The 65,019-nt window shown below is 39.7% G+C and overlaps 2 protein-coding genes and 1 pseudogene across 4 annotated transcripts in view; 1 reads left to right on the forward strand and 2 right to left on the reverse strand.

Annotated features, from left to right (window-relative positions):
• Positions 1-21,835, reverse strand: part of klf8 (Kruppel-like factor 8) — a 78,350-nt gene extending 56,515 nt beyond the window's left edge. The window contains exon 1 of the mRNA XM_020941120.2: positions 21,482-21,835. Coding sequence (XP_020796779.2) covers positions 21,482-21,508 — 27 coding nt within the window. The 5' untranslated portion in view covers positions 21,509-21,835. The remainder of the gene's footprint in view (positions 1-21,481) is intronic.
• A 10,738-nt stretch (positions 21,836-32,573) lies between these two features.
• On the forward strand, positions 32,574-56,550 carry rbm41 (RNA binding motif protein 41). Of its 3 annotated transcripts, none has more exons than XM_055148400.1 (7): positions 32,574-32,747; positions 35,342-35,458; positions 45,974-46,169; positions 51,396-51,605; positions 52,642-53,090; positions 54,232-54,382; positions 55,934-56,550. In XM_055148400.1, exons 3-7 carry the CDS (start codon positions 45,974-45,976, stop codon positions 56,059-56,061), a joined length of 1,134 nt encoding a protein of 377 aa, XP_055004375.1. In that variant the 5' UTR covers positions 32,574-32,747; positions 35,342-35,458; the 3' UTR covers positions 56,062-56,550. The 3 variants fall into 3 exon arrangements, with proteins under 3 accessions (XP_055004375.1, XP_055004377.1, XP_055004376.1); XM_055148402.1 differs by lacking the exon at positions 32,574-32,747 and adding an exon at positions 35,041-35,239 and having other exon boundaries at positions 45,974-46,176; positions 51,408-51,605; XM_055148401.1 differs by lacking the exon at positions 32,574-32,747 and adding an exon at positions 35,043-35,239.
• Positions 56,551-62,063: 5,513 nt separating this feature from the next.
• LOC129407428 (claudin-14-like) lies at positions 62,064-62,890 on the reverse strand (annotated as a pseudogene).
• Positions 62,891-65,019: the final 2,129 nt, after the last annotated feature.

Consider the following 65,019-nt stretch of genomic DNA (forward strand, 5'->3'; position numbering starts at 1 on the left):
GTTCAGGTTTAAGGACGCTGCTGGACTGAAGTGTTCTGGGAAAGGGTCACGAGAATCAGACGTCCACAAACTGTTTTGTTTTTTTTTCTCGTAAGAACTGGAGCGAAACATTCTGACAAAAAAAATAAAGCGCAAACAAACTGAAAACTGTGCGTGTATGTATGTCTGTGGCGGAATGTTCCATCGGTTACTGTGGAAACACAGTAAGAAACGCAGACGAATAAAGTGTAAAGATCAAGAAAAATCCTCAAAAACTCAAGAAGAAATTAAAAATGTACTTAAAGAGCACATTTTACGAATCTTTGTTCAGGACTAAACCAGGTCTAAACTGAGACTAAACCAGGTCTAAACTGAGACTAAACCAGGTCTAAACTGAGACTAAACCAGGTCTAAACTGAGACTAAAACCAGGTCTAAACTGAAAAACCAGGTGAGACTAAAACCAGGCCTAAACTGAGACTAAACCAGGTCTAAACTGAGAAAACTGAGACTAAAACCAGGTCTAAACTGGGACTAAAACCAGGTCTAAACTGGGACTAAAACCAGGTCTAAACTGAGACTAAACCAGGTCTAAACTGAGACTAAACCGGGTCTAAACTGAGACTAAACCGGGTCTAAACTGAGACTAAACCAGGTCTAAACTGAGACTAAAACCAGGCCTAAACTGAGACTAAAACCAGGCCTAAACTGGGACTAAAACCAGGCCTAAACTGAGACTAAAACGGGTCTAAACTGAGACTAAAACCAGGTCTAAACTAAGACTAAAACCAGGCCTAAACTGAGACTAAAACCAGGTCTAAACTGAGACTAAAACCAGGCCTAAACTGAGACTAAAACCAGGTCTAAACTGGGACTAAAACCAGGTCTAAACTGAGACTAAAACCAGGTCTAAACTGAGACTAAACCGGGTCTAAACTGAGACTAAACCGGGTCTAAACTGAGACTAAAACCGGGTCTAAACTGAGACTAAACCAGGTCTAAACTGGGACCAAACCAGGTCTAAACTGGGACCAAATCAGGACTAAATCGGGACTAAATCAGGTCTAAATCAGGACTAAGCCAGGTCTAAATGAAGACTAAACTGGGACCAAAGCAGGTCCATTTGAAAAATGTGCTGTGTTTGGTCTTTTGCAGTCATCAGTATCAGTTTTGTGATGATTCTAGTTTTAAACCAATTTAATTTGACATTTTAAATTCAGTTCTTTTAGTCCCGGTGTTTGGTCTTTGGTTCAGACTCGCGTTACAGACGAGTCCGGAGAACGTCATGAATAAATCAGAGACACTGATCCCCACTCTGCTCCGTCACGCTGCACAAACACAACCAAGACCATGATCCTAAAAACTACAAACTCCACCGAGACACGACAAAAAACTGAAAATGTGAGACAAATTTAAACACAAAAATAAAAGTTTCTCTAATACAAAAATGTCCTTTCAGTATTTATAATAAAAGACCAAAGCACAGTCCTCGTCGACAGGACTAAAGCAGGACTAAAACCAGGACTAAACCAGGATTAAATGAGTAAAGTAAACAGTCGACGAGGCAGGTCTAACCCAGACCAAGAACACTGACCCGGAACTGAACCAGGACTAATCCAGGACTAATCTGACCATGACATAACCACTGTCGAAAGAAGAACTAAACTAGAATTAAACCAGGACTAAACCAGGTCCCAGCACTAAAGCAGGGCTAAATAAGTACTACTCCAGGACTAAAACCAGGTCTAAACTAGGACTAAACTGGGTCCAAACCAAGTCTAAACTGAGACTAAATCAAATCTAATCCAGGACTAACCCAGGTCTAAACTGGATTCAAACTGGGACTAAAAACAGGCCTAAAAACTGGGACTAAAAACAGGTCTCAAATGGGACTAAACCAGGTCCCAGGACTAAAACCAGGTCTAAACCAGGTCTAAACTGGGACTAAAACCAGGTCTAAACCAGGTCTAAACTGGGACTAAAACCAGGTCTAAACCAGGTTTAAACTAGGACTAAACTGGGTCCAAACCAAGTCTAAACAAAGTCTAAATCAAATCTAATCCAGGACTAAACCAGGTCTAAACTGGATCCAAACTGGGACTAAAGACAGGTCTAAACTGGGACTAAAGACAGGTCTAAACTGGGACTAAAGACAGGTCTAAACTGGGACTAAAGCAGGTCTAAATTGGGACTAAACCAGGTCTAAATTGGGACTAAACCAGGTCTAAAGTAGGACTAAATCAGGTCTAAACTGGGTTCAAATTGGGACTAAAAACAGGCCTAAACTGGAACTAAAAACTAAACTGGGTCCAAATCAAATCTAATCCAGTTCTAATCCAGTTCTAAACCCGGTCTAAACCCGGTCTAAACCCGGTCTAAACCCGGTCTAAACCCGGTCTACATCTGTTACGTCATGACCTTTGTGTTGACTTCCTCAAACAGACTGAAACTGAAACAAAGACCAAAAATAAAAACCCACTGAAGTCACATTTTAAACACAGAACTACACCCACAGCAGCCTGGTTCAGAAAAAAATAAAACTATAATTATTTGTGTTAATAAAACATAAAAAAAAAAAAATAAATAAAACCTAAATTTTAACAACAAATGAATGTTCCACTCTGATGATATTTTAAAACTCACAAAAATCTGCTCTTCCAAAAATTGGATTAATTAAACGGTTTTAAAACCAGGATCAGAACCGGTCTTAAACTTAAAACTTAAATCAGAACAGAACAAGGTGAAAGAAAATGACCAACAGAGACAGAAACTCGTGTGAATTTACTCAAAGAACAAACACGACCTGAGTTTAATTAATAAAACAAAAACAGAGTGAGACTTAAAACTTACAAACCAGGACTAAACCAGGTTCTTAAACCAGGACTAAACCAGGACTAAACCAGGTCCTTAAACCAGGACTGAACTAGGACTGAACCAGGACTAAACCAAGACTGAATCAGGACTAAACTAGGTCTAAACCAGGACTAAACTAGGTCCTAAATTGGGACTAAATCAGGACTAAACCAGGTCTAAACGAGATTTAAACTGGAGCTAAACTGGGACTAAATTAAATATGTTTTTAATGATACAAAAAAAAGTAAATCTTAGGTGACAAAGTTGACAATAAACGTTTTAAACTCCTCGAGACGCTGTGTCACCGAGGAAGAAAACTAAATCTGAGAAGGAAGTTTCGTCACAGTGGGCGTGGACCAGGCGCTAACCGGATTTGTCTTGAAAATACGTGACTAAATATGACTCAAAGCTGCACCAATCACTCCACATACAACTTCAGAGGAAAAACAACGAGAAAACGAAAACTATAAAACCCCCAAAAACTCTGAAAAGTGGATTTTACACAACAGATCCTCTTTAACTTGAACTCAAAAACCACGTGTTCCAGCCTGAGACAATCAGGTCTAAACTGGGACAAAAAACAGATCTAATTTGGGACTAAAACCGGGTCTAAATTGGGACTAAACCAGGTCTAAACCAGGACTAAAACAGGTCTAAAACGGGACTAAAACCAGGTCTAAACTAGGACTAAAGCAGGTTCTAAATCAAGACTAAAGCAGGTCTAAACCGGGACTAAACTAGGACTAAACAAGGACTAAAGCAGGTCTAAACAAGGACTAAACCAGGTTTAAACCGAGACTAAATCAGGTTTAAACCGGGACTAAATCAGGTTCTAAATCAAGACTAAAGCAGGTCTAAACCGGGACTAAACTAGGTCTAAACAAGGACTAAATTAGGTTTAAACCGGGACTAAATCAGGTTTAAACCGGGACTAAATCAGGTTTAAACTGGGACTAAATCAGGTTCTAAATCAAGACTAAAGCAGGTCTAAACTGGGACTAAACTGGGACAAAAACCAGGTCTGAACCAGGTCTAAATTGGAACTAAATCAGGTCTAAACTGGGACTAAATCAGGTTCTAAATCAAGACTAAAGCAGGTTGAAACCAGGACTAAATCAGGTCTAAACCAGGTCTAAACCAGGACTAAAACAGGTCTAAAACGGGACTAAAACCAGGTCTAAACTAGGACTAAAGCAGGTTCTAAATCAAGACTAAAGCAGGTCTAAACCGGGACTAAACTAGGACTAAACAAGGACTAAAGCAGGTCTAAACAAGGACTAAACCAGGTTTAAACAGAGACTAAATCAGGTTTAAACCGGGACTAAATCAGGTTCTAAATCAAGACTAAAGCAGGTCGAAACCAGGACTAAACCAGGTCTAAACTGGGACAAAAACCAGGTCTGAACCAGGTCTAAATTGGAACTAAATCAGGTCTAAACTGGGACTAAATCAGGTTCTAAATCAAGACTAAAGCAGGTCGAAACCAGGACTAAATCAGGTCTAAACCAGGTCTAAACCAGGACTAAAACAGGTCTAAACCAGGACTAAAACAGGACTAAACCAGGTCTAAACCAAGACTAAACCAGGTCTAAAGCAGGACTAAACCAGGACTAAACCAGGTCTAAACCAGGACTAAACCAGGTCTAAACTGGGACTAAATCAGGTTCTAAATCAAGACTAAAGCAGGTCGAAACCAGGACTAAATCAGGTCTAAACCAGGACTAAAACAGGTCTAAACCAGGACTAAACCAGGTCTAAACCAGGACTAAACCAGGTCTAAACCAGGACTAAACCAGGACTAAACCAGGTCTAAACTGGGACTAAATCAGGTTCTAAATCAAGACTAAATCAGGTCGAAACCAGGTCTAAACCAGGACTAAAACAGGTCTAAACCAGGACTAAACCAGGACTAAACCAGGTCTAAACCAGGTCTAAACCAGGTCTAAACCAGGACGAAACCAGGTCTAAACCAGGTCTAAACCAGGTCTAAACCAGGTCTAAACCAGGACTAAACCAGGTCTAAACCAGGTCTAAACCAGGACTAAACCAGGACTAAACCAGGTCCTCTTGAAAAACATGCTGTATCTGGTCCAGTATCAAAACTCTGAACAGTTGATTTTACTCAGTAGATCCTCGTTAACTTGAACTCAAAAACCACATGTCGGGCCTTGAGCTGATTCTTCTCCAGTTCAGTTTATTCAAAATCTGAAGTGAGTCAGTGTGGACGTTTTACTCACCTCTGGAAATGAGAATCAGCGAGTAGGACGGGAGTGTTTAAAGCCTTTCTCTGCTCACCGAGTAACACGTCTGAACTGGGACTAAACACAGGTCTCAACTGGGATTAAACCAGGTCCCAGGACTAAAACCAGCTCTAAACCAGCTCTAAACAAGGTCTAAACCAGGTCTAAACCAGGACTAAAACCAGGTCTAAAACCAGGTCTAAAACCAGGTCTAAAACCAGGACTAAAACCAGGACTAAAACCAGCTCTAAACCAGCTCTAAACCAGGTCTAAACCAGGTCTAAAACCAGGACTAAAACCAGGTCAAAAACCAGGTCTAAAACCAGGTCTAAAACCAGGTCTAAAACCAGGACTAAAACCAGGACTAAAACCAGGTCTAAAACACCAGGACTAAAACCAGGACTAAAACCAGGTCAAAAACCAGGTCTAAAACCAGGTCTAAAACCAGGTCTAAACTAGGGCTAAACTAGGACCGAACCAAGTCTAAACCAAATCAAATCTAATCCAGGACTAAAACAGGTCTAAACTGGGTCCAAACTGGGATTAAAAACAGGTCTAAACTGGGACTAAAAACAGGTCTAAACTGGGACTAAAAACAGGTCTAAACTGGGCCTAAATCAAATCTAATCCAGGACTAAACCAAGTCTACACTGGGTCTAAACTGGGACTAAAAACAGGTCTAAAAACTGGGACTAAACTGGGTCCAAATCAAATCTATTCCAGTTCTAAACCTGGTGTGTGTGTGTTCTGTGTGTGTGTGTGCGTGTGTGTGCGTCGTCTCTTGAGTCTCCGTCTCACTCGGGCTTTGGGTGTGTCTCCATCTGCTCGACCTACAAACTCCTCTCTTATCACAGCACCACGCCCCAGAGACTCACACACACTCACACACACTCACACACACTCACACACACTCACACACACAGACCCAGAGAGACTCAGAGCGCAGGGACCAGGACCAGGACCAGGACGGTTCAGGCCCAGGTTAACCCTCTGCTGGTTTGATCTGGGTTTAGTCCTGTTTTAACCCCGTTTTAGTCCTGATTTAACCCTGTGGTGCTGTCCCTGGTTTTGGTTCAGTCCTGGTTCAGTCCTGGTTTAGTCCTGGTTTAGTCCTGGTTTAACTCTGTGATGTTGTCCCTGGTTTGGATTTAGTCCTAATCAAATGATGTTTTAGTTTCAGCTAATCTTAGTCTCAGTTTAGTCCGGGTTTAGACCTGATTTAGTCCTAGTTCAGTCCTGGTTTAGTCTTGTTTTAGTCCTAGTTTAGTCCAGGTTAAGTCCTGGTTTAACCCTGTTTCATTAGTCCTTGTTTGGTTTAGTCCTGGTTTAGTCCTGATCAAATTATGCTTTAGTTTCAGTTAATCTTTGTCCTAGTTTAGTCCTAATTCAGACCTGGTTTAGTCCTAGTTTAGTCCTGGTTTAGTCCTAGTTTAGTCCTAGTTCAGACCTGGTTTAGTCCTAGTTTAGTCCTAGTTCAGACCTGGTTTAGTCCTGCTTTAGTTTAGGTTCAGTCCTGGTTCAGTTCTGGTTCAGTCCTGGTTTAGTCCTGCTTTAACCCTGTTTTATTAGCCCCTTGTTTAGTTTAGTCCTGGTTTAACCCTGTGGTGTTGTGCTTAGTGTGGGTTTAGGCCTGCTTCAGTCCTGGTTTAGTCCTGATTTGACCCTGTGGTGCTGACCCCAGTCTGGGTTTAGTCCTGGTTTAACCCTGTTTTTGTCCTGATTTAACCCTGTTTTGTTTAGTCCTGGTTTAGTCCTGAGGTGGTGTCCTCGGTTTGGGTTTAGGCCCGATTTAGTCCTGATTTAGTTTGGGTTTAGTCCTGGTTTAACCCTGTTACTGCCCCTTGTTTGGTTTAGTCCTGGTTCAGTCCTGGTTCAGTCCTGGTTCAGTCCTGGTTCAGTCCTGGTTCAGTCCTAGATTGACCCTGTTGTATTAGTCCCGCCCCTTGTTTGGGTTTAGGATGTTTCAGCTTCAGTTAGTCTTGGTCTTGGGTTTAGTCCTGGTTCAGTCCTGGTTTAACCCCGTTGCATCAGTACCGCCCCCTGGTTTGGTTTAGTCCTGGTTTAGTCCTGGTTTGACCCTGTGGTGCTGTCCCTGGGGTTTGTGTTTAGTCCTGGTTTAACCCTCTGCTGTTGTGTCTGGTTTGGGTTTAATCCTGGTTTAGTCCTGGTTTAACCCTGTTTTAGTAGTAGGGATGTTTTAGCTTCAGGTAGTTTTGGTCTTGGTCCTGGTCGCGTCCTGGTTTAACCCTTTTTTGTTAGTACTGACCCTTTGGTTAGTTTAATCCTGGTCAAAGGATGTTTTAGTTTCAGTTATTCTTGGTTTTGATTTAGTCTTGGTTTAGTACTGGTTTAGTCCTGCTTTAGTCCTGGTTTAGTCCTTGTAAAACCTTGCATTAGCCCTCCTGGTTTAGCGCAGTTCTAGACCACCTCTGGTCCTGTTTTAGTCCTGTTTTAGTCCTGCCTTGACCCTGCTCTAGTCCTGCTCATGTCCTGCTTTAGTCCTGTTCTAATCCTGTTCTAGTCCTGTTTTAGTCCTGCTTTAGTCCAGCTGCAGTCCTGCTGCAGTCCTGCTCTAGTCCTGCTCGTGTCCTGCTCGTGTCTTTTTAGTCCTGTTCGTGTCCTGGTCTAGTCCTAGTCCTGTTTTAGTCCTGTTTTAGTCCTGTTCTAGTCCTGTTCTAGTCCTGTTCTAGTCCTGTTCTAGTCCTGCTCTGGCCCTGCTCGTCTCCCCTCCCCCGGGCTCCTCTCTCGTTCCCACCCCTTTTTTCTTCTTCTCTTTGTGCCTTTCATTTTGGCGGGCTGCCGTTTCCGTGGTAACAGGATTCCACACGAGCTGATGGACGAGTCAGGGCCGAGTCCACACGGGGCCGAGTCCACACGGGGCCCAGTCCACACGGGGCCCAGTCCACACGGGGCCCAGTCCACACGGGGCCCAGTCCACCAGGGTGAGAGCCAAGTCCACGGGGCCGAGTCCAAAGGGCCAAGTCTATGAGGACAGAGTCTACGAGGCCGAGTCTAAACAGTTGAGTCCAAACGGTCCAGTCCACCGGGCCACTCCCCGCTCCAACCTTTCCCCTTCGGCGAGCAGAGGTCACAGGTTGGGGGGGGGGGGACGGACAATATGTTTCCCAGCATGCATTGCCAGAATTATACTGCCTTTAGTTTGGTTTAGACCTAGTTTAGTCTGCTTTAGTCCTGCTTTAGTCCTGCTTTAGTCCTGCTTTAGTCCTGCTTTAGTCCTGCTTTAGTCCTGTCGTAACCTTTCCCCTGCAGTGGGCAGAGGACACAGTCGGGGACTCCGTTTCCCAGCATGCTCTACCAGAAGTGACGTCATTAACTCAGAATAAAAACAAGAAAACAGATTTGATTCCAAAACCCGCAGCTTTACTCACGAGTCCAAATTTGTGATTCCTGATTACTGTAAATGTTCTCTGAAAGTGGCTGTCTGGTTTGGTCCTGGTTTAGTCCTGGTTTAGACTTGATTTAGACCTGATTTAGATCTGGTTTGGTCCTGATTCAGTCCTGGTTTAGACCTGGCTTAGACCTGGCTTGATCCTGATTTAGTCCTGGCTTAGTCCTGGCTTAGTCCTGGCTTAGTCCTGGCTTAGTCCTGGCTTAGTCCCAGTTCGGTCCTGGTTTAGTCCTAATTTAGGCCTAGTTTCGACCTGGTTTAGACCTGGTCAAAGGATGTTTTATGTTCAGGTTGTTTTGGTCCTGATTTAGTCTTGGTTCAGTCCTGGTGTAGTCCTGGTTTACACCTGGTTTACTCTTGGTTTAATCCTGGTTTAGTTTGGTCCTGGTTTGGTCCTGGTTTAGTCCTGGTCAAAGATTGTTTTAGTCTCATTTCTGTGACTGAATGTTGCTGTAAAAATCTTTGCGTGTCTCAAAATCCGCTATAAAAACAAAATTATTATTATCAATTCATAAAAGTAGAATATTCACAGTGACGGGATTTTTTATTTTTATTTTGCTCCTGATCCCAAAATCGTGGATCTAGACCAGGCCTGAATCCGGGACTAAACCCATGAATGCGGCGTGTTCTGGAGCGTCTCATGTGACCCGCAGCCCACGGCTCTGACCTCTGCCCGACCTCGAACTCAGACTCGCAGACCGGCCTGACCAGAGCCACATTTCACGCTCGTTTTTTATACAACTACAGCGTCACGCATTTTTTTAGACTCAACCCAGAGTGACCAGACGTCTCCGTTTACCCGGGACAGCCCCAGATCTCAGCAAGGACTTAAGAAAATCTATTTTAAATCCTCGCAAAAGCCTTGAAAAACCTTTAAAACCTGCTATAATATGAAGAATTAAGATTTAAAGCAAAGGATCATGGTCTATGTAGTTCCTGCTGTTTTTTTAGCTACTGCTGCACCGTGGAAAACCAAAGCAAGTGTATTTGTATAGCACAGTTCGTAGAACAAGTCATTCAAGGAGCTTTACAGAATAAGAAAGAAAAAAAAATCATAAAGAAAGACAAAAAAACATTAATTTAAGCAAAAAGACTGTCCCCTGATCCAGCAGATTTACCCAAAACCAGCGATTTGTCACAGTTTTATACAAGTTTATATCGTAGATTTATTTTATTTTTAAATAGAGAGATACATTTATGTTTTTTTATGCCTTATTTACGGAAGCTGAGAGATGTCAGAACAAACGTAAACGCCGCAACAAATACAAACGCGACAACACGACAAAAAACCACAACGGAAACGACCGCGGGACTCGATTTTAATGCAGAAGTTGGAAACGTAAGTAAAAGTAATTTATTGTTTTATTATTATTCTTTTCACGTTGTAGTTCTTCTTCACTTGCCGCTTGATCGGTCCGTTGGAAAATAGAGTCCCTTGGTCACTTCCATTGTGGCTTTTTAATGTGTTGTGGCTTTTTAATGTGTTGTGGCATTTGCATTTGTGTTGTGGTTTTTAATGTGTTGCGGCATTTGCTTTTGTGTTGTGGCTTTTTAATGTGTTGCGGCATTTGTATTTGTTGCGGCGTTTGCATTAAAATAGAGTCCCGCGGTCATTTCCGTTGTGGCTTTTTTTGGTGTGTTGTGGCTTTTTGTTGTGTTGCGGCATTTGCGTTTGTGTCGTGGCGTTTGTATTTGTTGCGACGTTTGCATTAAAATCGAGTCCCGCGGTCATTTCCGTTGTGGCTTTTTGTTGTGTTGTTGCATTTGTATTTGTTGCGGTGTTTGCGTTTGTTGTGACCCCTCTCGGCTTCCGTACTTATTTCAGGTTTCATTTTATGTTTTATACGCCACAAAACTGCTCTATATTTATTTTCAGTTTGATAGTTTTGCATAAATTCTCAACAAAAAGTGTTTCTTTTTTTTTTTGTTTTTTTGAGAGAGATGTGATCATGATTTCAATATTGACCAAAATAATCGTGATCATGTTTTTTTTTTCCATAATAATTTTTTTCCATGTCCCAAATAATTTCTCTTGTGGATCAATAAAGTTTGTCTAAGTTTTTTTCTGTCTTGAAAGATTTTTTTAAACATGTTAGAAAAAGCACATGCCACAGACACGAGGAGAATCTGACAAGATTTGAAATCTCCGATCACAAAGACTGCAGCGGGATCTGTCTGCGGACCACAGGATGTTAAGTTGTGAGCGCGATTCTGTCAGCTGTTTCCTGTCCTGTGTTATTATTATTTGTGAAATGTGGTGCAAAACTTCAGATATATGATTTTTAAAACATAATAAATATAATAATAATATAATAATAAGTAATTATATAGAGAGAGCATTAATTACACAAGCAAGTTACAATATTTCTCAACACATTTGTTCATACACACAAACAACACATGCAGCAAAAATGATGTGGTCTCAAACATACATACTAAATTAAATAGTAGTAAATTCAGTGTGTGAAATTCCTCCACAGGTGAGACTCACAGCCTCAAAAACTCCTGTGAGCTCAATAAATGTGCCACAACTACTTCAGGATTTTACCTGACATATTTCAATGAAACACACAGTTAAGACCTTCCTGAAACTGATTCTGAATTATTTTTTAACAAATTCTGTAGCTTTTTAAGTTTCTTGTTGTGCTGATTACAAATTATGTTCATGGCAGGAAAGGAAATAATTCATCTTTCTTCCCAAATTAACAGTTACAGATGCTGTAGGACCCAAACCATCCTACACAGTTCTCCAGGAAGAACAGCTGATAGTTCAAGTCAGTTAAACACAATCAATCACTGAACCTGCCGAGGGACGACAGGTGGAAATGAGCTCTGATGCTACAACCTGGTACAAACATCTCTCCTGTTAAAGGTTCATGTTTATTGTGCACTGTCCCTGTCTCATTAAAAAAATAAACCAACTAACGAGGACATGGGGAACAAGAAAAAAATATTCAAAATACGATTTCATAGTAAATTTATATGAGCAAATGAGGATTATATTGATATTACAGCCACTTCGGGAAGATCAGTAAAATGACATAAACAAGGCCCGACATTTGGTGTCGCTACATTCACATTTCATTTTATTATGATACAAAAGCTCGACGTTTCCGCTGAGACAATGAGACACTCAAGCCAGGACTTTTAAGAGAGGGACAACGGTCAAACTGGTATTGAACCAGTGTGGAACCGAAAGGTATACTAATAAATATAAATATAAATATAATAAATAAAAAACTGGGACGTCCCTGGTTTGGTTACACCCTTATCATCAGAAGACCCTGTAGTCAGAAAATCATGACCTCTTCTACTGGTTTGTCAGCAACATTTCTCTTGAACAACTGAATGTAAATTTGATGAAAGCAACAGGGAATAATCCCTGGACATCAGGGAAGAATTAATAAACTTTCAGATATATACCAATTCAAAATGGCTGCAACATCAAAATTTGTAAAGATATTGACAGGAAAACACATAATCATACATAACAGCATTAGCTAAGGCCAGTATTACTTCATTTGTTGGTTTACAAACCCACCAATGCTATATTAAAAGAAAAAGATTTAAAATTAAATTGAAATGAAGGTTGTAGAGCTCGAATTATTGAACATTTTGCAAGTTGTTGCCTGAAAATCAGACAATTATTAACCCTGTTCCACTTAAGACAGACATTTCCTCCCAAATCATTATTTCCTCAAACATTTTTGCTGTATTTTAAGGGTTTAATATATTTATTACTTTTAATATTTACTTTAAAATATTTAAAACTTGAAATACAATTTCATTTGTAACAATTTGTAACACGACCTGAACATGGGTTTTCTGACTAGAGGCTCTTCTGATGATAAGGCTGACCCCGGAAGGTCAGTAAAATGACATAAACAAGGCCCGACATTTGGTGTCGCTACATTCACATTTCATTTTATTATGATACAAAAGCTCGACGTTTCCGCTGAGAGAATGAGACGCTCAAGCCAGGACTTTTAAGCCAGGGACAACGGTCAAACTGGTATTGAACCAGTGTGGAACCGAAAGATATACTAATAAATATAAATATAATAAATAAAAAACTGGGACGTCCCTGGTTTGCGGTGTTTGGTAATTTGGTTTGGTAATAATAAAATTGTGAAATGAGTGCATGATTACTGATGAAAACTGTTACACACTTGGTGCTAATGTGAGTCAGTATAGTCACATTTTCTTTGTGTTTTGGTCATTTTTAAGAAAATAAAATAAAAAGCCCAGACTTTACTGAACCAAATTAAAAATATTATTGATAGAAGACGAGGAAACACGTCCACACAGCAGGATTTAGTCCTGTTAAATCCTGTTTTAGACCTGGTTTAGTCCTGGTTTATACCTGGTTTAGACCTGGTATTAGACCTGGGTGTAGTCCTGGTTTAGTCCTGGTTTAGACCTGGTATTAGACCTGGTTTTAGACCTGGTTTTAGACCTGGTTTAGTCCTGGTTTAGACCTGGTTTTAGACCTAGTTTTTGACCTAGTTTTTGACCTGGTTTTAGTCCTGTTTTAGTTCTGGTTTTAAACCTATTTTTAGACCTGGTTTAGATCTAGTTTAGATCTAGTGTAGATGTAGTTTAGACCTGGTTTTAGTCCTGGTTTTAGTCCTGGTTTTAGTCCTGGTTTTAGTCCTGGTTTTAGACCTGGTTTTAGTCCTGGTTTTAGACCTGGTTTTAGACCTGGTTTTAGACCTGGTTTTAGACCTTTTTGACCTGGTTTTAGTCCTGTTTTAGTTCTGGTTTTAAACCTAGTTTTAGACCTGGTTTAGATCTAGTGTAGATGTAGTTTAGACCTGGTTTTAGTCCTGGTTTTAGTCCTGGTTTTAGTCCTGGTTTTAGACCTGGTTTTAGACCTGGTTTTAGACCTGGTTTAGTCCTGGTTTAGTCCTGGTTTAGACCTGGTTTTAGACCTAGTTTTTGACCTGGTTTTAGTTCTGGTTTTAAACCTAGTTTTAGACCTGGTTTAGATCTAGTTTAGATCTAGTGTAGATGTAGTTTAGACCTGGTTTTAGTCCTGGTTTTATTTTAGACCTGGTTTTAGACCTGGTTTAGCTTTAGTTTAGATCTGGTTAAGTTTCCGGCAATGAGTGGAATTACAAAAAAAGGGGGGGGGGGGGGATTTAGCCCAAAATGTGGAAACAGGAAAATCCCACCGTGTAATCCATTTATTTCAATAACAAGTAACTGTAACTGAATACAGTTACTCATAATTTGTACTCTGATTACTGAACACTGGTACATGTAATCTGTTACTCCCCAACACTGCTCACAAATGAGTGGAGAAGGGACGATGTGATGTTCTCTTTTCACAATTTTATTTACATCAACACGTCCCAACCCGGGCGTGTCCCAGTTTTCCGAGTTTGAGAATCCGGTCTCTCCAGCTCCGGCCTGTTCCTCCAACGTGAAAAGTCCGTTTGTGTCTTCTGTTCCGTTCTCATCTCGGACACGTTTACTGAAAAAAAGTTGACGAGATGAAGAAGAGAGTTTTTCCCGAATTGTCACATCACGTTCCCGCGCTTCTGTTTCTCTCAGTAAGGACTGTTGTGTCTAAAAATAGGAGCCGGAGCAGGAGCCCGGGGCAGAGCATCGGACCACGGCAAACACTCACAGACAAGTCCAGAGGAAGAAAAAAATAAATAACTAAAATAAAATAAAATAAAAATAATAATAATAAAAAAAGAAAAAGAAATACATTTAAAATAATAATAATAATAATAATAAAAACAATAATAATAATAAAAAATAATTTTAAAAAAGTCCAGAGCACGGCTAAACGCTAATGCTAATAATGTTAACGCTAACGGCAGAGCGATGCTAACGGAGAGAAGAGAAACGACGGCAAAACGTCAGTCTGTAGTTTTTCGTTGTCTTCCTCCAAATTGTTCCAGTCGCAAATGTAAACAAAAGGAAACACCAAAGGAAAAATCCATTAACTAATATTTTTATCGTTATTAAATCAGTTCACCGTCATTCTAGAGTTTTCCGTTCTTAGATTTTTAGGCCGAACTATGTCTTTTTGATAAAATCATGGGAATTTAAACCAGGACTAAAGCCGTACTAAACCAGTACTAAATCAGGATTAAACCATTTCTATACCAGATCTAAACCAGGACTAAAAATTGTCTAAACCATTTCTATACCAGGATTAAACAAGGACTAAACCAGGACTAAACTAGGACTAAACTAGGACTAACTCAGGACCAAAACTAACCAAGGCTAAAACATGCTTTGACCAGGACTAAACTAAGCATAAAGAAGGATTAGACCACAACTAAACCCAAACAAGGGACCACACCACAGGACTAAACCAGGACTAAACCAAGACTAAACTATTTCTATACCAGGACTAAACTAGTATTAAACCAGGAGTAAACCAAGACTAAACCAGGACTAAACCAGTACTAAATGAGGACTAAACCATTTCTATACCAGGACTAAACCAGGACTAAGAGAGGTCTAAACCAGGTCTGAACCTGGAGTAAACCATTTATTTACCAGGACTAAACAGGACTAAACCAGGACTAAAGCGTCGCATTGAATCGAACGTGTACTGTATCGAGATATTTATCGTATCGAAAACTTCACTTAATTTCGTTTGACAAATAAATAATCTGTTCTAAAAGTTCACAAGAGTCAATTTTGCTCAATCATCAGATTTTAAAAACAGATCCAGCAGCTTTGATTGACAGAACTCAAACACTTTCACGTCCAATCAGATAAATTCTCTTTTCTTCCTCTTGGGCTCTTCCATGGAAATGACTGAGACCTGATCCAGTTCCAGAGAAGAGCAGAGAAGTGCAGAGCTCCTCCTCACGTCACTCGGTCAGTTCAGTCCCAGACACTTCCTCATCATTCATTTTGGGCAAGAGACCTGAGGCGAGCACCACCCGCCCAGAGTGACCCCACGGTGAACCCGACCCACCCGACGCACCCGACCCACCCGACCCAACCCATTCATCACAGAGTCCCAGGCGATCCGTGCCCACTCTGTGCCAAATCTGTACCCGATCTGCAGGACGGGTTTGTGTAGAACCATTTACGCAAGAACACCGTTTTTATTAAAGACAAGAGACTAAACCAGGTCTAAACTAGGTCTAAACCAGGTCTAAACCAGGTCTAAACCAGGTCTAAACTAGGTCTAAACCAGGTCTAAACCAGGTCTAAACCAGGTCTAAACCAGGTCTAAACCAGGTCTAAACTAGGACTAACCCAGGACCAAGACTAACCAAGGCTAAAACATCCTTTGACAAGGACTAAACCAGGACTAAACCAGGACTAAACCAGGTCTACATTCCTGATCAAATCATCGTCCGGCGAGCAGAATGACCCCAACTTTCACCCGCTGCGCCTTTAAATCCCGTTTCCCTCCGACTTTCTCCCCTCACCTTTGACACAGTTAATTGCGGAGGAGCGAGCGCGGCTTAAAAAAATGTTTAAAAATCGATGGCCGGCGTTCAGAGTGCACGCCGTTTTCCTGGAGGTGACCGGAAGCGCGGCGTCCCGGGAGCGATGGTGTTTTTTGAGAGGAGAGGAGAGGGACGGCGGCCTGAGCATTCCTCTCGCACAAAGTCGGCCTGTTCGAAGGAGGGGCTTTTCGCTGCAATCATTAACTTGGAGGCCAGAGTTTGGTCACAGTTTGTCACGAAAAAAAAACAACCCAAAAAAAACGCTGCCGGTTCAGGACGAGACTCGAGTTTGTGAAAAGAAAATGTTATAAAAGTTTTCGCAGAATGTCAGTGACAATAAATAATAGAATTTATAATAACAAGTAATAATCAGTGAAGATGCAGAACTTTTGTGTCGTGTGTGGACTGAACCAGGACTGAACCAGGACTGAACCAGGACTAAACCAGGACTGAACCAGGACTGAACCAGGACTGAACCAGGACTAAACCAGGACTGAACCAGGACTGAACCAGGACTGAACCAGGACTGAACCAGGACTGAACCAAGGACTAAAACAGGACTAAAACAGGTCCGGGACCAGACAGAAACTGAGACCAGGACCAGGACCTGGACTGAGACCAAGACTGATACCAGGACTAGACCAGGACTGAAAACAGTTTGGTCCTGATTCAGTCCTAATTCAATACATATGCGACGCAAAAGTCCGGCATCAAAATTTAAATCACGTAAACGGGTCTGGTCCCGGTCTCAGTCCTGGTCCTGGTCTTAGGCCTGGTCTCAGTCCTGGTCCTGGTCTTAGGCCTGGTCTCAGGCCTGGTCCTGGTCTTAGGCCTGGTCTCAGTCCTGATCCTGGTCTTAGGCCTGGTCTCAGTCCTGGTCCTGGTCTTAGGCCTGGTCTCAGTCCTGGTCCCGGACTCAGTCCTGGTCTTAGGCCTGGTCTAAGTCTTGGTCTCTGGCCTGGTCTAGTTCTTGTCTGGTCCCAGACTTGGTTTAGTCCTGGTTCAGTCCTGGTTCAGTCCTGTTCAGTCCTGGTCTGGTCTCAGTTCCTGTCTGGTCCCAGACCTGTTTTAGTCCTGTTTTAGTCCTGGTTCAGGCCTCGGTTTAGTCCTTGGTTTAGGCCTCGGTTCAGTCCTGGTTCAGTCCTGGTTCAGTCCTGGTTTAGTCCTGGTTTAGTCCTGGTTTAGTCCTGGTTCAGTCCGGCATCTGTTTTTTTATTTTGTTTTTAGAGACAAATAAAGAAAATAGTTGTTTTTTTCATTTTCTTATTTTTGGTTTTATTTTGAAAAACAAACAAACTAATGACACACAGATTTTATTACCTCTTTACGGTTCTGTAATTACTTTATGATAAATGAGTTTACAAAACACATTTAGATCATCGTTTGAAATAAATAGTGTTTTTTTTCTCTTTGTTATTAGATTATATTGTGATGTCTGAGCTCCTGTGTCCAAACTAATTCCCCTCGTGGATCAATAATGTTTGTCTAAATAAACTTTATATATTTAAAAGTTGTAGTATCGAGATCGGTATCGAAACAGAAAAAGCTGGATCGCTCAGATCTCCTGTCGCTGGACAAGCCTCGTTTTGTTCATTGATTTGAAAGCTGCAGATTAGAAAAAAACTGGAGCAACAACTTTTATTATTTGTTCACTGATTCTCTGCTTCAACAACAACAACAACAATACTCCCAGTTCTGGTTGGTCGACTCTAAATGTCCATGAAAGACCTGGGATAGTCCTGATTAAACCCGGGTTTAGACCTGGTTTAGACCTGGTATAGTCCTTGGTTTAGTCCTGGTTTAGTCCTGGTTTAGACCTGGTTTAGACCTGGTTTAGTCCTGGTTTAGTCTTGGTTCAGTCCTGGTTTAGTCCTGGTTCAGTCCTGGTTCAGTCCTGGTTTAGGCTGCTTCAGTCCCCCTGATTTGGTTCTCGTTTCAGTCCTGGTTTAGTCCTGGGTTAGTCCTGGTTTAGACCTGGTTTAGACCTGGTTTAGTCCTGGTTTAGTCCTGGTTTAGACCTGGTTTAGTCCTGGTTTAGACCTGGTTTAGACCTGGTTTAGTCCTGGTTCAGTCCTGGTTCAGTCCCCTTGATTTGGTCCTCGTTTCAGTCCTTGGTTCAGTTCTTGTTTAGTCCTGGTTTAGTCCTCGTTTAGTCCTCGTTTAGACCTGGTTCAATGTAATAAAATCACTTTGAAATGACAGAAACAAGTAAAAAATAAATAACACAGTTTTCACATGACTACAAGGTTGAGGTTTTCCGAGCAGATTTCCGGCATAAAACGAGCATCCAATAGGAACTTTGTTTTCCTCCAAACTCTTGCACTCCGTCCGTTTTGATTGGCCCAAACTTTGCCAAAGAGTGTAGTGAGTCAAGATAGTCGATTTTGTTCGCGTTTATGTTCGCACCAATCGAAAAAGCCGCTGTAAGTGCAGATATTTCTCAAATAAATGTGAAATTGTGTGGAAAAAGGATATTTTTAGACTTAATATTTTGATATTTTTATAGCTAAGGCCCTAAATTAGGCATTTTTTATGTCCAAAAAGTTGTTTATACATGTTTACTGTGTGTTTTGGATGAAAGAATGTGAATTTTTCTTGTGTATTTCTGTTCCTGTAGCTTTTATTCCAGCCATATGACATAACTACAGCAGCAGATTGTGAAATAACAGGTTGTACTGAAAAAAAGGATGTAGAACACTTCAAAAAGCAAATTTAAGAAAAAAAATCCAGGTGATGACAAATGTAAAATTGCCCTTAGGTCTGGAAGAGTGAAGTCCTGAGTACAGCTCTCTACAAAATCCACAATTTTACGCACTAAATCCACAAGTAGTTGGATTAAGTAACATCAAAACAAAGTGTCTAATAAGATCTTTGTTTTCCTCCAAACTCTTGCACTCCGTCCATTTTGATTGGTCCAAACTTTGCCAAAGAGTGTAGTGAGTCAAGATAGTCGATTTGTTCGCATTTATGTTCATAACAAGTGAAAAAGCTGCTCTAAGTGCAGATATTTCTCAAATAAATGGCAAATTGTGTGGAAAAAGGATATTTTTAGACTTAATATTTTGATATATTTATAGCTAAGACCATAAATTAGGCATTTTTTACATCCAAAAAGTTGTTTATACATGTTTACTGTGTGTTTTGGATGAAAGAATGTGAATTTTATGTTGTTGTTTTTTTGTTGTTTTCATTTGTATTTCTGGTCCTGCATCTTTTATTCCAACCATATGACATAACTATAGCAGCAGATTGTGAAATAACAGGTTGCACTGAAAAAAAGGATGTAGAACACTAAATTATGGGAGTTTTAATAACAAAATAAAGAAAAACATGCACTAAAATTGCCCTTAGGTCTGGAAGAGTGAAGTCCTGAGTACAGCTCTCTACAAAATCCACAGTTTTACGCACTAACTCATGTCATAAATGAACCAAACCAAGATTTTAAACCATAAAGAAGATGAGAATATAAAATACAAAACAATCTGAGCTAAAACCAGAGGTAGAAAGCATAAAACAGCCTGACAACACCACAGAAATCAACTCGTAACAAAGTACGAACAAGTATTTCTCCTCAGAACCTGCAGGTCTTCGCCTAAATCCAAAAGTTGCTGGATTAAGTAACATCAAAACGAGCATCCAATAGGAACTTTGTTTTCTGCCAAACTCATGCGCTCCATCCATTTTGATTGGCCCAAACTTTGCCAAAGAGTGTAGAGAGTCAAGATAGTCGATTTTGTTCGCGTTTATGTTCGCACCAATCGAAAAAGCCGCTCTAAGTGCAGATATTTCTCAAATAAACAGCAAATTGCGTGGAAAAAGGATATTTTTAGACTTAATATTTTGATATTTTTATAGCTAAGGCCCTAAATTAGGCATTTTTTACATCCAAAAAGTTGTTAATACGTGTTTGCTGTGTGTTTTGGATGAAAGAGTATTAATTTTATATTCCTTTTTTTTCTGTTCCTGTAGCTTTTATTCAAGCCATATAACATAACTACAGCAGCAGATTGTGAAATAACAGGTTGTACTGAAAAAAAGGATGTAGAACACTTCAAAAAGCAAATTTAAGAAAAAAATCCAGGTGATGACAAAGGTAAAATTGCCCTTAGGTCTGGAAGAGTGAAGTCCTGAGTACAGCTCTCTACAAAATCCACAATTTTACGCACTAACTCATGTCATAAATGAACCAAACCAAGATTTTAAACCATAAAGAAGACAAGAATATAAAATACAAAACAATCTGAGCTAAAACCAGAGGTAGAAAGCATAAAACAGCCTGACAACACCACAGAAATCAACTCGTAACAAAGTACAAACAACTATTTCTCCCCAGAACCTGCAGGTCTTCGCCTAAATCCACAAGTTGTTGGATTAAGTAACATCAAAACAAAATGTCCAATAAGATCTTTGTTTTCCTCCAAACTCATGCGCTCCGTCCGTTTTGATTGGCCCAAACTTTGCCAAAGAGTGTAGTGAGTCAAGATAGTCGATTTTGTTTACGTTTATGTTCGCACCAATCGAAAAAGCCGCTCTAAGTGCAGATATTTCTCAAATAAATGTCAAATTGTGTGGAAAAAGGATATTTTTAGACTTAATATTTTGATATTTTTATAGCTAAGACCCTAAATTAAAATCCAAAAAGTTGTTTATACATGTTTACTGTGTGTTTTGGATGAAAAATGTGAATTTTTCATTAGTATTTCTGGTCCTGTAGCTTTTATTACAGCCATATGACATAACTACAGCAGCAGACTGAAATAACTGGTTGTAGTGAAAAAAAAGGATGTATAACACTAAATTATGGGAGTTTTAAAAACAAAATAAAGAAAAAACATGCACTAAAATTGCCCTTAGGTCTGAGTATCGACAGTTTTTCGCACTAACTCATGTTATACATGAACCAAACCAAGATTTTAAACCATAAAGAAGACAAGAATATAAAATACAAAACAATCTGAGCTAAAACCAGAGGTAGAAAGCGTAATACAGCCTGACAACACCACAGAAATCAACTCGTAACAAAGTACGAACAACTATTTCTCCTCAGAACCTGCAGGTCTTCGCCTAAATCCACAAGTTGCCGGATTAAGTAACATCTCCAAACGCGGCCCCGCTGGCCCATTGTAAACAAAGCCCCCCTACTGCGTTAAAGAGAACTCGTTTAACACGTTAGTGGCCCGGTCCGGAGCCCGTGACCACGCTGCGCTCCCTTCAGCCGCCGCGGTCCCTTTAAGAGCCAAGATGGTGCCCTCCGCGCTGCAGTTTATGCCTTCCGTTTCTGCCCTCTCTCTTTCTTTCTGTATCTCTCTGCTCGGCGAAAGGGGGGAAACGGCTCTCCTCCGTTCTGTCCTCCCCCCTCCCCGGTGAAACGGAGCGAAGCGTGCGCGGCGCAATGAGGTCACCGTTTCACCGGGACCCGAGCCTGTGCCAAAGAACGAACGCGCTGCTTTTTTTTTTCCTTCTTCTTCTTCTTTACGCACGCTCCGCACTCGTCCCCGCTCAGCCACGGCTCCTGCGCTACAAAAAACAAAAAGGCAAAAAGGCTCTCGGGGAAAATAAGAATGCACTTACTTTCTTGCTTCGTGTGTCCGTGTGCATCTCGGTGTGCAGGCAGGCGGAGGGTGGAGCGGCAGGCGGGGGTCGTCCAGGCGTTGGGTGTAGCTTTAAACGCGCCGTACCTTTCGGAAACGGGGGGCTAGTTTTCCACCTTTTGCAAGCAGCGGGTAAGATCTAACCCCGTGTCGATTTCCCCCGTCATCAATTCATATCGTCGTGATTCCTCGACTTAAACCGACGAAACGCGGCGCTCCAAAATAAAAAAAAAAACGCGCACACGGGCTGTTTCGTTAGCGGGTAGAGCTCTCTCTGTCTCTCTCTCTGCGTCGCGGTGTTTGTTGCCCGTGAATTCAGGGCTGGGCTGGCTCTAGCTGCCTTTTCCTCCTCCGCCTCTCCCCGCGCTGACCCCACCCTGTGTCTCCACCCCATCGGCGCTCGCTCCGCAGTGTGTGCAGAGAGGAGAGCGACGAAACGGGGCGTGACCGAGCGCGGGGCGGGGGGGGGGGAGAGCCAGAGCCAGCCCGGTCAGCTTACAGGAGCCACAGGGAGCCGCAAGAACCTCAGATATTGACAGGTTTTGCGCGTTTTTTCGGTGATTAAACCCTTGCATAAAAATCGTCCCAAAAGTCACCACCGCGCGTTTCGTTTCTCGCGGTGGTGCGTTCACGGGAGGGGTGGTGTGGGAAAAAAGAAAGCGCCCATGTCACCTTCCTGACGTCAGACGCGGGCTAATTGAGGACACCGGAGAGGAGAGGAGGGGGGCGCGCGGGGTTTGCAGGCAGAACATCACAGCGTTTTTGGGGACTTAAAGGGCCCAGATTGTACAGTTTTCTCATCGACGGAGGGTTAGAATCGTCATAGAATCGTTTTCACGTCGAAAACAGACCCGGGGTTGTCGGTTTACTCACAAATCCTGTGTATTTAGGCTGAGCTCCACTGTGTTTTTAAACTCCGCACACCTTCACTAGAATCATTTGGGTGATTTAAGTGCAGGGAATTGACAAGTTTCTCCTGAACTAAACTTAAAATGTTGCTGTTTTTGTTGTTGCCAAAAGAGGCATATTTGCAATTTTGTTGGCGTCTACCTAAAATATCAGAATAAATATCGTACCGTGAGGTGCATATCGTGAAAATATCGTATCGAGAGAACAGATAGAAGCCTATAAAACATACGACGTTATACATTTATTAGTGCAGAAAGTGAAGTTCGGTGTGAAAATTACACATTTACAATTATCGTCAAAAGTCTCAGAATAATATCGTGGACCATCACAATATATCGAAAGTTTATTTGATTAAATTCGTTGTTGTGATGCAGCAACAGCTAAAAAACAAACAGAACTACATAGACCATGATCCTTTGCTCCATGTCAGTCCAATCTACATGTTGAAATAACAGTTATTACTCACTTTTAAATCTTAATTATTTGGATGTTGACAAGACAAAAGTGGCATATTCACAGTTTTGTTAGTGTCTACATAAAATATCGGAATAAATATCGTACCGTGAGATGCATATCGTCAAAATATCGTACAGAGTTAGAGGCCTATAAAACATACAACATTATACATTTATTAGTGCAGAAAGTGAAGTTATAGGCATGAAAATTACACATTTACAATTATCGTCAGAAGTGTCACAATAATATCGTGGTCTGTCACAATATATCGAAAGTTTATTTGCTTAAATTCATTGTTATGGTGCAGCAACAGCTAAAAAACAAACAGAACTACATAGACCATGATCCTTTGCGCTGTTTCGGTCCAATCTACATGTTTAAATCTTAATTATTTGGATTATGACAAGACAAAAGTGGCATATTCACAGTTTTGTTAGTGTCTACATAAAATATCGCAATAAATATCGTACCGTGAGATGCATATCGTGAAAATATCGTACGGAGAGAACAGATAGAAGCCTGTAAAACATACAACATTATACATTTATTAGTGCAGAAAGTAAAGTTCGGCGTGAAAATTACACATTTACAATTATCGTCAAAAGTGTCACAATAATATCGTGGTCTGTCACAATATATCGAAAGTTTATTTGCTTAAATTCATTGTTGTGATGCAGCAATAGCTAAAAAACAAACAGAACTACATAGACCATGATCCTTTGCACTGTTTCGGTCCAATCTACATGTTGAAATACACTTTTAAACCTTGATTATTTGAATTTTGACAAGACAAAAGTGTCATATTCACAGTTTTGTTAGTGTCTACTTAAAATATCGGAATAAATATCGTACCGTGAGATGCATATCGTGAAAATATCGTATTGAGAGAACAGTTAGAGGCTTGTAAAACATACGACATTATACATTTATTAGTGCAGAAAGTGAAGTTTTAGGCATGAAAATTACACATTTACAATTATCGTCAGAAGTGTCACAATAATATCATGGTCTGTCACAATATATCGAAAGTTTATTTGCTTAAATTCATTGTTGTGATGCAGCAACAGCAAAAAAACAAACAGAACTACATAGACCATGATCCTTTACGCTGTTTTAGTCCAATCTACATGTTGAAATACACTTTTAAATCTTCATTATTTGGATTTTAACATGACAAAAGTGGCATATTCACACTTTTGTTAGTGTCTACTTAAAATATCGGAATACATATCGTACCGTGAGATGCATATCGTGAAAATATCGTATTGAGAGAACAGTTAAAGGCCTGTAAAACATACAACATTATACATTTATTAGTGCAGAAAGTAAAGTTCGGCGTGAAAATTACACATTTACAATTATCGTCAGAAGTGTCACAATAATATCGTGGTCTGTCACAATATATCGAAAGTTTATTTGCTTAAATTCATTGTTATGGTGCAGCAACAGCTAAAAAAACAAACAGAACTACATAGACCATGATCCTTTGCACTGTTTCGGTCCAATCTACATGTTTAAATCTTAATTATTTGGATTATGACAAGACAAAAGTGGCATATTCACAGTTTTGTTAGTGTCTACATAAAATATCGCAATAAATATCGTACCGTGAGATGCATATCGTGAAAATATCGTACGGAGAGAACAGATAGAAGCCTGTAAAACATACAACATTATACATTTATTAGTGCAGAAAGTAAAGTTCAGCGTGAAAATTACACATTTACAATTATCGTCAAAAGTGTCACAATAATATCGTGGTCTGTCACAATATATCGAAAGTTTATTTGCTTAAATTCATTGTTGTGATGCAGCAACAGCTAAAAAACAAACAGAACTACATAGACCATGATCCTTTGCGCCGTTTCGGTCCAATCTACATGTTGAAATACACTTTTAAACCTTAATTATTTGGATTTTGACAACACAAAAGTGGCATATTCACAGTTTTGTTAGTGTCTACTTAGTGTCTACTTTACAGTTAGAGGCCTGTAAAACATACAACATTATACATTTATTAGTGCAGAAAGTGAAGTTATAGGCATGAAAATTACACATTTACAATTATCGTCAGGAGTGTCACAATAATATCATGAACCATCACAATATATCGAAAGTTTATTTGCTTAAATTCATTGTTGTGATGCAGCAACAGCTAAAAAACAAAGGGAACTACATAGACCATGATCCTTTGCTCTGTTTCGGTCCAATCTACATGTTTAAATCACTTTTAAATTATTATTTGGATTATGACAAGACAAAAGTGCATATTCACAGTTTTGTTAGTGTCTACTTAAAATATCGCAATAAATATCGTACCGTGAGATGCATATCGTGAAAATATCGTATGAGAGAACAGATAGAAGCCTTGTAAAACATACAACATTATACATTTATTAGTGCAGAAAGTAAAGTTCAGCGTGAAAATTACACATTTACAATTATCGTCAAAAGTGTCACAATAATATCGTGGTCTGTCACAATATATCGAAAGTTTATTTGCTTAAATTCATTGTTGTGATGCAGCAACAGCTAAAAAAACAAACAGAACTACATAGACCATGATCCTTTGCACTGTTTCGGTCCAATCTACATGTTGAAATACACTTTTAAACCTTAATTATTTGGATTTTGACAACACAAAAGTGGCATATTCACAGTTTTGTTAGTGTCTACTTAGTGTCTACTTTACAGTTAGAGGCCTGTAAAACATACAACATTATACATTTATTAGTGCAGAAAGTGAAGTTTTAGGCATGAAAATTACACATTTACAATTATCGTCAGGAGTGTCACAATAATATCATGGTCTGTCACAATATATCGAAAGTTTATTTGCTTAAATTCATTGTTATGGTGCAGCAACAGCTAAAAAACAAACAGAACTACATAGACCATGATCCTTTGCGCTGTTTCGGTCCAATCTACATGTTTAAATCTTAATTATTTGGATTATGACAAGACAAAAGTGTCATATTCACAGTTTTGTTCAGTGTCTACATAAAAATATCGCAATAAATATCGTACCGTGAGATGCATATCGTGAAAATATCGTACCGAGAGAACAGATAGAAGCCTGTAAAACATACAACATTATACATTTATTAGTGCAGAAAGTAAAGTTTCAGCGTGAAAATTACACATTTACAATTATCGTCAAAAGTGTCACAATAATATCGTGGTCTGTCACAATATATCGAAAGTTTATTTGCTTAAATTCATTGTTGTGATGCAAGCAACAGCAAAAAAACAAACAGAACTACATAGACCATGATCCTTTGCACTGTTTCGGTCCAATCTACATGTTGAAATACACTTTTAAACCTTAATTATTTGGATTTTGACAACACAAAGTGGCATATTCACAGTTTTGTTAGTGTCTACTTAGTGTCTACTTTACAGTTAGAGGCCTGTAAAACATACAACATTATACATTTATTAGTGCAGAAAGTGAAGTTTTAGGCATGAAAATTACACATTTACAATTATCGTCAGGAGTGTCACAATAATATCATGAACCATCACAATATATCAAAAGTTTATTTGCTTAAATTCATTGTTGTGATGCAGCAACAGCTAAAAAACAAAGGGAACTACATAGACCATGATCCTTTGCTCCGTTTCGGTCCAATCTACATGCTGAAATAACGGTTATTACTCACTTTTAAATCTTGATTATTTGGATTATGACGAGACAAAAGTTGCTTATTCGCAATTTTGTTCACCTACGTAAAATATCAAAGACTTGAGATTTACTTTAGACTTAAGGTCAAAGACTTGAGATTTACTTGAGACTTAAAATTTAAGGTCAAATACTTGAGATTTACTTGAGACTTAAGGTCAGAGACTTGAAACTTAAGGTCAAAGACTTGAAACTTACTTGAGACTTGAAACTTAAGGTCAAAGACTTGAGATTTACTTTAGACTTAAGGTCAAAGACTTGAGATTTTCTTGAGACTTAAAACTTAAGGTTAAAGACTTGAGATTTACTTGAGACTTAAGGTCAAAGACTTGAGATTTACTTGATACTTGAGACTTAAGGTCAAAGACTTGAAACTCACTTGAGACTTGAGACTTAAGGTCAAAGACTAGAGAGCTAGAGCCATAAGTATATGAGCCTGGTTCACTTTGTTTACTGCTCGGAATGTTAGCGACAACATGTCTGATTATGACACCGACAATAAAGACTTTGCCTTTACCACAAACCCAAGGGGAGATCTTTGTGAACCCGAATATACTGATGCCGAATTTCACCAGATGGAGTTAGAACGAGCAGAGAGAGAAGAGAGACAGAGAAGTGGTACAAGTTGACGCTGGAGCCGTGAGAGACCGAGTGAGCGACAATCACCATCACGTCATTTATAAACTCATATACAGTGAACATAGAGCCGACACTGTGACTGAAGTATGGACGACTAATAGAAACATGGAATCATCCACACGTCCACGTAGCTGCTGACAATAGTGTACGAGACATTTACAATAGTAATAACAGTCGACTTATAAAGTTAGGTTTTGTAGAAGCTTCACTGGTGATATGACACTGAGTGATTTACTGCACACAGAGTTACAGCTGATTCTTGAGTCTGTTCTCTTGTAAACGTAGCAGCACTTCTTCGTTCTTACCTGGTTTGGTTTCCACATTGAAGCCAAAGGCAAGAAGCCAAAGTTTCCTCAGTGCAAAGTCCGTGACAGGAAAACAGTGAAATGTGTGTGGAGATTCAGCCAGATTTTTGTTGTTACAGCCTGGATAATCAAGAGTTCGCACCATTTTTTAGATATATTCATATGTATCTTATACAAGCTCATATACTTATGGCTCTCTCTCTCGTTAGCTCTCTCGCGGCGTCTGCGCATGTAAACACTGCCGAACAACTGCACAAAGTGATGGATCGGTGCGCGGCTGTCACCTGGTGGCCGCGCGCAGTGGTACGTACGGAGAGAAAATAGCGCCAAGCGATTATGAGATCTGACTTTTTTGGCGACGATGGTTTTGTGATGCAAATGTATCACTCTTTTGAACACATATTGCTTTGAGAAGAAAAACGCTTTAGTAAACAGTCCCCACACAACTTGCCGAACTACTTTCCTCAGCACCAAAACGGGCCAGTATCTCGGCTCACCGGACGCTTTCGGGGGTAAGTCGGTGTGGATGCACAACACTGATGACGGGGATGACAGACAGATTCATGTCAAAAAATCCAAACTATCCCTTTAAGGTCAAAGACTTGAAACTCACTTGAGACTTGAGACTTAAGGTCAAAGACTTGAGACTTACTTGAGACTTGAGGCTTAAGGTCAAAGACTTGAGACTAACAGTAATTTGGTCCCATGTCTGGTTTTGGCCAATCAGAGAAGACGATGCTGTGACGTGCGTTGGTAGACATAGAAAGGAGCAGATACACAGAAGTAGGAAAACACACAATTACAATTCCACGTCCCTCGCCTTCCTCGCCGAGCTCCTCCGCCGCCACACCCCCACCCACGCCCTCCGATCAGCTGACGCCAACCGCCAACACCCAACCTCTGACCTCATGTCCCCGCCCACACCGAGACTAAACACAAAAGCTGGAGCGACTCGTCCACACTCCCCATGTCTAAAAAAAGACCCAAAAACCATTTCTCCAAAACCACCTTTTATTTACTTATTCTTATTTCTTTTGTTTGTCTCTTAGTCTTAGTTTAGTCCTGGTTTAGTCTTTGTTTGGTCCTGGTTTAGTCCTGGTTTAGATCTGATGTAGACCTGGTTTAGACCTGATGTAGACCTGGTTTAGACCTGATGTAGTCCTGCTTTAGACCTGGTTTAGATCAGATGTAGTCCTGGTTTAGTCCTGGTTTAGACCTGATGTAGTCCTGGTGTAGTCTTAGTTTAGTTCTGGTTTGGAACAAATTGATCAAAAATCGGGAAGTCCTGAAAACTTGTTTCAGTCACAAATATTATCGTCCCAGTCCACAACAAGCTTTTATACATTACAGTCGTGGCCTATTTTTAGTCCTTAAGTCACTTTTACACGCCTGAATCTAAGTCTTGTATCAGATTTCAGTGACTTGGACTTGGCCTATTCAGATTTTAAGCAAGACTCTTTGAGAAAAATAAACAAGACTAAACAAAAACTGTGCAACTGAATAAACTGCAAATTAAAAATCTGTTTCTTCCCATTGTATTTTGCAAATATTCCACCAAATATAAAGCTTAAATCAGGGGTGTCAAACTCATTTTGGTTCGGGGGCCGTATTCAACCTACTTTGATCCAAAAGGGGCCAGATCAGAAAACTCATGTCATATAAACCCCAAAAATAACAATAAGTTCAAATATTTGTGCAGAGAAACACAAATCTTTTACAAAAATCTTTTTTAATTGATGAACTCTTTTTTTTTTTTTTTTTTTACTAAATATTATAATATTATGAACAACCTGAAACTTTAAGAAAAATACAATTTCAACACAAAGTTTTAATATTAACTTGTTTGCAAGGAATAAGTAATTTTTTCTTGTAAAATCCTGCACTCGGCTCCACTTTTCTCATGTTGGACATTTTTCTGATGAGGGTGTCACGGTCAACAGTCAAAACGATCGTCCTTTAAGAGCGTTTGGAAAGAGACAAGTCTTCATTTGTGCTGCTCTGGTGGGAGGGGCCACGTACAGAGACACTGGAGACGCTGCTGTGATAAACACCACAGGAAATTACCAATATTTTAATAAGAAATATAATTAAAATATTTTAGTAGAAAATCAGCTGAGTGCCAGATTAAAGGTTTTAGAGGGCCAGATTTGGCCCCCAGGCCGTATGTTTGACACCTGTGGCTTAGAGAGTGGAAATTTTAAAGATGCATTGTGTAACTTTTGCCGCTTGCTCGTCTCCGTGGAGATGTTGTTATTGCGTTGCCTGGAATGTTTTACTCACCGATCTTCGATTCTTTCAATTACAGTTGTTTTTGTGTCTTAAACGCGCTTTCTTTAGATTAGCTCTTCTCCACAGATCTGACCTGTAACTTGGCCTGCTGGCGTTTCCATGGAGACGGATAAGTTTAACGCCATACAGTGTCTGATTTTAGGCAAAGGATTTTAAGCGAGACTCTAGACTAGACAAAACAAATAGACAAAAAGACAAAATAAATACATAAAATAAAAAATAAATAAATGAAAAAATAAATAAAACTAAATCAATCAAATAATATATAAATAATAAATTATAGAATAAAATAAATACATAAAAAATAAAATAAATATAAATAGACAAAACAAATACAGTTAAAAAATAATAATAAATAATAGAATAAAATAAATACATTTAAAAAATAAAATAAAATAACAAATACAAATAGACAAAACAAATAAAATAAATAATACATAAATAATAAAATAAAATAAAATAAATAATTAATTAATTAATAAATAAAATGAAAAATAACAAATACAAATAGAGAAAACAAAACAAAAAATAAAGAAAACTGCATATATACTGTGACGTATGTGGAGAAAAAGCACCGAATAAACTGCAAATAAAAAAATTTAAAAAAAACACATTTCTTCTCATTGTATCTTACCATGATAAGGTGCCAAATATAAAGCTTAAAGAGCGGAAAGTTTACAGATGTAATATGTAACTTGTGTAGCTTGTGGGTAAAAACGACAAAATATTTGATCAGAAGTGCCTTTCGTTTAGACGGTGACGGCGTTTTTGGGGCTTGAAAACGCAAAAATTGGAGGCTACGTTTATATGATATTGGTCTGGACAGAAGACGTAAAAGTGGCGTCGCGTCTTCACTTTTTATTCCTGCGTTTAGACGAGTGTTTTCAGGAGGAAATCTGCTGCATACGGTGACACAAAAGTGTGTGGAATTCGATTGTGTTTGCATGCCAGGCGACTCGGCGGTGATGTATGTGACGTAACCGTGTACACGACCTGAACAGATCTGACCAGAGTTTTGCGTCTTGTTCAGTGTAGATGGAAACACTAAGGTGGAGTGTATTCAACTTTTCCACTCTGGAGGTGGTTTCAGATATTTGCGTTTTTAAGCCCCAAAAATGCTGTCACCGTCTAAACGAAAGACACTTCCCATAAATATTTTGTCATTTTTATCCGCAAGTGTTCTCGTGCAAACAGGCCCTGAAACCACCTCCAGAGTGGAAAAGTTGAATACTCTCCACCGTAGTGTTTCCGTCTGCACTGCCCAAGACGCAAAACTCTGGTCAGATCTGCTCACGTCGCATACACGTTTACGTCACGTACATCGCCACCGAGCCGCCTGGTACGCACACACAATCGAATTCCATGCACTTTTTACTTTTCCTCCCGAAAACGCTCGTCTAAACGCGGGAATAAAAAGTGAAAACGCGACGCCACTTTTGCGTCTTCTGTCCAGACCCTCATCGTATAAATGTGGCCTCAGATGATTTCAATTTCAGGCGTTTTTTTGTCTTAAACTTGTTTCCTGGTGTCAGCTCTCCGCAGATCAAGCCCGTAACTTGGCCTGGTAGCGTTTCCATCTGGAGACAGATGAGTTTAATGCCGTATAGTGTAAGATTTCAGGCAAAGCAATGACATCTGTATGAACACAAGTAGGAAAAAGTACATAGCACATCATGTTTTTATAATTATTATCAGTGTTGGGAAGGTTACTTTTTAAAATGTATTCCCCTACAGGTTACAGATTACATACCCCAAAATGTAGTTTGTAACGGAATCCATTAAATTACTTAAAGTGAGTAATGTAATCTGAATACTTTGCATTACTTGATTTGCTGTAGAGAAATAAAGACTCGGAAATCTTCACATAAGAAGTTTTATTTGCTAAAAGAAAATAAAAAGTCCAGACTTTATTGAACCAAATTAAAAATATTATTGATAGAAGACGAGAAGACACGTCCACACAGCAGGATTTAGTCCTGTTTTAGACCTGTTTTAGTCTTGGTTTAGTCCTAGTTTAGACCTGTTTTAGTCCTGATTTAGTCCTGGTTTAGTACTGGTTTAGACCTGGTTTAGACCTGGTTTTAAACCTGGTTTTAGACCTTGTTTAGACCTGGTTTTAGACCTAGTTTTAGACCTGGTTTAGACCTGGTTTAGTGTCCAGCAATGAGTGAAATTACAAAAAAAAAAGAAAAAAGAAAAAAAGTGAAATGTGAAAAAAAAGTGAAAACAGGAAAAATATCGCTGTGTAATCCATTTATTTCAACCAAGTAACTGTAATCCAATTACCACTCACTGAAACAGTAACTGTAACTGAATACAGTTACTCATAATTTGTACTCTGATTACGTAACTCTGGTACATGTAATCTGTTACTCCACAACACTGATTATTATGTTATATTTTTCTTAATTTTGCGTGTTTATATTTGGTCAGTGTTCATTTATATTGTTTATGTCACATGTTTTGCTGAATTATAAAAGCTCAGTGCCGTCATAAAGCCATAAAGTCACACTCTGCCTTATAATTAAATAAAACAACAAAGTAATGTTGGCTATAAATGAGAAAAGGGCGTGAGTGGAGCCAGGTGGAGCGTGATCCTCCCGGTGATTGCTTTTTCAAAACCCCACGCCCAGTCCAATGAAGCTGGGTGTGGCCACGATTTCACAACACAAAAATGCACACAGCAAGTTTGGGCTCAGATTGTTGTATAAGACTGTAGTAAATCAAAGGATAAAGGTTTCAGAGTTTAAAAGCGGCTGTTTTATCCGCACTGGGTTTGGAGTTTCTATGTAAATACGGCAGAAAACCGCTGGAGATGTGAATTCGTATCCTCAAATGCCCTTTCTCCTTGTCCATTTTAGCGCATAGTAGAAATAAAGGATTTAGAGACGTTTGCACTACATTTCCCATGAGCCCACGCTATCACGCAACACCGGAAGTAAATGCGAGAAGCGGAAAATGAAAAGGTAAAAGAAACTTGTTTGTTGATGTTCCTGTTTTTGCATTAAAATTATGTGTAAAGAGACAAATTTTGGTCTTGTAAAAGCAAATTTTGGAAAATATTACGTATAAGAACTGACGCCGTTTCGTTAATGTTACGTACGAACGGGACGTCGCGTGGTTGCCATGGGAATACAGCTAAACGTGGCATACGAGTGCGGATTTAGTCCTGGTTTAGTCCTGATGTAGTCCTGGTTTAGTCTTAGTTTAGTCCTGGTTTAGTCCTGATGTAGTCCTGGTTTAGTCTTAGTTTAGTCCTGGTTTAGACCTGATGTAGTCCTGGTTTAGACCAGATGTAATCCTGGTTTAGTCTTGGTTTAGTCCTGGTTTAGACCTGATATAGTCCTGGTTTAGACCTGATATAGTCCTGGTTTAGACCTGATATAGTCCTGGTTTAGACCTGATATAGTCCTGGTTTAGACCTGATATAGTCCTGGTTTAGTCTTAGTTTTGTCCTGGTTTAGACCTGATGTAGTCCTGGTTTAGACCAGATGTAATCCTGGTTTAGTCTTGGTTTAGTCCTGGTTTAGTCCTGATGTAGTCCTGGTTTAGACCTGATATAGTCCTGGTTTAGTCTTAGTTTAGTCCTGGTTTAGACCTGATGTAGTCCTGGTTTAGACCAGATGTAATCCTGGTTTAGTCTTGGTTTAGTCCTGGTTTAGACCTGATATAGTCCTGGTTTAAATCTGATGTAGTCCTGGTTTAGTCTTAGTTTAGTCCTGGTTTAGACCTGATGTAGTCCTGGTTTAGACCAGATGTAATCCTGGTTTAGTCTTGGTTTAGTCCTGGTTTAGTCCTGATGTAGTCCTGGTTTAGACCTGATATAGTCCTGGTTTAGTCTTAGTTTAGTCCTGGTTTAGACCTGATGTAGTCTGGTTTAGACCAGATGTAATCCTGGTTTAGTCTTGGTTTAGTCCTGGTTTAGACCTGATATAGTCCTGGTTTAGACCTGATATAGTCCTGGTTTAGACCTGATATAGTCCTGGTTTAGACCTGATATAGTCCTGGTTTAGTCTTAGTTTTGTCCTGGTTTAGACCTGATGTAGTCCTGGTTTAGACCAGATGTAATCCTGGTTTAGTCTTGGTTTAGTCCTGGTTTAGACCTGATATAGTCCTGGTTTAAATCTGATGTAGTCCTGGTTTAGTCTTAGTTTAGTCCCGGTTTAGACCTGATGTAGTTTTGGTTTAGTCTTAGTTTAGTCCCGGTTTAGACCTGATGTAGTCCTGGTTTAGTCCTGGTTTAGACCTGATATAGTCCTGGTTTAGATCTGATATAGTCCAGGTTTAGACCTGATGTAATCCTGGTTTAGTTTTGGTTTAGTCCTGGTTTAGACCTGATGAGATCCTGGTTTAGTCCTAGTTTAGACCTGATATAGTCCTGGTTTAAATCTGATGTAGTCCTGGTTTAGTCCTGGTTTAGACCTGATGTAGTCCTGGTTTAGTCCTGGTTTAGACCTGGTTTGGAACAAATTGGTAAAAAATAAGGAAAGCTGGGAAATTTCTTGTCTAAAACTGGGAGCTATAAATCCAATTGATTAAATGTAGGATTAAGAAAGATGTGTGGAACTGTGGAACATTCCAGGCAGAGCAATGACATCTCCATAGAAACATGCAGGCGACAGACCCCCAACCAAAAAGTTACTCATTTCACCTTGAAAACAGTGGAAGTACAAAGTCTAAATCTAACCAACCAATAAGAGTAAAATAAACCTGACTATGTTTTGTTGAATTCTAAACCAGGACTGAACTGGGACTAAAACAGTACTCAACCAGGTCTAAACCAGGACTAAACCAGGATTAAACCAGGACTGAACCGGGACTAAAACAGTACTGAAACAGGTCTAAACCAGGTCTAAACCAGGACTAAACCAGGACTAAAACAGGACTGAACCGGGATTAAAACAGTACTGAAACAGGTCAAAACCAGGTCTAAACCAGGACTGAACTGGGACTAAAACAGTACTGAACCAGGTCTAAACCAGGTCTAAAACAGTACTGAACCAGGTCTAAACCAGGACTGAACCATGTCTAAACCAGGACTAAACCAGGACCGAACCAGGACTAAAACAGGACTGAACCGGGACTAAAACAGTACTGAAACAGGTCTAAACCAGGACTGAACCATGTCTAAACCAGGTCTACACCAGGTCTAAACCAGGTCTAAACCAGGACTACACCAGGTCTAAACCAGGACTACACCAGGTCTAAACCAGGACTACACCAGGTCTAAACCAGGACCACACCAGGACTACATCAGGACTACATCAGGTCTAAGCCAGGACTAATCTAAGACTAAACCAGGACTACATCAGGACTACATCAGGTCTAAACCAGGTCTAATCCAGGTCCACATCACGACTACACCTGCGCCGGTCCTTTTCTCCTGCCGTCACCTGATGATCTACTCAAATGCACCTCCGGGCCTGTTCCTAGACCTGGTTCAGTCCTGTTTTAGCAAGTACAAAGTCTAAATCCATTTAAAGTGAACCAAATTAACCAATAAGAGTAAAATAAAGCAGGTTCTGTTTTGTTGATTTCTTGTTTCTTGTTTGTGTTTCAGAGTGAGTCGTGCCGAGTGTGAGGAGGGGCCCCTGTTTGAGGAGCAGGAGACGGAGGGACAGCGGCAGCTCCACAGTCTCCTCCTGCAGCAGCTGCACACGCACGTCGACATCCAGAGGTAAAAAAAACAAAACAAAAAAACTCTACGGGGCGTTAGTGTTTCGTCCTTTTATAAATAAATAAATGCACATACAGTAGATAACCCCAAGTACGAAGTTATCACGGGGACGCTTTAGCTTCATTATCTCTGGCTCCAGTTCACTTTATACTGAAAAACGTCGCCCCTCTCTCTGTTTTTTTTGGTCTAAAAATATTTGTATTAACCCGCTCTACATGGTCCTGGTGGTTTTATTTCGCTATTTTGTCTGTAAATTAAGATATGAACATTAGAAAACAGACAAATCAGATGCCTTCACTCCTCAAAGTTGCTCCCGTTTACGATGGATTGACAGCGTCGCCAAGCGTTACCTTCAACAGCCTCGCTCCTGATTGGTTCTTTGGTTGCTGTGATACTCGCGGTCGGAATTCCAAATATGGAAATCGGCTCCACATTCGCTCGTATAACTGCAGGCCTCGGTGAGCTTCATTTGACTGAAGCTGAACACTGTGGATGACGACACGCTCACTTAGTCCACTTCTTTGTACAGTCTGCTTGTGTTGTTAAAGGCACACTGTGAAACATTTCAGTCAGATCAATACATGCATCACAGATTTTGGACTTCCGGTCATCGCACAATTCATACTGGGAAGGATTTTCTGAAAAAATGAGCATCAAACCTCCATGTTTGTTTTCCCAGTGGGATGTGTCTATTGTCAAAGTCGAGCTTTTCAAGTCTTTTGAACCATATCACTTTTGTTTCTGGTTCTGATATTGTCATATTTTAGTTTTGGGATTCGGACATCGTAATTGTGTGGTTGTTGGATCCTAAAAGCGGAAAACGACTCGAGAAATGAGCTTCGGAAGTTTGCGAACTCCATAAATGCAAAAGTGAATCAGATGTGTGTGACTGCAAACCTCCGTTCAAACTGTTTCTCTTCCCAGCGGAACTGAAAAATAGTGAAAGGTGAAGGTGATGGGCAGGATTGATCCACAGGAAGAACTAAAAAGGAAACATTTGACTGTCTAAATCATCCCGAGTTTCTTGGTGAACAGTTGGAGCCTTTCACTTTGTGTCGCTCCACATACAAAATGTTCTCTGTAAACTCAGGATGATTTAGTCAGTCAAATGTTTCCTTTTGATACTTGAACTCCTCCACTTGAGGCAGGGACTCTCCACCCACCCGGAGAGGGCAAGCGACCTTTTTCCGGTCGAGAACCATGGCCTCAGACTTAGAAGAGCTGATCTTCATCCCAGCCGCTTCACACTCGGCTGCAAACCGCTCCAGTGCACATTGCAGGTCCTGGTTCGATGAAGCCAACAGGACAACATCATCCGCAAACAGCAGAGATGAGATCCTGTGGTCCCCAAACCGGACCCCCTCCGGCCCCTGACTGCGCCTAGAAATTCTGTCCATAAAAACAATGAACAGAACCGGTGACAAAGGGCAGCCCTGGCGGAGTCCAACATGCACCGGGAACAGGTCTGACTTACTGCCGGCAATGAACACAGCTCCTGCTCCGGTCATACAGGGACCGGACAGCCCTTAGCAAAGGGCCCCGGACCCCATACTCCCAGAGCACCCCCCACAGGACACCACGAGGGACACGGTCGAATGCCTTCTCTCGAACATAAAACACTCTTTTCCACCTTGTGATGTCAGGTGGTGATATAGGAAGAGCTCCACTGTGTTTTTAAACTCCACACACCTTCACTAGAATCACTTGGATCATTTCAGACCTGGAATTGCAAATCCTTATTGAACTAAAGGTAAAAAAGGAGCTTGGAAACTACAGCTTCATGACATCACAAAGTGGAACCGAGCATTTTGAGCTTTGGAGATGTAAACAGACTAATAATAAAGAGTTCCTCAAATGTATAAATGAAACAAAACACACCTGGGTCTGGTCAAGTGGTAACGGAGGGAAACGGGCAGATTTTTGACATTCAAATGTCTCTTATTCAGAAACTAGAGGGACTATTGAAATAAGTAAAGTATCAGAATGTAGGAAAGAGTTACACTCCAACAGGGTCAAGTTAAACCTGTGAGATTCTTTCAAGTTGTTGACAAAAAATTTAAAAAACTCATGTCAGGTAACGGAGGGAATGAAATATGCAGCACTTTTTGGGCAATAAATCCAAACAGTGATAACTCTTGGTTCTCACTTCCATATCCTTAACAAACTGGTTTGAATATTTGCTTCATATAGTTTTCTACCATATGGTACAAGATTAGGTTGAAAAACCTCTGACTTTTTTTGACTCATGAGATTTTTTATTAAGAAAGGTCATGGTAACGGAGGGAAAAGTAACGGAGGGAAAATTGTACAAACAAGTAGAAGGTGCAGGATTTTACATCATTTGTCGCTTTTTTTCTTCTGAATACTTTAATATTACTTCAAAATGAAAGAAAACTATTTCTATAAAATATGTCAGTCCTTCCAAGCAAAGTTTTTTCATTTTAAATACATTTAAAAAAAAAAAATCATGTACCTTCATCAACAGTTCAAAGATGGAATAACACAAGATATGATGAAATACATCCATTTATTGACATGATTTTCAGGTCTTTGAAATTTGGGAAATAATTTTTGTTCCATGTTTCATACATGGTCTGTTTAAAACATATGGAACTTTAGAACCAAAAATGGTACAGAAAAAAGGTCAACAGTTTCATAAACTAGAGTACATATGTATCTGTTCAATACATTTTTATATCAGATGCATTAACTTGAATTTTTGACCTTGCTGTTTACTTCTGCTTGACCGGACCCAACTCTGAACACACCAGGATTTACTGTTATTGTTGTTGTTGTGTCAGATGCAGATTTGTTGATCTGGTTTATAGTTAATATCTCTATAATTACTGGGCTTAACCACACGAAGCAAAACTGGCACAAAGTTCAACGACGCCTTTGTTGGTATAAATAAACAAAAGTGAAACTAGTTTTTCAGATTTTCTTAGCCTCACAAAGTGGTGTCATTATTCTAAAACCAAAAGTGTGATTGTTTGTGGGCCCCATTAAAAGTTTTAGGTGTAATGTTTTTCTTTCAAAAACAGTAAAAATATTTTTGTTTTGGCCTTTCCCACGAGCTGAGATCATAACATCATTTGTGATCACGTTGTTGTTTTTTTTTTGTTTTTTTACAATAATCCGTGTATCGTTCATTCATTTGTTTTTCAAAATAAAACCAAAAATAAGAAAAAGAAAAAAACAAAAATTTTCTTCATTATTTGTCTCCAAAACCAAAATGAAAAAAACAGATAATGATTTGTTTTTTCAGTTTTCGATTTTGTGCTAAAATGAAAAATGGAAAATCGGATAATGGACTGAACCAGGTCTAAACCAGGTCTAAACCAGGTCTAAACCAGGCCTAGACCAGGTCTAGACCAGGATTAAACCAGGTCTAGACCAGGACTAAACCAGGTCTAGACCAGGACTAAACCAGGTCTAAACCAGGTCTAAACCACGACTATTATCAATTTTTTTCCATCATTAATTAAAAAATAAAATTGAAAACTGAAAAAAACAAATCATTATCTGTTTTTTTCATTTTGGTTTTGGAGACAAATAATGAAGAAAATATTTTTTTTGTGTGTCCATACTATCTTGTCAAAGCCTGATCCCGTCAGATCTCAGGAGTTCAGAGGTTTGGGTCTGGATTTGGATGGAGACTCGGGAAAATCACAGCCACAGGAGGCGCCAGTGGCAAAAACTGTTGTTCTTAGGCAAGACACTTCACCCTCATTGCCTAATATGAAAGTGGTGTGTGTGTGAGTGATGGTGGTGGTTGGAAGGGCTGATGGTGCAGATTGGCAGCCTCACTTCTGTCAGTCTGTCCCAGGGCAGCTGTGGCTACAGTTGTAGTTTACAATCACCGAGTGTCGAGTGAATAAATACTGAACTGTAAAGTGCTTTGGGGATCTTCAAAGGCGTTATATAAATGCAATGATTAATTAATTCATTTTTGTTTTCTTATTTTTAGTTTTATTTTGAAAAATGAATGAATGAACGACACAGATTTTCTACATGTACTGTGCTGTGGAAAAGTATTTACCCCCGTGTCGATTTCTTACCTTTTTTGCACTTTTGTCAATCTTGGCCATTTCAGATCGAGCAAACTTAAATATTAGACAAAGATAAACTCACAAGTAAACACAAAATGTTCCGTTCTGGCAAAAGTGAGACGAGCCTTTATGTTCTTTGCCTTGGAACTCTGCCATTTTTTTCCTCGTCTTTTTCTTCTGGTTGAGTCATGAACACTGACCTTTACCGAGGAGAGTGAGTTCTGCGGATGTTGAGATGTTCTTCTGGGTTCCTCTGTGAGCTCTTGGATCTTTGTAACCTTTCTCATGCTCAGACATGTCTATTACTTTTCTCCTTTTCTGCTCCTGGATTTCTCTGGATCACGGCATGACGACAAATGTGTCATCATCAAACGCACCGCAAACGACGCAAAGAACAAAACGATGAAAACCAAGAGCCCTGGTTCAGTCCTTTTTTAGTCCACTTTTAGTCCTGTTTTAGTCCTATTTTAGTCCTCTTTTAGTCCTGGTTCAGTCCTCTTTTAGTCCACTTTTAGTCCTGTTTTAGTCCTGTTTTAGTCCTGGTTCAGTCTTGGTTCAGTCCTGGTTCAGTCCTCTTTTAGTCCTGGTTCAGTCCTCGTTTAGTCCACTTTTAGTCCTGTTTTAGTCCTGGTTCAGTCCACATTTAGTCCTGTTTTAGTCCTGGTTCAGTCCTCTTTTAGTCCTGGTTCAGTCCTCTTTTAGTCCTGGTTCAGTCCTCTTTTAGTCCTGGTTCAGTCCACTTTTAGTCCTGTTTTAGTCCTGGTTCAGTCCTCTTTTAGTCCTGGTTCAGTCCTCTTTTAGTCCTGGTTCAGTCCTCTTTTAGTCCTGGTTCAGTCCACTTTTAGTCCTGTTTTAGTCCTGGTTCAGTCCTCTTTTAGTCCTGGTTCAGTCCTGGTTTAGTCCTATTTTAGTCCTGTTTTAGTCCTGGTTCAGTCCTCTTTTAGTCCTGGTTCAGTCCACTTTTAGTCCTGTTTTAGTCCTGTTTTAGTCCTGGTTCAGTCTTGGTTCAGTCCTGGTTCAGTCCTGGTTTAGTCCTATTTTAGTCCTCTTTTAGTCCTGGTTTAGTCCTGGTTCAGTCCTGGTTTAGTCCTGGTTTAGCCCTGTTTTAGTCCTATTTTGGTCCTGTTTTAGTCCTGGTTCAGTCCTGGTTCAGTCCTGGTTTAGTCCTGCAGATTTCATGAGCTTATACAGTTTGTTTTCAGCTCCGGTTTGACATTTAAGTCGTGGGTTATTTTATATTTGTTATTTTTTTTAACCTCACGTCAGGAGAAGCGGGTGGACGACGAACCCCCCGCCGTACCACGACCACGACACCCCTGCATTTGTCGCTCCAAATTACGAGCACTGACCTTTACCGAGTCGAGGTGAGATGTTCTTCTGGGTTCCTCTGTGAGCTCTTGGACCCGTTGTCGTTCTCCTCGCGGCGTCGCTTTCGGAGGCCGGCCGCTCCTGGGCAGGTTCACCACCGTCCCGTGTTTCCTCCACTTGTGGATTATGGCTCTGACCGTGGTCCGCTGCAGTCCCAGACATTTAGAAATGACTTTGTAACCTTTCCCACGCACAGACATGTCTATTACTTTCCTCCTTTTCTGCTCCTGGATTTCTTTGGATCGCGGCATGATGTCTCGAGCTCAGTGTGGCCGACTTCTTCACTTCTTCTCTTCACCTCGTCAGACGGGTTCTTCTCTCGATTTGAAAACTTTTTTGGCAGCATCGGCCCTGGGCGTGGCTCTCAAACTGAACTCAGCTTTCCACAATAATGTTACCTCATCATTTAACACGGGGGCAGTTACTTTTCACGCAGGATCATGCAGGTTTGGAGATTTGATGTTTACCTGGGTTGTCTTTGTGTAATATTTCAATTCCTTTGATGATGTGAAATGGTAAATTTTTATCAAGAAAGTAAGAAATCAGGAAGGGAGCGAATACTTTTTCAGAGCGCTGTGGCTCTATGGGCAGAACGTTCAGCAGTTACTACGGTGAAACATACTGCAGCGGCCCAGTGCGTCTCAGTTCAAGAAAATGGCTTTAAGAACAGAAACGATGAAAATGAACAAAAAAGACACAAGTTTAAATGAGGTACAAACAAAGAGCGTGGGGTAAATGAAAAAAAAAGTGCTGCAAGAAAAAGACAAATGTGTCATCATCAAACGCGCCGCAAACAGAGAAACGATGCAAAATACAAAGCGATGAAAACCAAGAAAACACATCCATCCATTTTCTTCCACTTCTCCGGGGTTGGGTCGCGGGGGCAGCAGTCTAAGCAGGGACTCCCAGACTTCCCTCACCCCAGACACTTCCTCCAGCTTCTCCGGGGGAACCCAAGGTGTTCCTAGGCCAGTCCAGAGACATAGTCCCTCCAGTGAGTCCTGGGTCTTCCCCGGGGCCTCCTCCCGGTGGGACATGCCCGGAACACCTCCCGAGGGAGACGCCCAAGAGACATCCGGAACAGATGCCCGAGCCTCAACTGCTCCTGTCGACGTGGAGGAGCAGTGGCTCTACTCCGAGCTCCTCCCGTGTGACTGAGCTCCTCACTCTACTCTATCTTAACTGGATGAAAATGTGAACCATCCGATTTTTGACCCTCTGATACATATCTGAAACATACATCGGATTTCAACACAAAAAAATCATTATTCTGCACTGAAGTAGGAGAAAATTGTTAATGAACTCTGTGTCACTGAAGTGAAGCACATCTCACCACTCTTGCTCCGTCTCCACATCGTTCCTGAAACACAACAACAACATCTCAGCATCTAAGAGGAACAAAGCACCCAGACATCACTGCGGAGGAAACTCATTTCGATCGCTTGTATCCGTGATCTCATCCTTTTGGTCATTACCCAGAGCTCATGACCAGAGGTGAGGGGAGGAACAAAGACTGACCAGTAAATCTGGAGCTTTGCCTTTGGGCTCAGCTCCTCTTCACTGCAACAGTCCGATACAGTCCCCTCACTTGAGAACAAAACCCCGAGACACTTGAACTCCTCCACTTGAGGCAGGGACTCTCCACCCACCTGGAGATGACAAGATGCTTTTTTCCGGTCGAGAACCACGACCTCGGACTTGGAAGAGCTGATCTTCATCCCAGCCGCTTCACACTCTGGTCAAACCGTCCCAGAGCTGCAGGTCCTGGTTCGACGAAGCCAACAGAACAACATCTGTGAACAGCAGAGATGATCCTGTGGTCCCCAAACCGGAAAATTCTTGTTCTTAATTTTGGTTTACATAATTTCTGTGCCACTTCTGATTATAAACAGATGATAAACTCTCTCTCATGGACAGAGCCTTTCTCTCTCTCTCTTCCTCCGGTGTGTCTCCACTGAGCTGTTACACTGAGAGCGCCCCCTGTAGGATGTGGTGACTCTTTATGCAGTGTTTTTTGTTTTTCTGTGTTTTCTTGGTTTTCATCTTTTTGTGTTTTGTGTTGTTTCTCTTCATCGTTTTCTTCTTTTACTCAAGTTTTACGCAAGTTTTACGCAAATTTTACACAGATGGCCTTTCTAAAATATGAAATTAAAAAACAATATACCTTTTTAATACCAAAAAACAGTTATCATAATACATTTTTAAAGACTATACTGTTTTACTCAAGGTTTATGCAAATGTTTTCATTGTTTTGTGTTTTGCGTCATTTCTCTGTTTGCTGATGACACATTTGTCTTTGTTTCTTGCAGCGTGTGTTTTGTTTTTTTGTTAGTTTTTTACACCACGTTCTTTGTTTGTTCTCGTTTAAACTTGTGTTTGAGTTTATGAATTTGCGTCATTTCTGGAGTTGAAGTTGGTTTCCCGCAAACAGTGTCAAAAAAGGTTAAAGAAATGGATTTAAAAGTGCATTTTCAGGAGCCTGTGATCACTCCGAGCGCTCGTACTCGTGTTTAGGAGTTTGAGTTTTAAGCAGAAGGTGAGAGTGACTAAATCCGTCTTCGTCGTTGTGTGTTTTGTGTGAGAGTTTTGTTTAAGCGCACAAATCCTGTCACCTGTTGTAGTTCCAGCTCAGTCTTACTAAGTCTTTCTGCTCAGATTGTGTTAAATTAAAGCTGATATTAAAGTCTTAAAGCTTCAGACAGGGCAGAGTCTACAGTTCACTTCACACCTCCTGAGAACCGTGATGACGTCAGCTGCAAGTTCAAGTCCTGCTGCCCGGCCCTGAGTCACACCAAAATCACACTCCACTTTATTTGTTTTAGGGCACTGAGGAAGAAAATCAGGCCTTCAGGAGGAGACTTTTTGTATTTTTATTTATTTTTTATTCATTTGAACTGTTTTAATGTTATTTTGTGTTTTACAATGAACTGATTCATGTTTAAATGACACCAAATAAACTGATTTAGGGTTAGGGGTAGGATAGGGATAATAAGAGGTAACAAGTTCTACACAAGTTTTACAGTGGTTGCCTTTCTAAAATATGAAATTATATAAAAAAAATAAAATATATACCCTTTTATACCAAAACCAGTTATCATAATACATTTTAAAGACTTTATAATTTTGCGCAAGTTTCAAACAGGCAGCCTTTCTAAAATATGACATTATATATATATATATATATATATATATATATATATATATATATATAGAATATACCTTTTATACCAAAAAACAGTTATCATAATACATTTTTAAAGACTTTATTGTTTTATTCAAGTTGTACACCAGTTTTACACAGGCAGCTTTTTTAAAATATGAAATTATATTAAAAATATATACCTTTATCCTGAAAGTTTGACTCAAGTTTAACCCAGGCGGCTTTTCCAAAATATTAAATTATATAGAAAAAAAACAATATACTTTTATACCAAAAACCATCATTATCATAATACGTGTTTAAAGACTTTATAGTTTACTCAAGTTTTACTGCTTACTTTCTAAAATATGAAATTATATATAAGAATATACCTTTTATACCAAAAAAAACTGTTAGCATAATACATTTAAAAGACTTACTGTAAGATTATAACCAAGGAACATTTCCATGAAAACAAAGCCAAAATAGTCAGGAAACATGTTTTTTGTGTATATTTTGGCTAAAAAGTTACACACTGTGCCTTTAAATTGCTGATTCTTCATAACGCTGTAGGAAAACAGCGATGACTAAACCTCATTATGTTTTTATAGCTGCGCTCGGTTGAACTATAAAACCTTTTTTAACCAGACGGGGGCAGTATTTCAGCGCTAATGGTCTCCTCCTGACCTTTTTATTACCTCCTGTTCCCATTACGGTCTCGGAGGAAGACATTTAGAAGAACGGTATTTAACAAACACGGACAATCAAATAACCACTTCACTTTTTATCCACTGCTGCGCTCGTAAAGCAGCTCCCTATGACGACGGTTTCTCATCTGGAGTCGTGTTTTGTTTCATTCACACGTGTTTAACTCAAAAACTCTGCACATTTAGTAGAGCTGGGGATCATTAAGAAGTTGAAGATACGATAAATCCCTCGATATGTAGACCATAATACAATACATTTTTCAATACAGTGTACTTTCAAATCTTTTTGATACGGTTCAGTGAAAAACAAAGGCTGAATCATGTCTGTGATACTAAAAGTCTTAAGTCCACAATCTTGGAAAAGTCATAGAATTTTATTATCTTTTTCACACAATTCAAACATTTTGTTAAATTGTTATTTGGTTATTATGATTATTTCTGAACTTCTGCGTCTTTTGTTTAACCCTTTTACATCCCTAGGAACATTTTTATACATTACAATTTTTCTTTTTGTCATAACTTTGATGATATTGCACCAAATAGCACCAAAATTGGCCGGTTTGTGTATTTTCTGGTGTATTTTTAATTTCTGTGTTGTTGTTTTTTTTTTTTTTTTTTTATTTCAAGATCACATTAATTGAACGGTCTATAATCAAAATACTTACAGCCGTGGTCCTTTGGTACATTTCATTTTTGTCCCATTGACTTCCGTTCAAAATGGCTTAGTTTACTGACATAACTTTGCCAGTTTATTTTTACTTTTTGATTTATTTTTCATTCTTTGGTGTTGAAAATCCTTAAGAATGTTTAGTTTTAGTGTCTTTTTGAATTTTGGTCTGGTTTAGTCCTGGTTTAGACCTGATTCAGTCCTGATTCAGTCCTGGTTTAGTCCTGGTTTAGACCTAGTTTAGACCTGGTTTAGTCCTGGTTTAGTCCTGGTTTAGTCCTGGTTTAGAGCCTGGTTTAGTCCTGACCTGGTTTAGACCTGGATGTAGTTTTTAAAGTTAATGATTCAAGATATAAATAAAAAAAAATATATATATATATATATATATATATATATATATATATATATATATATATATATATATATATATATATAATGTATGTATTTATTTATATTTATTATTGATTATTCTTTATTATTATAACAGAACTTGACACTCGTTTGTTTACACTCGTTTGTTTACACTCGTTTGTTTACTCTCGTTATTTTATTTCTTTCGTTCTTTCTTTCTTCCTCGTGTCTTAGATGTGTGTCGAAGCGTCAGTGTTTTGCGCCCGCCGCCCTCTACTGTCCGTTTGGGGAACAGGCGGCCGGGGTTCGCTCCCTCACACAGTTCCAGGCTCTTCAGGACGGGGAGCAGGAGCTGAGCGCGCTGAGGGACCTGGGCCTCACGCACGACGAGATCCAACTGTGGAGGAGCAGAGACCACGAGACGGACAAGGTACAAGACTCCGCCCCCTCCAGCTTAGACCCAGACTTACACAAACTTTATTGATCCACAAAGGAGTAAAAAATATAAATAGTGATAATAAATTCTAAATAAGTTGCAAAAAGAGCAAGAGAGGGGAGTCAAATAAAACATAATTATATAAATGTAAATATACAAGTCAAAATAAAATAGAAAAATAAGTAATAAAATCTGGATTTATTAATTTACAACTAAATATTGTGCTTTTTCTGATCTGTAATATAATGTAGTTTCTAGAGATGTAACGATGTACAAGACTCACAAAACGATATCGTCATGTATGAACCTCACAATATTGTGATATCGTATCATCATCATCAATCATCATCATCATCATCATCATCATCATCATCATCTTATTCCGGACTCATGGTCCATTTAAAAAACAGACAAGGACAGTGACAACACAAAACAATAAACATTCATGTTTTTAAAAGACGACCACACCAGTGTCTCCACATGTTGGACTGATACCTTATTGCACTGAATCTCAAATTTGTGATTGACATTATTGTTTCAGTGTCTGATTTGTTGAGTCTGCAGATAAAACTGTACATTAAAGTTCTTAGTGCAGCTTGCATCTCAAAAGCTCCGTAAAGCGTCACTGTAAACACCTGCAGTCTGTGCAAACTGGCTTTTTTATAATTAGTCCAGAGGTGAACTGTGTACAACGGTGAACAATATGATTTAAACAATAACAACTTTACATCATTTGTACAAGAACCAAACCTACACATTAGCAGTACACAGTATTTGCCTGAGCAGAGAGCGTCCTCCACTGTCTGTACACATCATCATCATCTGTCATGTCCGCACTGATGATCTGCCCCAGATATTTAATTTTTATTGTAACAGACAACACAACATTTGACAGGCAAAAGTCAGGAAATCTCATGTGCTTATCGTCTTTGGTCCTACAGATCATGACCACACTCTTGGGTGCATTATACTTTAGATCATGCTCCACACTATGAGCTGAACACATGTTGAGTAGCTGCTGGAGACCAGAGGTGCTCGGACTGAAAATAACCAAATCATCTGCATACATCGTCAAAGTTCTCACATTAATATCGTGGACCATCACAATATATCGAATCACAAGTCTCTTTTTTCCTTTTAATGAATACAAAAGTTGCAATTAAAACAAGAGTTTTTCAGTTACAAAATTCAAATTCCATGGCCTTATGACCATTGGAAAATAGTTCTAAACCCCTCTATCCCCCTCTCATTCAAAAGGGAAGTTTGCAAGGGGCTTGTCACTGAGCTGTGCTCTCAGGAGCTCCTTGAATTCGCCCATTGTTCCAGAGTGTGAAACACAGTCAGGAGGATTCAATACTGAGCCTAATATTGAGCCTCCTAGTGGCCAGAGTGAGACATGACCTCTGCATGATGACAGCGCAGGGCAGGGTCCCATCAGGAAACACTGAGGTGGCCCGCCGTACATCAGAAGGCAGAACTTTCTGTGTGGGCTGGTACCGTCCCAGAGCTGCTGGTGAAAGTCTGTGGTACAGTTTAAATGCAAAACATGCCAGTGCAAAATTGCGTCTGGTTTCCAGTGTGGTCAGTCCAAGTGCTGTATAGTGCTCTGGTGTTATATGGGCACAATACGGCAGATGGAGAATGAATGAAGAGTTACGGTGCAGCAACAGCTAAAAAAACACAGAGGGAACTACATAGACCATGATCCTTTGCTCCATTTTAGTGCAGGCGACAAGAAGAAATAACAGTTCTAACACTTTTAACTCTTAGTTCTTTGGATTTCTTTAAAAGAGGAAAAATTGGCATATTCGCAGTTTTGTTTTTGCCTCCATAAAATATCTCAATAAATGTCGTACCGTGAGATGTACATCATGAAAATATGGTACTGTGAGTTTTAAGTATCTTTACTTTGCTTAATTCCTACTCAAGTAAAAGTAAAAGTAACCACCTAAAAATCTGCTTGAGTAAAGTAAAAAAAAATCTTTGTTTAAAATTTTATTTGAGTAAAAGTGACTTAGTTACTTTCAGTTATTTGATGTAAAAAAGTACAAAATCGAGCTTAAGTTGTTTGAATCGATTTTTAGGTGACACAGACAAACTTTGTACATTTTAAAGACAACTGAGCTCACGAACATTTACTGTTTTAACATTTGTATTATTATGTTATTCCTTATTTTGTGTTTGAACGTAAATATCTGTCCCAGGTTTGGCCAGTGGTTTCCTTCTCTTTTTTCTCGAGAATTATTCAATGCACCTTCTTCTTGAATATCGACCATGACGACCTCGACCTGCGGCCAAGATAAACCGACGGTTCTGAACAGTGACTGTCAGGGATGTAACAATAACCGAAATATCGTGATGTCGTATCGTCAAAGTTCTCACAATAACATCGTGGACCATCACAATATATCGATTTACAAGTCTCTTTTCTTAAATGAAGAAGTTTTGGTGCAGCAATAGCTCAAAAAAAAAGACATAGAGAACTACATAGACCATGATCCTTTGCTCCATTTCAGTGCAGACGACAAGAAGAAATAACAGTTCTAACACTTTTAACTCTTAGTTCTTTGGATTTTTTTAAAAAAGGAAAAAGTGGCATATTCGCGGTTCTGTTCGCCTCCACAAAATATTACAATAAATATCGTACCATCAGATGTATATCGTGAAAATATCGTATCGTGATATTTGGATATTGTTACATCACTAATCAACATATCTCCAACATATTGTGAGCTTTCCCACAATATCGCAGTAAATATCGTACTGTGAGGTTCATACCGTGATGATATCGTATCGTGAGACTTGGATATCGTTACATCTCTGATATCGTCCCATTCCATGTAAAAAAAAAAAAACTGCTACTCACTAGTGTCCTGTGCATCTGTCCACAGGAGGAGCCCACTCTTTCTTGTGATGATGTTTACGGCAACATCAGCTCCCACTGTTTTGTAAAGTGGAAATAAGCACACTTGTTTCTTTTATTTAAGTTTAGATCAGGGGTGTCAAACATACGGCCCGGGGGCTGGATTCGACCCTCCAAGACCTTTAATCTGGCCCTCAGCTGATTTTCTACTAAAATATTTTAATGATATTTTCTATTAAAATCTTGTTAATTTTCTGTGGTGTTTATCACAGCAGCGTCTCCAGCGTCTCTGTACGTGGCCCCTCCCACCAGAGCAGCACAAATGAAGACTTGTCTCTTTCCAAACGCTCTTAAAGGACCAGTCTCAAATACAAAGTAGTTAAAAAACTGAGGCACTCAAAAAGCACAAAATAATTAAAAGTCTTTAATAGCACATGGCAGATAAAGTTAACATTTCGGCCCTTCGGCTTCATCAGGGCAACTCCAGATGGTTATCACAGTGCAAATTTAAAGTCATAGGTGAAGGTCACATGTTCACAGTGGGCTGGTCCACAGTCCCCTGGTGCATGATGGGACATGTAGGCTGAACAGATTTTAGTGACAAGCTATTTAAGTTCCAATATAATACAAGACATAAATAGTACAAATCCCAACAACCAATACATAGAAAAATACACAGTATAAAAACACATAGTATAAAAAGATACATAGTATAAGAATATATGTAGTGCAAAAATTCAAAAGTATTACAGATATAACTATAATTTGTATATATATACAATATATGTAATATATTAAAGGGTCAGAGATGTAAAACAGAAATTGATCACTCATTTAAAGCTTGTGGTTTTAAAGGAAGAGGGAGAAATGTAGCTCTCCATTAAATCCTGGAAACTGTGCAGCCTTGAGAGTGTAGATCCAGCAGGACTCTCTCTGTAATCATTTTTTCAGTCTCCTCCTCTTATTGTTACTTTAATATGTTCAATAGCACATAGATTTTCAGGCTTTTCCAGCTGCCATGGCTGACTTCTTTGTAATGCACGGCCATAGGATACAGGGGGTTACACGTCCTTACAGCCTGTTTGTGTTCAGTCTGGTTTTTCAGTTTGCGTTTTGTTCGGCCTGTGTAAAAACGACCACATGGGCATTCAAGTCTGTACACTACATAAGTGGTGTTACAATTAATGAATGTCCTAATATCAAACGCTCTTAAAGGACGATCGTTTTGACTGTTGACCGTGACACCCTCATCAGAAAAATGTCCAACATGAGAAAAGTGGAGCTGAGTGCAGGATTTTACAACAAAAATGAACTTATTCCTGTTTGCAAACAAGTTCATGTTAAAACATTGTGTTGAAATTGTATTTTTCTTAAAGTTTCAGGTTGTTCATAATATTATAATATTTTGTAAAAGAAAGAGTTCATCAATTAAAAAAGATTTCTGTTATAGATTTGTGTTTCTCTGCACAAATATTTGAACTTATTGATATTTTTGGGGGATACCGTATTTTCCGCACTATTAGGAGCTCTAGATTATAAGGTGCATTGTCATTAAATGGTCTATTTTTGAACTTTTTTCATAAATAAACTGCGTGGGACTTTAAATGAAACCCAACAGTGTGATGGGTGAGTGGTTTTGTTTGTTTGTGGTGTTCACAGTGACTCTGGGCTTTGTTCAGTTGTGGCGTGTAGGGAGGGTGTGTCTGGGACCAACGGATTGTCGGCGTGTTCACAGTGACTTCAGTTGTTCAGTTGTGTCTAGAAGTGGCACATTGCACTTGCTTTTTCGGTTCGTTCCTCTGTTCCGTTCCTCGTCGGCGTGGAGTGATGAGTGTGTCTGTGGGTGTGTTTCTCTGTGCGGTCGCTGTCTGCTCCGTGTGTGTTTGTGTGTTCTGTGGGTGGTGTGTTTGTAGTTTACTGAAGTCGTGCTGGGACACCTGAGTGGATTCGTGTATGGGGCGCTCTGGATTGTGTGGCACACAGTCATTTTTTGATGAGGTTAGAGGCTTAAGAACGCGTCTAATAGCCCAGGAAAATACGGTATATGCCATGAGTTTTTTTGATCTGGACCATTTGGGATCAAAGTCGGTTGGATACAGCCACCGGAGTCTGACACCCCTGGTTTAGATCAATATTGTGATTTAAAAATGTGAAAATGATAACAGAATGATTGTCAAACATTGCAGATTATAACTGTAAAACAGACACAAGCACAAGGTTTAGTCTATTTATTTAATTTATCTTGGGAGGGAACTTCTTGGTGAGAAACTTTTGAGAATAACTGTCTACTGCTCTATTTAACTCTCTGAACCTTCCTCCTCCTCTTCCTCCTCCTCTTCCTCTTCGTCCTCGGTCAGTCCCGCGGCGGCGTGTGCTCGTGGACCCCGGCGCCCGACAGCAGCGTCTGGAGCAGATCCGGGAGAAGATGGCGGCGCGTTCGGAGCTCCTGTCCCGCCCCCAGCGCTTCAACAGCAGCCGAGCCCTGACGCGCAGAGAGATGGAGATCGAGCGGGCGCTGTACCAGGGCAACGAGCGCCAGGGCTTCCTCTCTGCCCTCTACCACAGGGGTAACAGGAGGGGGGGACGGGGGGGACGCTGCATGTATGTCTACGGGAGAATGTTCAGGGGTAACGCTGTAAAATACTCACGAGGTGCACGGTGTAACTTTTTTTCCGCTGGCGGGTTCGTCAAACACTTTCCTCCGTTGAGATGTTAGTGCTTTATCTGGAATGTTCCACAGTGTGACATTAAACCGTTCTGTTTCCGCGGAGACCAAACCAGACCAAGTTACAGGTCAGATCTGTGGAGAGGCGACCCCACTCACAGTCAGAATGTCTGTTTTGTCTAAGTATTTTTGAGCTGTAAATCCTGTTTGTAAGTCCTGGTTCAGTCCTGGTTCAGTCCCGGTTCAGTCCCGGTTCAGTCTCGGTTTAGTCTTAGTTCCTTTCCTGGTTCAGTCCTGGTTTAGTCCTGGTTTAGTCCTGGTTTAAGTCCTGGTTAGTCCTGGTTTAGTCCTGGTTTAGTCCTGGTTTAGTCCTGGTTTAGTCCTGGTTTAGTCCTGGTTCAGTCCTGGTTCAGTCCTGGTTTCGTGCTGATTTAGTTTTGGTGTAATCTTGGTTTAATTCTGGTCTAGTCCTGATTCAGTTCTGATCTGGTCTTGGTTCAGTCCTGGTCTAGTCCTGGTCTGGTCTTGGTCTTGTCCTGTTTCAGTCCTGGTTTAGTCCTGATTCAGTTCTGACCAAACCAGACGAAGTTAATTCAAGTCAGATCTGTGAAGAGGCGACCCCGCTCACAGTCAGAACCAGGACTAAACCAGGACTAAACCAGGACTAAACCAGGTCTAAACCAGGTCTAAACCAGGTCTAAACCAGGTCTAAACCAGGACTGAACCAGGACTAAACCAGGTCTAAACCAGGTCTAATCTCCAGAAAAGCTGAAATGATCCAGATGATTCTAGTGAAGGTGTGTGGAGTTTAAAACATATTAAAACATAAATCAGAAAATAGCGTAATATCAATCCTTTTAATATATTTTTGAAAGTGTACAGACATCTCAAATGAATAAACTTTTACTTTAATTAACTTTTTTTTTTTTCTATTTCAGATGTTACAGATCCTGACCAGCAGGTGTCGACATCGAGCCGCTCCATCGACTCTGTTTACAGGGAGGTTCTGGAAGAAGATCGATTATCAACTTTGAAACGAAACAAAAACGAAGAAAAACTGAAGGAACAAACTGAAACAGAAACCGACCAATCACGAACTCCGGAGCAATCACAAACCGAGCGAATCGACCAATCAGAGGAGCCCGAGCCCAGAGATGGCCAATCAGAAGAGTCCAGACGAGAAGAACCGCTCCAGTCGGCTCCGGTGACGTCGATCGATCTGAAACAGCCCATCAGCAGCCTCCGAGCGGCGTCGCACGTCCCCGTCACGGTCAGAGGCGACGTGGAGGTGATTTCAGAAGAAGATATTTTATCGACCAGAGATTCAGACGAAACGATACGGAACATTCCAAGATTTAAGAATTACCAACCGGGAAAACCGTCCAAGGTAAAACACAAGAGTGGAAATGTTTATTAACAGGACTAAACCAGGAATAAACCAGGAATAAACCAGGTCTAAACCAGGTCTAAACCAGGACTAAACCAGGAATAAACCAGGTCTAAACCAGGACTAAACCAGGACTAAACCAGGTCTGAACCAGGTCTGAACCAGGTCTAAACCAGGTCTAAACCAGGACTGAACCAGGTCTGAACCAGGTCTAAACCAGGACTAAACCAGGACTGAACCAGAACTAAACCAGGTCTAAACCAAGACTGAACCAGGACTGAACCAGGACTGAACCAGGTCTAAACCAGGACTAAAATTCACTCTCTATAAATGGGCTTTTATTATTTTTACACACAGATATTGACATAAAAGAATTTATTTGTCCAAACTGCCCATTTTTGAGATTTCGTGTGATTCAAGTTAAAAAGTGAAAAAATGCATAGCACACTCAAATGTCCAAAAGCTTTTTTTTTTTTTTTTTTTCTCTTTTACTTTATTGATCCATAAGGGAAATGATTTGGACATGGGAGCTCACACATCACAATATAATAAAACAAAAGAACAAAACAGAACAAAGAGGAAAAAAAATTAAACAAAAAAATAATTCTAAATGAGTAGCAAAAAAAGAGCAAGAGACACACAACAAATAAGGCATACTTATATAAAGTATGTAATGTACAAGTCAAAATAAAATTATATTAGTCTGTCTACAAATCCAAAGCTCAAAACGCTCTGCTCCACCTTGTGATGTCATGAAGTGGTAGTTTTCAAGTTGAACAGCTCCTTTTATGCTTTAGTTCAGTAGAGATCGGTGATTCCAGAAGTGCTGAAATGATCCAAATGATTCTAGTGAAGGTGTGTGACGTTTAAAAACGCAGTGGAGCACTTTCTGTATTACTGCATGACATCACAAGGTGGAACAGAGTGTTTTTTTCTGTTTGAGAGAAAAGCTCAGCCTAAACATGCAGGTTTGTGTGTTAAACATGTGTGAATGAAAGAAAAGAAACACAACTCCAGGTGTGTTTGTGACGAGGAAACGACATTAGAACACATCAGAAAAGAATGTCATTTTTTTTTTTTAAAACACAGTGCAGTTGTAAATATTTCTTGTATTTTTTTGTATCTTTCATGTTTCTTGAAGGTGCTGTGTGTGAAGAACTTGTCTGCACAGGCGACCGTGGCCCAGCTGGTGGCGCTGTTCTCCAGGTTTGAGCAGAGCGGAGGAGGAGGAGGCGTCGTTTACAAACTGCTCACGGGACGATTAAAGGGACAGGCCTTCATCACTCTGCCCGGTCAGTGAGCAACGCACTTTAAAACCACACAAATCACACAAAATCTGCTTTTATTTTGATTTGATTTTACTGTATGTGTGAGTTTTTCACTACCTCCTGTCTCCGCCCACGTGTTGTTATGAAAATGTTAACTCCAGGACATTTATGTAGGGTCCAGAAAAGCATTATTTTTTTTATCTATATTGCAGTTTTACACTTGAAACTAAATTATTGATTGATTCATTCATTCATTTTTACTTTGAGTTTGTGCCAAGAGAGAAACAATAATCATAAACACACTACACACACTCATTATAAACAACAGAAAAACACATTTCTCTAAAAGGAGCGGGAAGAAGAAAAACTTATAGCAAATAAATCACATACTATGCATACTTAATCAATTTAGACCAACTTTATTGATCCATGAGGGAAATTATTTGGACAAAAGAGCTCACAAATCACAATATAATATAATATAATAACAAAGAGTAAAAATATAAATGGTAATAATAAATTCTAAATAAGTAATAAAAAGAGCAAGAGATTAAGTGTCAAATAAAACATAATTATATAAATACAAATGTACTAGTAAAAATAAAGTAGAAATTTAAGTAATAAATATAAAAATCGAAATATAAGTAATAAAATAAATTATAAAAATCTAAAATAAAATATAAAGATAAGTAATTAAAATATATAAAGCTAAGTAATATAATAAATTATAAAAATCAAAAATTAAATGTAAATATAAGTAATAATAATATAAAAATTTAAAGATAAGTAATAAAATAAATATATAAAAATCCAAAATAAAAGATAAAAATAAGTAATAAAATATTAAAACTGAAAATAAGTAATAAAAATTATAAAAATCTAAAATTAAATATACAGATAAGTAATAAAATATAAAAATTTAAAGATAATTAATAAAATAAATTATAAAAAATCTAAAATAAAATATAAAGATAAGTAATAAAATAAAAAGAAAACCGTTGCAGTTTAAAAATAATTATGTATATAAGACAAAAAACTTAGAAAAAAAATAAAAAATTGTAACTGATTGTAAACTCTAGTCTCTTATATTACACAAAACAGACTCTTGTGGTGCTTTAAGTCAAGTTATAATGTTGTTACCTCGTCAAAAAACAAACCTCACACATGTTTGAGTTACTCTTTAAAGCTCAAAATGCTCTGTTCCACCTTGTGATGTCATGAAGCGATAGTTTCAAGTGAACAGCTCCTTTAACCTTTTAGTTCAGTAAAGATTGACAATTTCTGGTCTGAAATGATCCAGATGATTCGAGTGAAGGTGTGTTGAAGTTGTGTGTGAAGTTTAAAAACACAGTGGAGCACTTCCTGTATCACCGCATGACATCACGAGGTGGTTTGAGAGAAGAACTGAACCTAAATCTGCAGGGTTTGTGTTTTAAACATGTGTGAACGAACCAAAACACAACTCCAGCTCAGTTTGTGACGAGGAAACGACATTAGAAGGCAGAAAACAGAAAAGAGCCTCATATTGGTCCTTTTAAAAACACTCGTGATGCTTTTCGTTTTGTTGTTTCGCAGACGTTGAAGCGGCACAAAAAGCCCTCGAGTTGATCCACGGATACCGGTTGCTGGGGAAACCGCTGGTCGTGGAGTTTGGGCGAGAGAAACACGACTCGACTCAACTGCAGAATCACGAAAGAGACTGAAAATATCAACACAAACTGACTTTTTATTAAACTGTAAATATGGAAAACACTTTTTATTTAACAGCTTTTATATTTATATTGATTTAAGTTGTTTTTGACTTGGCTTATATTACGCAGAAATGACTCTTTTGAGCTTTAAAGGTGCACTATGTAACTTTTCACCTTCTCTGTTCTATGTTTATATCATTGCTCTGCCCGGAATGTTCCACAGTGTGACATTAAACAGCTCTACTTTACATTTATTCAATTACAGGTCATTTTTGAGCTTAAAAATACCTCGAAAAACAACATTGTGACTGTGAGCGGGGTCGCCTCTCCACAGATCTGACCTGTAACTTGGTCCGGTTTGGTCTCCGTGAAGATAAGTTTGAATGTTGTTACTGCCTCAAAATAAAATACAGTAACAGTTTCTATTTTAAAGCACTGAAAGTTCTGTTCTCCTTCAGGATTTACACGCATCACCAATTTCAGACGTCTGCAATTCATACTGGGAAGGATTTTTCAGAAAAAGTGAGTCTCAAACCTCCATGGGATGTGTCTATTGTCAAAGTCTTTTGAACCATATCACTTTTGTTTCTGGTTCTGATATTGTCATATTTTAGTTTTGGGATTCGGACATCGTAATTGTTGTGGTTGTTGGATCCTAACAGCAGAAAACAACTCGAGAAATGTGTTTGTGAACTTCATAAATGCAAAAGTGAATCAGATGTGTGTGACTCAAACCTCTGTTCAAACTGTTTCTCTTCCCAACGGAATTGAAAAATAGTGAAAGGTGAAGGTGATGGGCAGGACTGATCCACAGGAAGAACCAAAAAGGAAACATTTGTCTGACTAAGAAATCATCCTGAGTTTGTACAGAGAACATTTTGTATGTGGAGCGACAAAACAAAAATCCCGTTTGTTAAGTGAGAGGAGCAGAAGACAAACAGACTGAGCTGCACTTTCTTGTTCTTGTGGTTTTACAGAAACATCACGTCTTGGTCTCTTTGCAGTGGAAGGTGTTTCTTTGGTGAACAGCTGGAGCCTTTCACTTTGGCGTCGACTTTTTAAATTCGTAACCGAGGTTGAGTGAGAGATCGGGGTTTTGTTTTGTTGGTTCTTCCTGTGGATCAATCCTGCTCATCACCTTCACCTTTCACTATTTTTCAGTTCCGTTGGGAAGAGAAACAGTTTGAACGGAGGTTTGAGTCACACACATCTGATTCACTTTTGCATTTATGAAGTTCACAAACACATTTCTCGAGCCGTTTTCCGCTGTTTGGATCCAACAACCACACAATTAACGATGTCCGAATCCCAAAACTAAAATATGACCAGTGTTGGGGAGTAACAGATTACATGTACTGGAGTTACGTAATCAGAGTATAAATTATGAGTAACTGTATTCAGTTACATTTACTGTTTCAGTGAGTGGTAATTGGATTACAGTTACTTTGTTAAAAGAAATGGATTACAGGGCAGTATTTTCCTGTTTTACATTTTGGGCTAAACCAGGACTAAAACCTGGACTAAACCAGAACTAAAACTAGGACTAAAACCAGGTCTAAACCAGAACTAAACCAGGTCTAAACCAGGACTAAACCAGGTCTAAACCAGGTCTAAACCAGGACTAAACCAGGTCTAAACCAGGTCTAAACCAGGTCTAAACCAGGACTAAACCAGGTCTAAACCAGGTCTTAAACCAGGACTAAACCAGGACTAAACTAATACAATATGACACTAACAGTAGGTGGACATAATTTAAAGCAGCACTGATCTCATATAAAAATCATTTCTCTATCAATAATATTTTTAATCTGGTCAAGTAAAGACTGAACAAACGAGAAGTTTTCAGGATGTGGTTGCTTCTTTCATGAAGTTTTCAAAAAGCCTGACAATATCAAGTAATCCAAAGCATTCAGATTACATTACTCACTTTAAGTAATTTAATGGATTACGTTACAAACTACATTTTGAGGTATGTAATCTGTAATCTGTAGGGGAATACATTTTAAAAGTAAACTTCCCAACACTGAATATGACAATATCAGAACCAGAAACAAAAGTGATATGGTTCAAAAGACTTGAAAAGATCGACTTTGTCAACAGACACATCCCACTGGGAAAACAAACATGGAGGTTTGATGCTCACTTTTTTCGGAAAATCCTCCCAGTATGAATTGTGCGATGACTGGACGTCTGAAATCTGTGATGCATGTAGTATTATCGTCACTCTCCTCCTGACTGTTTATTTCAAAAACAGTGATGCAGATCAACTTGTCCTGCTCCTTCTATTCAGTGTGCGTCCCCAGAGCTTGTTTCTATGCCTGGAATGTTCCACAGTGTGACTTTAAACATCTCTACTTTACATTTATTCAATAACATTTGGTTTTACAGCTCAAAAATCCCTAGAAAAACAAACATTCTGACTGTGAGCGGCGTCGCCTCTCCACAGATCTGACCTCTAACTTGGTCCGGTTTGATCTCCTCCACCAGAAAAGTTACACATTGCGCCTTAAACCAGTTCTGTGTTGATTGGCAGGGTGGAAAGTGTCTTGCTGAGGGGCACAAAGGCACAGTATGAGGACACGCTGAAGAACTTTCTCCAGCTCCTCGTTTTGAAGATCAGTTTTACAGTAGATTTTTTTTATTTGTATGAAACTTGAACCTCCGCCAAGACAATTACAGACAGTTTTTTTGAGGTATTATTAAAAATATGATCTGGATTCTCGCAAAAATATCAACGCTTTTGTTGTTGGTGTCGCCTCCCACTTTTTAAATAAGCTCCAGGTTCGACCCTCGACCCGGCGCAGTATCAGTTTCAGCTCAGTATCGCTCTCACGTTTTCATAAAAAGTTTTTATTTGAGCGTTTATTGATTCGTTTGGCCTTCTCCGCTCTCGCTGTTTGTTCTGGGTCACGCTCTCTCCTCGTTTTCCCATCATGCACCGCGGTCACGTCCCTCAGACCTCACAGGCTCAAGGGCGTTTGGAGAGAAGAGGAATTCGAACAACGCAGCGCAACCACGTCCTGTCAGCAATAGTCGGACTTTCATAGTTCCTGGTCTGTGACTGATCCAAGAAATCAGTAAGATTTCAGAACTATTGTGTCATGGATGTTCCAAAACCCACACTGTACTTGTTTATGTGCAGAAGATACAATGTGAAAAGAGTTATTTTACATCAGATGGGCCCTTTAATGACGTCATTATTACTATAAACTTTATTAGGTGATATCAGCTCTTTTTCTTGCTGGCTCCATTGCAAAAAAAAAAGAATCTCAAATAGAATGAACCAAACTCACAATAACCCAAAACCACAAAATGTTTTGGGTGAATCCATTGCATTTCTTTGGCCCTTATGTTTCGAATCGCCAAATCCACAAACCACTTCCTGAATCAGTCACGTGGTTCGGGCGGTTCACGAGGCTTCGAACGTCACCACAAATGTCACCGATACAAACCTCGATACACTTCAACAAAGACTTCCTGGATTACTCGACACACACTTCCAGTCCTTGACACAGATGACACATCACTACCTTATAGAACAGTGTTCTAGAACTGTCAAACACTGCAAAGCGTTTGACGAACCCTCCACCGAAAAAGTTACACAATGCACCATTAAAGTTTGTGTAATATAGAACTGTACCTTTGTTTGACGTTTGCTTTCAGGGTTTGTCCCCTGAGCAAAGTTATAGGCTGAAACACATCGGGACTTTGTAAGTTTGTCCTTTAAGACATGCTGTAAACAATAAAGGCATTTTATTTGAATCAGTGACTGCCTTGGGTTTTTTGCATCTTTAAATTGACTTCCCTTCCTCAAAAGCTGTTTTCAGGCCGGTCAGAACTGTGCTGGTTCCTGCACCAGTTCCACTGGGAACTAAAGTTCTCACCAGTGAACGACTCATGTTCAAACCATTTATGTGAACCCATGACACGACATTGACAGAGGGTTTGGATTTACCACCAAATAAAAACAAGGCCTTACAAAAACGGAAGAAATAACAATCATGGATCACATCATCAACACCAGTGAGTATTTGTATTTATACGTCATTCTTTATGTGCTGAGCTCTGACACAACATGGATCTGCTGTGGAGAAGACGACAGCGACGCCCAGTACAAAGATGTAATTTTATCAAGCGAACACGGACACATGCAGCACCAACAGGACGTAATAGTTTCTGTAGACTTAAAACTTTTAATTTCATATGTGAGAGTTTCAGTTGCTTGTTGTTGGTTTATTTTAGCGTGTGTGACTGGGATGAATGTGCTGTGTTGTCACTTAGAAAAAACGAGTTTTACTTGGTTCCTGAACGCTCTGATTTGTGCCGTGAACACGAGTTGGTTCAAGATTAGATGCGGGAACCGGCACCAGTACAGCTCTCTGTCCACCTGAAAACACTGAAAGAGCAACACTCTTCTACCTGCTGTGTATTTTCCTCTGGAGGTAGAGGAAATGCTCCTTTTGAAACTTTTTTAGACTTCCTTTGTGTTGGCCTATCGAACATATATTTATTTTATTGCTCTATTTATTGTTCGTGCTGTTATTTTGTTGGCATCAGTTTAAAGAGAACAACAAAAATCTGACATTTAACATAAATACAAATTCCTAATAAATTACCTCTAACTTGGATTTTAAATGTTCTGACCTGGTTTTTAGTCTTGATTTTTGCATTTATTTCAAGCAGAACCGCATACGAACTAAATCTAGGAATATAAAACCACAGAGTGTATATTTACACCCCAAAGTTGAACAAAACTACAGTGTAATTAGATAAAACACATACGACATTTCTTAGCGTTAAAAACACAAACACTTTAAGTTTTAGATCATATAAGAACATTTATTTAAAAACACATCAGACTTACATTGTGTTTAAACTGTGCTTATTATTAAACTCATCATCAAGAACATCTTAAACTCTGTGAAAACAAATTAAAACGACTCAAAAACTCAAACTGTGTAAACTCAAAAACCAAAAGAAAAAATCCTTGAAACAAAAACAGTACAAAACAAAACTGAGACAAACGACAAAAACTGCTGAGGTGCAAAAGTTTAGAAGATTTTTGTCGAATGTCAAAACGCTCTTTGAATATAAAAGTCTACAAAAACACACAGTCAAACAAAAGATACAGAAATAAACACGATTCTGTGATTAAAACAAACACGTTCTGTTTATTTTATGAACTTTGATTTGTAAAAATAAAATGATAGTGAAAATTTTTTGACAAACGAGAAAAATACACCAACTTTGAAAACAAATTCATATTTGATCGCAATCTGTGTATAATTTGTTCATTCATTTTTCACAATAAAATGAAAAATAAGAAAATGAAAAAACTATTTTCGTCATTATTTGTCTCCAAAACCAAAATGAAAAAACAGATAACGACTGTTTCCCGTTTCCATGACTGAAACTGTGATGCCGGACTGAACCAGGACTAAACCGGGACTGAGACTGAGACCAGGACTGAGACCAGTTCTGTCCTGGTTCAGTCCGGCATCACAGTTTAAATCACGGAAATGGGAAATGGTCATTATCTGTTTTTTCCATTTTTCATTTAAACACAAAATCAAAAACTGAAAAAAACAAATCATTATCTGTTTTTTCATTTTGGTTTTGGGGACAAATAATGAAGAAAATAGTTGTTTTTTCATCTTCTTATTTTTGGTTTTATTTTGAAAAACAAAGAACGAATGATACGCGGGGTCCATCTAGATTTTCCATCTTTGGAAAGAGACAAGTCTTCATTTGTGCTGCTCTGGTGGGAGGGGCCACGTACAGAGACGCTGGAGACGCTGCTGTGATAAACACCACAGAAAATTAACAAGATTTTAATAGAAAATATAATTCAAATATTTCAGTAGAAAATCAGCCGAGGGCCAGATTAAAGGTCTTGGAGGGCCGGATCTGGCCCCCGGGCCGTATGTTTGACACCCCTGGTCTAGGGTGACCAGATTTTCAAAATAAAAAACTGGGACAAAGTGAGGAAACAGAAATGGCACGACGTCCTGGTCTCAAACGTACCCGGTGATGTCATACCCCGTGTTCTTCTTGTTCCGTGGTGCGTTCTGATTGGTCGACTGGGAGCTTTCGCTGGCGCTCCTCACCAGCGCCTGCAGCGTCTGCCCTCGGCCGCTCGGGTTCAGTCCTCCCGGCTGTGAAGTTGGATTTCTGTACGTTTGTGAAGTCATTCTGGTCCCCGTTCCCGTCATGGCGCCCCCTACGGGATAAGGATACCCCGGGCCGTTCCTTCTTCCTCGTCCATTTTGCTCTTCGCAGCAAGACGCCGCCAGCAAACCGCCGCCGAGCATCGTAACCAACGCCGAAGCCAAGCCGACGTAAAGGCACTCCCCGATCTCAAATTTCATACTTTGCGGCACGTTGTGTTGGTAAAACGTTTGCACGACTTCGTGAGTCGTCCACGCTACGGGAATCAGCGCTAAAAAATCCCGACGCTAAGAACAGACCGCCTCCTGTCCCAGCGACGCGACTTTTCACCGCTCCAGATCCGTCCAAACAAACCGTGCACTGCATCCCCACGGACGATATCGCGATGGCGAGTACAGAGAGCACCAGAGCGATGACCATGAGCGCCCGCGAGGCCTGCAGGTCGGCGGGGAGAGCCAGCATGGAGTTGTACGTTTCGCACTGGAAGGCCCCGGTGCTCTGGTAAACACACTCCATCCAGAGGCCGCGCATGTTGGCCACGGCCGTCACGATGTTGGGTCCGATGTGAGCGGAGATCTGCCAGTACGGAAGGACTGTGGCCACCATCGTCCCCACGGTCCCCAACAAACCCAAGAAGAACCCCATCAGCTCCAGGGCCATGGACGCCATCGCTGCAGCTGCGGAAAAAAACGAGAGATTAGTTTAAGTTTGACTGTTTTGGTCACATTTTTATACAGAACTTTTCCACCTTCAAGGCTCAAATTTTTACAACAAGGAAACACTCACGCATTCATACATCAGCGTGTCAGTGGATCTGATCGCTCAACCAATGATCGTTTGATGTTGAGAGCAAGATTCAAACCGCCAACTTTCGGATCAGTGAGCAAATGCTTTTTGGAAATCATATTGCAATTTAACACCGAGGCTTGTAGTTAAAGGAGTGAATTTGGAGCCAGGTTCTATATTAGAAATAGGAATTGATTTATGGACAAAATAGTGAAATAAAAACCCCAGTATCATGTATCAAAATATCGATATATCATATTGTTTAATGTGATGATACTGTATATCACCAAGTATTTTTTGGTATATTTTGCTAAATTATTTTGTTGCAGTTACAGTTTTTTTGTTTGTTCACAGGAAGGAAACTCGTTTATGCAACACATTTGACATTTTCACTGTTCTGATGATTTAAATGAACTTTGGAGAGGAGAAAATTCAGTTTGTCGACTGGACAAAAGTGAGTTTGGTTGAAGATGTTTCTCAGCTCATCCAAGCTGCTTCTTCAGTTCTGGTCAGACACTGGTGACACTTCCTTATATCTGTCTGCAGGGAGGAGCTAACTACACTGAAACTACTCTGAAACTAACACACACACTTGTTTACAGTTTGTGTTAGTTCGTTGGGCCTGTTGACCTGTACAGGGTGTGGGGTCTAATTAACAGAACTGTTCATGGCCATAATGGAGCTTCCACACCTCTGGACCTGACCTGACTACACCTGTTGTTCTCTTGTTTGTTTTGATTTAGGTTTGAGGATGGAGTTGTAAATAGGAGATAGATGGTGTCTGAGTCCTCCATCCTTTAAAGAAGGATTCTTTTTCTTAACAAAAATGGCTTCTTTCACTCCCCTGAACTTTGCAAAAGAAATCTTTTAGTATCACAGCCATGATTTAGCCATCATTTTTTATTGAACCATATCAAATTGATTTGAAATCTGTCATATTGAATCAAAAGTGCAATGTATCGAGATGTGTATCGTACTGAAAAGTTCTGAATGAACCAGCCCAGGACTCATCTGTTATTTGTCTGTATGGAGTTCAACAGGGACCAGCTCCAGGTCCAGAAGTAAATATCTCATAAATTTTCCCCATAGACCAGAGGTGTTCACACTTTTTCATCATGTGAGCTACTTACAAAATGACCAAGTCATAAAGATCGACCTAATACAGAGCCAAGCAAACTGCACTGAAACACTCTGTGCCCCTTTTTTGGACCCTCACCCACAGTTTGAGAACCTCTTCTTTAAGAGAACTTCCTCTGGCACTTTACACAAAACTGTGAAAAAAGTGAAGGAAGATTTTTAAACCTGTTTTCTAAAGTTCCAAACTGGAGTTGCATTCTTTTCTGGTTTTGCTGTGATATTTACCAGCCTCTGCACATTATGTGAAAAGGCGAGGGGCGGCGTGCTGACGTGAGGCAGATGGACAGGTAGGATGTTTAGGAAGTTGAACCTGCCCTGTGGTGCACGCTGGTACACGAGGGCACACGCTGTTGCAGACGAGCCGTGCATAGGGAGCGTGTTGTGTTTGTGATGTGCCGTAGAGTCTGCGCGGGTTTCAAATGAGCGCACAGGCTGCACTGAGACGCCCCACACGCTCCTGCACCCGCTACAAGTTTATTACCAACAGCAGCGGCCGGAATGAAATATGATCACACTTGTTGAGTGTCAGACCTCGAGTGAGAGACAAGACCGAGTCCAAACACGAGTCCGAGACGAGACACAGCGATCTACCCACATGACCTTGGCCATCGACTGGTAGATCGGGATCGATGTATTGAGCACCTCTGTCATAGACTTTCCAAAAAAAAATTTTTAAATTAACTTAAAATAAAAGTTTGAATGCTCAAGGCAAATCAGCTATGTGTTAACTAATGACCACAAGATCTATCTAATCTATCTATCTATATATATATCTATATCTATATATATCTATATATCTATATATATATATATATATATATATATATATATATATATATATATATAGATATATATATATATATATATATATAGATATAA

This window comes from Boleophthalmus pectinirostris, unplaced genomic scaffold (assembly GCF_026225935.1).
Source record: "Boleophthalmus pectinirostris isolate CB_2022bp ecotype Guang Dong unplaced genomic scaffold, ASM2622593v1 HiC_scaffold_12, whole genome shotgun sequence".
Classification (NCBI taxonomy): Eukaryota; Metazoa; Chordata; class Actinopteri; order Gobiiformes; family Gobiidae; genus Boleophthalmus; species Boleophthalmus pectinirostris.

Bases quoted from the DNA above. Each gene is read 5' to 3' on its own strand.
- rbm41 (XM_055148402.1), top strand. From the start codon at position 35,178: ATGATCTACTCAAATGCACCTCCGGGCCTGTTCCTAGACCTGGTTCAG. The intron at 46,177-51,407 runs ACTCCGCCCCCT...TCCCGCGGCGGC, and splicing joins CGAGACGGACAAGGTACAAG to GTGTGCTCGTGGACCCCGGC. The intron at 54,383-55,933 runs GTCAGTGAGCAA...GTTGTTTCGCAG, and splicing joins GGCCTTCATCACTCTGCCCG to ACGTTGAAGCGGCACAAAAA.